The sequence below is a fragment of the Dama dama genome, chromosome 4 (genome assembly GCF_033118175.1).
Source record: "Dama dama isolate Ldn47 chromosome 4, ASM3311817v1, whole genome shotgun sequence".
NCBI lineage: Eukaryota > Metazoa > Chordata > Mammalia > Artiodactyla > Cervidae > Dama > Dama dama.
In genome coordinates this window covers 48,394,779-48,466,867 of record NC_083684.1, presented here as the reverse complement: position 1 = coordinate 48,466,867, position 72,089 = coordinate 48,394,779, and the positions used below count along the sequence as shown (strand labels likewise).

The 72,089-nt window shown below is 44.2% G+C and overlaps 1 protein-coding gene and 2 non-coding genes across 3 annotated transcripts; 1 reads left to right on the top strand and 2 right to left on the bottom strand.

Moving 5' to 3' along the window:
• Positions 1-23,854: 23,854 nt before the first annotated feature.
• Positions 23,855-23,928, bottom strand: TRNAT-AGU (transfer RNA threonine (anticodon AGU)). Its single transcript has one exon. It is a non-coding gene; the product is annotated as a tRNA-Thr (tRNA).
• A 2,284-nt stretch (positions 23,929-26,212) lies between these two features.
• On the bottom strand, positions 26,213-71,582 carry WDR88 (WD repeat domain 88). The gene is made up of 11 exons (XM_061140530.1): positions 71,256-71,582; positions 60,835-60,945; positions 55,169-55,257; positions 53,840-53,903; positions 49,603-49,741; positions 46,821-46,950; positions 40,165-40,352; positions 38,079-38,161; positions 36,111-36,179; positions 28,757-28,849; positions 26,213-26,410 (listed from the first exon to the last, which is right to left on the bottom strand). Exons 1-11 carry the CDS (start codon positions 71,580-71,582, stop codon positions 26,213-26,215), a joined length of 1,491 nt encoding a protein of 496 aa, XP_060996513.1.
• Positions 48,062-48,133, top strand: TRNAC-GCA (transfer RNA cysteine (anticodon GCA)). The gene has a single exon. It is a non-coding gene; the product is annotated as a tRNA-Cys (tRNA).
• Positions 71,583-72,089: the final 507 nt, after the last annotated feature.

Below are 72,089 nucleotides of genomic sequence, written 5' to 3'. Positions count from 1 at the left end.
GGAAAGATTGAGGGCTGGAGGAGAAGGGGGTGATAGAGGATGAGATGGTTGGATGGCATCACTGACTCAACGGACTTGAGTCTGAGCAAACTCTAGGAGATAGTAAAGGACAGGAAAGCCTGGCATGCTGCAGTCCTTGGGGTTGCAAAGCATCGGACACAACTGAGGAACTGAACAACAACAAGTATTTATGGCAGGATGCAACAGCCCTGATCAGGATCATCCCAGTCCCACTAGAAGTCATTCCACGCATCCCACATCCCACAAGCAGGAAGATGGACATGATTAACCACAGAAGTTTTGGAGTCAACCTGCAGAGAATTCAACCTGTCTCCCCATGGACTCCCCTCATCAGCAGGTGTAACTACTATGAATCTTGGTTTCCTCCTCTGTAAATATGACCACAAGAGTACCTACCTTTCTAGATCATGGTAAGAGCTCAAAGCATTAATACCTGCAAGTCACTCACAACAGTACCCAGCTCAGAGTAAGTACTCAGTAAATATTAATACTAGCCATTATCCAGCTGCAACTCCCTTCAGAAAAACTCCTATTCAGTTTTCAGAACCCAGAACCCAGGCCAACGATCCTCTGTCTATCCTCCCAGAGGAAGATAAAACTCCCTCCCACTTCACTGCTTCTTCTATATCTTAAACAGGGTTCTGGGACTGAGCACATCCTCCTCTTGTAATTTACAAGCTTATTTTCATGGCTATTTGTGTCCTTAAGCTGTCAGTTCCTTCCTAGAGATGTTAACTACCTTTTATATCCTAATCATCCAGGGCAATTCTGCCCACACCTACCTAGTAGGTGATTAGCAGATGCTGACTGACTTGGGTTAAAGCAGGTGACAGCCTGGCTCGGGTTGCCTACAGAACTACTCTTTCATCATGTCCCCAATCTTTCATTCCACAAATCCCCCCCCCGAGGAAAGGAGTCCACCCAGCATCCCTTGGAATCAGCCATCACCTCCAGAGAATCCTGCCCCATCCCATTCTCCATCACTAACCCAGCCTGAGTCTGGTATACATATTTATACTTTCACTACATAGTATATACCCATGACCAATGTATCATTTGGTTTTTTTCTGAGTTCTTTTTTAAATTGGAATATAATTGCTTTACAATGTTGTGTTAGCTTCTGAATCAGTCACATGTATACATGTATCCCCCCCTACTGAACTTCCCTCGCACCCCCACATCCCACCATTCTAGGTCATCACAGAGCACCGAGCCGAGCTCCCTATACTGTACAACAGCTTCCCACTAGCTCCTTTACACGATAAGGTATGTATGTCATGCTACTCTCTCGATTTGTCCCACCCTCTTCATTTTGTATTTTACATAAGTGGTTATTCTCTGACAACTTGCTTTTCACCCAGTGTTATATCTACGGGATCTATCCACATTGATATGCTCAGACCTAGTTTATTCACCCGGCAGCCATGAAAATGGATGGGTCCCATGCCACACTTCCTGCATGCTGCTCCCAGCCAGGGGCTGAGCATAGCCGGGGTGCTAATGCCACTCCACTGCTGCAAGATGAAGTGGGATGGGGGCTCTTCTAACGGGCAACTGTTACTCAGCCTGGCCATATAGAGCCTCTTGCCATCCACCCACTTCTCCTTCCCAGGTGAAAGTCTGCATCTGACCTGCAGGCTGTCCCCTCATTCTCCAGCTCCCTTCCCTTTTATTGTTCAGGCATTTCCCTCAGTAATTACCTTGCAGATCTAAGCTCATCTTCGTGGCTGCTTCTCAAAGGACCCAAACAAACACAATTCCTTTTAACTTATTATTATTCTGTTTATACTTGGGTGTGCATTTCATGGGCTTCCCTGGTGACTCAGTGGTAAAGAATCCACCTGCAATGCAAGAGATTCAGGTTCGATCCCTAGGTTGGGAAGATGCCCTGGAGCAGGGCAGGGCAACTCACTCTAGTATTCTTGCCTGGAGAATTCCATGGACAGAGGAGCCTGGTGGGCTACAGTCCATGCAGTCACAAAGAGTTGGTCATGACTGAAGCAACTTGGCATGCACAGATGTGCATTTCATACCGAGGGACATTCAGGCTGTTAAAGCAGTGTTTCGCTATTGCCAAGAATGCTGACACCTGTCATGGTTTCTAAATGGTGGGGGATGCTCAATGAGAGTTTTCTCCATAGCTTGGCATCAGGGTATCTGTGTCCACAGTGGTCCCCAATGATCCCAGACTCCTGACAGTCATGCTCCTCTGAGTGTCCCCATCCCTGCTCCTTTTGAAGGTGGACTGGACCTAGTGATTCTCTTCCATGAATAGCAAAAGTGATGGATGCCACTTCCAAGATAATGGCCTTCACGCATCTTGGACTGCTCTCTCCCACCCTCCTCCCCTGAGGGAAGCTGTGAGAAGACCTGCTGACACCTTGATCTTGGACTTCCAGCCTTTAATACTGTGAGAGAACAAATATCTGTTGTTGAGTTTCCCCAGTCCATGGTATTTTGTTACGGCAGCTCTAGGTGACTAATACAAGGACCAACAGAGAAGTGACCCTAAACATGCAGGTGAGTGAATACAACACCCTCAGGTGAAGATATGTACCTCAGGGAAAATAAGATGTGGGATCAGGATGGAGGGATCTTCGATGGCCTGCCAGAGGGATGCACCAAGATGGCCTTCAAGCTGAGATATTAATACAAGGAGGTAGTGAGGCAAAGGTCTGGAGACAGATTGTGGCAGACAGAGGGAATAGCTTGTGAAAAGTTCCCAAGCTCTGGAAGTTTGTTGCCACGTGGGCAGCTGCCAGGGTTAGATGGTTCTCCCTTCCTGGTCCCAGCCACGGTCTCCTTTTGAGGATGCTCTGCCCCCAGCCATTGCTAGAAGCACAGAGGTCTATTAGTGACACTCCCTGTCCCACTCATGCAAGCACTGACATGCAGACAACCAAGATCAGCCAATCACCACGCTCGCAGGCGCTGTTTACAGAGCAGGGAGGGTGGGGGAAGTGGGCGAAGAAGGGTTGGTGTTACCAAACCAAACTGGGTCCAGTCACCTGTGCCCAGTAAAGCCAATCTAGTGACACCAGGCTATGGTGAAGGAAAGTGCAGCATTTTTGCAAGGCATTCCACATGGGGCCAAGCAAGGAGAATGGGCAACCCATGCTCAAAGAAAAAAAGCCTTCCCCAAAGGCTCCTGGGGAAGGGTTTCAAAGACAACACTAGGGTTGAGGGTCACAGGGTACCTGATCAGCTGGTGGCCATTCTTCTGATTGGTTGCTGCTGAGAGAATCAGGTTCATCAACCTTCTGGTTCCAACCAGTCTGGAGTCTACATGCTTGTGGTCAGCATGCAGTCAACTTCTATCTGGTAGGGGGTTTTAGTATCTGTGAAACAACTGAGTTTATGGCTCAGGATATTACCTACGGCCCTTGAGGAGGGAACTAAAGATCCTTGACTTTGTTCTCAGGCTAAACTATTATTAATTTTGTCTTGCTAACTATTTTCCTTTGTTTCTGTATTTTTTTCATTTCCTTGATTCAATTTGCTCTTTGGAACTCAGAATGGGTCTGGGAGGCTAAAGCTTTTCTACAAATGAGAGGCAGGAGACACAGGGTTCTGTCCCTGGAGGGGCATTTTAACCTTTTTAAAGTTTTTTTTTATTGAAGGATAGTCGATTTACAATGTTGTTAATTCTATTATACAGCAAAGTGATTCAGTCACACATACATATACATTCTTTTTTGAATATTCTTTTCCATTATGGTTTATCATAGGATATCGAGTATAGTTCTCTGGGCTATACAGTAGGACCTTGCTGTTTGTCAATGAGCCATTCTAACCATTTTTAGAAGCTTTTATTGATTTATCTGACTGTGCAGGTCTTAGTTGTGGCATGTGGGATCCTTAGTTGCGACATGTGGAATCTAGTTCCCTGACCAGGTATTGAACCCCAGGCCCCTTGCATTGGGAGCACAGAGTCTTAGCCACTAGACCACCAGGGAAGTCCCCCATTTTAATCATTTTTAAGTGTACAATTCAGTGGCACTAAACTATCACCATCATCCAGCTTCAGGATTTTTTCCCAAACAGCATCCACGTACGCAGTAAACATAACTCCCCATCCTCCCGCCCCCACTGCCCTGGCACCCCTCTTTCTACTTTCCTCATCTATGAATGTGACTATCACAGGCACCCAGTCTGAGTGGAGTCATACATACAGTATTTATCGTTTGGTGACTCCCCAGACTACTTCTTTAAAACACACACACAAATGTTTTACAGAAATGAAATCACGATGAGCACGGATTTGTCGCTTTTTTCACTTGGCAATACACAGACCATGTGTCCCCACATTTGCATATGCATATCTGCACCCTCATTCTCAGCACCTGCCCCAAGCTCGTGGAGAGCCGTACAGCATGTGTCTCACCCGTCCCTGCTGTGGACCTGAGGTTGTTTCTGGTCTCTCTCCTAAGCAATCTTCAGTCAATGGCCTCAGTTTCCATCCTCACAAAGGGCTTCAGTCAGGGCTTTAAGACTGTGCTTGGAGGTATAGCTTCTGAGCCAAAGGGAGTGGTGCAAACCCTGGTGAACGTTGCCAGATTGCACCTGGAAGGTGGGATATAAAAAGTGCTCATTTTCTCAGCAATGCAGAATTGTCATCAGCCTTTATATAATGTTTTCTTATGTAGCTGGAGAAAAAAAAAACACCTCACTGCTTCAATTTGCATTTGCTCAATTGAATATCTTTTCATGGTTTTTTTCTCATCTTTTATTTGCTTTTCTTCCTTTATGAATTGCCTATTTCTACTTTTTGCAATTTTTTTGCAATTTTTTTTTCCAAGGGAAAAAGTATTTAAAGAGAGAGAGAGGTAAGAAGCCTCTCAGAAGGGCACATTTGTCAATAGAATGAACACGCTTTGAAATTCCTTCTTTAGCAGGTTTCCAGGATATTTTATTCTTTCAATATGTGAATCATTAGCTTCACAGCAGTTGAAATAATCAGTGCCAAGAAGTTTAGAGGTCTCCTTCCAGCTCCTAAATCTCAGATAACAAAGAAAATGAACAGGTTACCTAGCACTGGAAATACAAGTTTACACTCTCTCAGGTAGCTGAAGCCAAATTCAACATCATCCCTGGTCCCCAGGGACTGGAAGTCACTGGGGTGCATGGAGCTGAGTTTTGTCCACTCAACTCCCCATGTTGTCAACAACGGAAGTCGTGCGAAAAATAAGGGAGTGATGTTTTCATCTAGAGAATGAGCATCAGAAATGTCCGTCCCAAAAGTTCATTCAACTGTTTATGTAAATAACATTCTATACCACCTAGAACACCAAGAGATAATGTTCTTTTCATTTTTCTTTTTTTTTTTAATTTCAATAAATAAAGAGGAGAAAATAATCTCAGTTTCCTTAATTTTGTTCGCAAGATCCAAAGTCTAATCGGTTTTGATCTAAAGTTTGGTCACAGGTCACCAGGAAGTCGTCAAATTTGGAAGATGGCGAGGGAGGCCAAGGGCACACCTAGGACCACATGAACTCAGGGTGTTCAGTTATGTCTAACTGTAACAATAATGACAAGGACAACCACAATCATAATAATATCTACTCTTAGGAGGGTTGTAACAACTTCAAGGCCAACTAGGGAGGCAAAAATCATTTTCTGCTCCTGGGGAGGCAAAAATCCCAAATCATCATCCCCGTTGTCATCATCGCTGTTGGATAGGTGTGTGTGCTAAGTCATTCAGTCCTGTCTGACTCTTTGTGACCCTAAGGGCTGTAGCGCACCAGGCTCCCCTCTTGGATATATCTTAGCCCAAAATTCAGATGATTGAAATTCTTGGTGGCCCTCCTTCCAACATCTTTGTCCTGGCTGTCCTTTGAACACCCTCTCTGTGCCAGATCCCTGCATGAAAGTCAGAGAGGATTTCCTTCACTTTATGAAAGAGGAAAATGAGAATCAGCATGGTGTGGCTCAGTCACAGTGACCTCCAGCTTAGACTTAGGAGGAGGAGACCAGTTGAGGGAAAGTGACCAGTGATACCAAAAAAATTCTCCTCTCTAGAAGAAAACACAGATTGTCCAATGGGAGACATTTGAACACCTTTGACTGCAAATAACAGAAACCCAACTATAGTCTTCCTAAGGGACTGTGGCCTGAGGTATGTCCAAGAGCTCAAATGTATTTGCTCTTTTTCCTAAAGGTCGTACACATACCTCTTTGTCTCTAAATACTTTTATCCCTTGAAAAGAAATGCAAAATGTAGAAACAGACAGATTGTGTGGTTTGGGTCTGTCATCCTAGCCCTTCTCCCCGTACCTGATCTGTTCTCTTCTCCAGCATCTTCTGTTTCCTGCAACCACATCGCAGAAAGCATGGCACCCCACCACCACCACCATCCCCCACAGCACCAGGGTCTACATGTTACAGGCCTGCCAATCAAGTTCCAGACTCTAGAGAAGGTCTCTGATTGGCCGAGCCTGGCCAGGTGCTCTCCTGTGTAGGCCGTCCTGCGACAAGTGTCCAGCTGTGGTCAAGGGATAGTGTTGTCTGATCTTAAAGCCCTGGGAATTGGCATCAAACCATGCCACCCGGTACACCAAAATTTCTTTTTAAAAAATTTAATACAGCAATGTATTAAAAAGATACTAAATGGAATTTATCCCAAGAATGCAAGGCTGGTTCAACACAGGAAAATAAGTGTCTGTAATTTGTCAAAAATCCACAGATCTGTGTGCCACAAAGAGTAAATTTTACTATATAAAATTTTTTTAGAAATCATCCAGAATGTCAAGGGAATCCAAAGTGAAATACATACTCTGACAAATAAATCTGCTTACAAATGGCTGGTTTAGCCACAATGAAAGTGATGAGGAAAAAAAGAGCTAAGGCAGTGTACTAACTAGATATGGTAAAACTAAAGAAAAAAAAAACTGTACATAATCTGTACTCTGGTTGGAAGATTTGTTTCTCAAAACAGATGCCTGTGTGTGCTCAGTCACTGATTTGAGTCTGACTCTTTGTGACCCCATGGGACTTCATGTAGTCCACCAGGCTCCTCTGTCCATGGAGATTCTTCAGGCAAGAATACTGGAGTGGGTTGCCATTGCCTTCCCCAGGGGATCTTCCTGACCCTCGTCTGGAAGGACTGAACCCTCGTCTCCTGCGTCGGCAGGTCAATTCTTTGCCACTGTGACACCTGTGACGCCCTCTCAAACAGATACAGGCTATGAATTCCGAAACCATTTTACACGTCTAGTAGAACTGAGCAAAGAAGTAAATGTATCGGAGATAATGAGAGAAATAGATTTTTCACTGAGTGATAATGAAATTACCAAAAAAGCAAGACAGTGTGGTGGGTCAGAAACTGCACTCTGCTTTGGTTTGGCCCCTTCAAACACTTCCCTTGTGGTCTACTGGTGAAGAATCCGCCTGCCAGTGCAGGGAACACGGGCTCAATCTCGGGGCCTGGAGAATCCCGCATGCCGAGGAGCAACTAAGCCCATGTGCCACAACCACTGAGCCTGAGCTCTAGGGCCCGCGAGCTGCAATGCTGAAACCTGTGTGTCCTAGAGCCTGCGCTCTGCAACAACGGGAAGGCAGCAAAATGAGCAGCCCACACATCACAACTGAAGACTCCTGCTTGCTCCAACTAGAGAGAGCCTGCTTCCAGCAAGGGCAGCCAAAAGTAAATTAAGAAATAAAAAAGAAGGTCTCTCAAGACATTCGGGAGATGATTCTGATGTGTCGCCAGGACCACAAGGGGACACTGTGGGATTCACCCACTGAGCCCGCCCTCCTACCTTCTGGGTGACAGCGTCTCACCCAGGAAAGGCCCGAGGCCCCTCTCTGGCTCACAAAGCTCTGCCTAAGATTTCGAAGCTGGGGAAACGCCCTCTACGCTGAGCTGCTGAGGTAGCAGGATGTCCATCTGAGGGCACTGGCAGCAAGCTCCGGTCTGCACCGGGAAGGCAGGCAACCCCAATGGAAGCAGCGCCAAGCAATAGAGCATACTCAGACCCTGAGGCACTATGGAAAGACTGGGCCACCCAGCCAGAAGCCAGTGCCACCCTGCGAGTTCCCAGAGTCTGGACCCAACCGAGTTCTCTTTTTTCTTCACTGGAAGAAGTCCTAAGGAGCACACAGGGACCAGGTGATGAGCTCCCAACCAAGAGGTCACCTCCCCAGGGCTTCAGTCCTGCGAGCGGCCACACAGGCTGCCCTCACGCCCTCTGTCTCGTGTGCCTTGACACCCTCTCCTTCGTTGGGACCTGCCTCCAAAGACACTGATGACAACACCAGGAAACAAAATCCTGCCAGCAGCAACACATACTTGGTTTACACCCACTTTATGTGCCGGGATCCATTGGCCCCTTTGTCAAAGATGGCTCCCCACATTTGCATCTTCTGTTTCATCAGGTTATTTGTTTCATTTTTGGGTGGTGGATGGAGTTTGAAAAAATTTACCATTATTTTTTAAGTTGTTACCAAAATCTTAGACTATAAGATGCAGTGATAATGGTTGCAATGGCTGCATTCACAATGCATTGCATTCACAATGGTTGGTTGTGAACACAAAATCCAGCATTCTGTCAAAGTTATTGGGAGAAATTGTATGTATTTATGTAGCTAATGCTTCCCTGGGGGCTCGGTGGTAAAGAATTCACCTGCCAATGCAGGAGACCCAGGTTCAATCCCTGGGTTGGGAAGATCCCCTGGAGGAGGAAATGGCAGCCCACTCCAGTATGTAAATCTCATGGAGAGAGGAGCCTGGCAGGCTACAGTCCGTAGGGTCAAAAAGAATCAAACACAACATAGCGACTAAACAACAACAAATGTAGTTAATAGATCGCTACGTGCTAATTACAAATCTGCCCAATTTTTCTTGGCCTTGCCCCAGAGCGTGTGCAATCCTCATTCCCTGACCAGGAATCCAACCCGCGCCCCTCTGTATTGACAGCATGGAGTCTTAACCACTGGACTGCCTGGGAAGTCCCAAATTTGTTCATTTTAGAATGTAAAGAATAACGCAGGTATCATAATTGCAAGTATCTTCATTTGTTTACCTCCAATCTCATTTTGAAGTGCTATGATCTAGAATAAATTCTTATCTCTATGATATTTCACCACCAGGGATTCCCTGGTAGCTCAGACGGTAAAGAATCTGCCTGCAATTTGGGAGACCTGAGTTCGATCCCTGGGTCCGAAAGATCCCCTGGAAAAGGAAATGGCAACCCACTCCAGTATTCTTGCCTGGAAAATCCTGTGGAGAGAGGAGCCTGGCGGGCTACAGTCCATAGGTTCGCAGAGGCGGACATGATTGAGCAACTACACTTTCATGATATTTTACAAATTTGGAAAACATGGTCTAGAAATATTTGTTTGATGAAATGGGTTTATATAATTATATTCTGTACTCAAGTTATGGTGATTCAAACAAAATTCTTTTACTCTCATGCATTAAAAAGAGCTTTGGGCGTCACTGAAAGAGGGAAGTCAGGGGTGCCCATTCCACCAGGAAACTGGTCAGTCTGGCTTTCTCCAGGGCTTGATTCTCACGGGTGTGGATTTACTGAAAGTCACTGGCTTGACAGCCATCCCAGGAATCCGCCCCACCCCCAGGTCACGGTTAGCTGTGTGCCCTTGGGGCTGACCTGCAGAAGCTCGCTGAGGCATTTATCAGAAGACTTGCGGCAACAACTGGCCTCCTGAACTCTCTTTAAAGCAAAGTTCCCAAGTTCCTGTATGCATTTCAGTCCCAGGTACACACAGGTATACCAGACACTGCCCAGAGCAGAGTAAGCACAGCTAGTGGCTGACTTGGTACCACATCATTGTTTAACATACCAGCAACGGGACTTCCCTGGTGCTCCAGTGGTTGAGAATCTGCCTGCCTATGCCGGAGGACATGGGTTCGATTCCTGGTCCAGGAAGATCCCACATGCAGAGGAGCAACTGGGCCGGTGTGCCACACCTACTAAAGCTGAAGCGCTGTAGGACCCACTCGCCACAACGATTGAAGACTGAAAGCCCTAGAGCCCGTGCTCTGCAACAAAGAGAATCCACCACAGTGAGAAGCCCTCACACCGCAACTTGCAACTCAAGAGTAGCCAGCCCCTGCTCGCTGAAACTAGAGAGAGGCTGTGTGCTGCAATGAAGACCTGACACAACCAAAATAAGTAAACAAATAAGTTTTAAAATGAAAAGTAAAATACCAACAACAAGGTCCTACCGAATATTAACAGCACAGGGAGCTATTTTCAAATAAGTTATTATGGGGAAGAATACAAAAAAAATAATGTATGCGTAAGTATAACAATCACTTGCTATATGGCAGAAATTAACACAACAGTGTAAATCAAGTATACTTCAATTAAAAATAAAATAACTGATTGCAACAGCCTTCTAAGAAGCCACTCTGTTCAGAAGTAAGTGATAGAATATCTCAGGGATGCAGAACAGTGAGGAATCAAAACATGAAGGCTGGAAACCAGTCCACACTAAATCCTACACCTGCCCTTCGCTCTCCATTTTAAGGCCCCTCCAGCCTGAATTAGGGCACTCCCCCCACAGATCTTCTAAGCTCATGTTACAGCTCCCAGAGCACAGAGTAAATCATTTCACGCCTAATAGACACTCCACGTTTGCTGAGTTTCAGTTAAATTTAGATGAGTTTTTGTATTAAAGTATAATCTGATTATAAGAAATATAATGTAGTGTGAAATGTTTTCTGTTTCTGTTAGTTACCTATTAGCTTAAATAATAAAATCTTGTAAATATCATTTGTACAAATACACTCAACATTACAGTTTGATTTATAAAAATAACTGCATGATTGAACAGAGCTGGAATGAGGGAACTCCATGACTGATTTTCGTCTCCCTAAGAACCCAGCACAGTGGAGACCCCACTGCAGACTCTTCCCTGATAGCCAGGCTTCTTTCCCAGGAGGATGTCAGAAGGTTCATCCCCAAGGCTGAGGCTGCCCTCCAGATGATAACTAAATGTGAAACCCTTCCCAGGAAGCAGCTAATGGGGTGTGTACATCCCTGTCCTCCTGGCCCAAATGAACTCCTATCTGGAGCCCCTTTTAAGCTGGAATTACACAGAAGGTAGAAACAGGGGATAATGAGACAGCCCCTAAATGAAGGCCTGGCCCTGCTGTGAGGACACAGGAAATAGGCAAGAAAAACTGGTGGGTCCGACTGGGGTAAAGATCCAGATTGCTGCTAACATGATTTTGATTATTTTAATGTTTTAATTGAGATTAACTTCCAAGCAATAAAATGCATACATATTAAGTGAACAATTAAATGAGTTTTGATAAACACATCCCTACCAAGATGAAAAGCATTTCCATCATCCCAGAAAGGTTTATTTTTTGTGCCCCTTCTTAGTCAATCCCTCCACCATATAAGCAACAATTGATCTACTATCACTGTGATAAATTCACATTTTCTCAAGTTTTACATAAATGAACTCACAAACCCTGTGCTGTTTTACTATCTCCAATGTGAGATTTTGTTCACATGAGTGTAAGTATTGGAAGTCCATTCCTTTTTGTGACTCCATAGAAATTCTCTGCCTGGATATGCCACAGTTTATCTGTGTCCTGTGACAGACACCTGGGCTAGTCTCAGTTTTTGCTATTGTACTTAAGAGCATCTGTGAACATTTGTGTACAGGTCTTTGTTTTAATTTCTCATGTAAAAATGATAATTTTCTTTGATAAATACTCAGATTATTGATAACCTGTCTTTTCAAATTCTGATTCAGTTCAGTTCAGTTCAGTCACTCAGTTATATCCAACTCTTTGCAACCCCATGGACTGCAGCACTCCAGGCCTCCCTGTTCATCACCAGCTCCCAGAGTTTACTCAAACTCATGTCCACTGAGTCGGTGATGCCATCCAACCATCTCATCCTCTGTCAACCCCTTCTCCTCCTACCTTCAATCTTTCTCAGCATCAGGGTCTTTTCAAATGAGTCAGCTCTTCGCATCAGGTGGCCAAAGTATTGGAGTTTCAGCTTTAGCATCAGTCCTTCCAATGAATGTTCGGGAATGATTTCCTTTAGGGTGGACTGTTTGGATCTTCTTGCTGTCTAAGGGACTCTCAAGAGTCTTCTCCAACACCACAGTTCAAAAGCATCAATTCTGTGCTCAGCTTTCTTTATAGTCCAACTCTCACATCCATACATGACCACTGTAAAAACCATAGCTTTGACTAGGACTTTTGTTGGCAAAGTAATGTCTCTGCTTTTTAATATGCTGTCTAGGTTGGTCATAACTTTCCTTCCAAGGAGTGTCTTTCAATTTCATGGCTACAGTCACCATCTGCAGTGATTCTGGAACCCAAAAAGATAAGATCTGTTACTGTTTCCATTGTTTCCCCATCTATTTGCCATGAAGTGATGGGACCAGATGCCATGATCTTAGTTTTCTGAATGTTGAGCTTGAAGACAACTTTTTCACTCTCCTCTTTCACTTTCATTAAGAGGCTCTTTAGTTCCTCTTCGCTTTCTGCCATAAGGGTGGTGTCATCTGCATATCTGAGGTTATTGATATTTCCCCCAGCAATCTTGATTCCAGCTTGCGCTTTATCCTGCCCAGCATTTCTCAGGATGTACTCTGCAGATAAGTTAAATAAGCACAGTGACAGTATACAGCCTTGATGTACTCCTTTCTGGATTGGAACAAGTCTGTTGTTCCATGTCCAGTACTAACTGTTGCTTCTTGACCTGCATATAGATTTTTCAGGAGGCAGGTCAGGTAGTCTGGTATTCCCATCTCTTTAAGAATTTTCCACAGTTTGTTGTGATTCACACAGTCAAAGGCTTTGGCATAGTCAATAACGCAGAAGTAGATGTTTTTCTGGAACTCTCTTGAAATTCTGATAAGATGAGGTAATTTCTACAACTCTGCTAACCCCACTGGGCCCTTCCTCTGCCAAAAATTATTTTGTTACTTATATGTATTACAGATGTCTTTTTCTAGTTTGTTGTGACCTTTTTTCCCCTTAAGATTAAATTTATCATTCAATATCCCAACTTGCACAACCCAGGATTTGCCCCCTCCAAATGTAACAAACTATTGAAGGGACTATCAGCAAACTGTAAGAGACTCAGGCAAGAGGGCTTCTGTAAAAATCCATACCTAAACATAAAGGGCAGTCCTACATAGCAGGAGTATAGAAATTTTAAAATAATAGGAAAATTATCCCATTCACCATCAGTTCAGTTTAGTTCAGTCATTCAGTCATGTCTGACTCTTTGCAATCCCAGGGACCGCAGCACGCCAGGCCTCCCTGTCCGTCACCAACTCCCAGAGTTTACTGAAACTCATGTCCGACTAGAAACAAACCCAGCAAGAAACAATACAAGACCTAGATTAAGAACACTGTAAACTGACCAAAGGACTTGAAAGAGGACATAAATAACCGAAAAGATAAAACTGTAATAGTCCAAAGGCAAACAGCATACTGAGAGAAAATATTGATTACACCTATAAAAGGCAAGGGATTCTTATCTAATATAAATTCCACCTGCAAATCAATAAGAAAAACAAACAACACAGCTGTAATACTGAGCAAAGGATATGAACAGGCAATTCACAGAACAAATGCCATGCCAAACAAACATATAGAAGGATACCCAACTCCACTTGTAAGCAAAGGAAATGTGGATTAAAACAATGAGACCTCAGGTTGGGTATCCTTCTATATGTTTGTTGGGCATGGCATTTGTTCTGTGAATTGCCTGTTCATATCCTTTGCTCAGTGAAACAGATCACCAGCCCAGGTTGGATGCATGAGACAAGTGCTCGGGCCTGGTGCACTGGGAAGACCCAGAGGGATCGGGTAGAGAGGGAGGCAGGAGGGGGGATCGGGATGGGGAATACATGTAACTCCATGGCTGATTCATGTCAATGTATGACAAAACCACTACAATATTGTAAAGTAATTAACCTCCATCTAATAAAAATAAATGAAAAAATAAAAAATAAAAAACAGTTACAATTAAAAAAAATAAATAAAACAATGAGACCTCATTTTACAAAGCTATCCCTGATATTGGCAGTCTCCAGTGCTGGCAGATGTGGAGGAGTGCGTTTTCCAGAGCAGCTGGAGGAGGAGGGAACAGTGTGACCTGTCTACACTACTCTCAGCAATCCCTTCTCAACTTTATCTTAGAAAGACTCATGTGTAATAAGAAACCTGTGTGTGAGGGGAGTGATACCCCAGATTTGCCCTTGGTGGTGAGATTCAGAGAAAACCTCACACCACCATGATGTCCACCAACAAGGGAGGGGTCCTTGTTGGTGCAATAGGACCAACAATTCATGTAATTCATGAATTATATGCAATATAATTCATGCAATAGTCATGGTTGGGTTTGGGGAGTGAGAGGGAGTATATGTATACATATAGTGATTCATGCTGTTGTACCGCAGAAACTACCGCAATGTTGTAAAACAATTTTACACCAATTAAATAAATAAATAAAATTTAAAAACAGCCACAGCCAAGCCAGAAACACAAGAGAGTGATAAATGAGAATATAAGGAATTTAGGGGCACGCACCTTGAAAGACTTCCAAGATAAATTTGTTGATTACATATGTTAAAAACACATCTATATGAGATTTATCACAGGAATGCAAAGTTGGTTTCACATCTGAAAATGAATTAATGTAATATAACAAAATAAAAAACAAAAAGCACATAATTATCTCAACGGATACAGACAAAGCATCTGACAAAATCTTTTCATTGATAAATACACTCAACAAACTAGGAATAGAGAACTTCCTCAACCTCATAAAAGACATCTATGAAGAATCCATAGCTAACATCATACTTAACAGTGAAAGACTGGATGCTTTGCCCCTAAGATCAGGAAAAAAAACAAGAATGTGTGCTCTCACCACTTCTATTCAGTATTGTACTAGAGGATCTAGCCAAAGCAATTAGGCACAAAAATGAAATAAATGATATCCAGAATGGAAAAAAGAAGCATTTTTTTCTATTCACGGAATATATAATTTGTATATTAAAGCTCCAAAGAACTCACTAAAAAAGTATTAGAACTAATAAAAGAGTTCAGCAAGGCTTCAGGATATAAGATTAAGATTTTTTAAAAAAATTGTATTTCTATATATTTTCAATGAACAATATGAAAATGCAATTAAGAAAATAATTCCATTTATAATAACATCAAAAAGAAGAAAATAGTTGGCAATAAATTTAACAAAAGTCCAAAATGTATACTCTGAAAAGAAAAAAAAAATGTTGAAAGAAGTTAAAGACCTGAATAAAGGAAAACGAATGATATGTTCATGGACTGAAAGAGTTAATATTGCTAAGGCAGCAATTCTCTCCCCAAAATTAATTACAAATTCAAGGTAATCGTTAACAAAATCCCAGCTGGCTTCCTTGCAGAAACTGAAAAACATTCTAAAATACATATGGAAATTCAAGGGACCCAGAGTAGCCAAAACAATCTTGAAGAAGAATTAAGCTGGAGGATTCAAAATGCCCAGTTTCCAAACTTATTGCAAAACTGCAGTTATCAAAACAATTCAGTACTTAAACAAGGATAGACATATAGACCAATGGATTTGATTTAGCTCTTACCTGAATGGTCCAGTAGTTTTCCCTACTTTCTTCAATTTAAGTTTGAATTTTGCAATAAGGAGTTCATGATCTGAGCCACAGTTAGCTCCTGGTCTTGTTTTTGCTTTTGAACTGTGGTGTTGGAGAAGAGTCCCTTGGACTGCAAGGAGATCCAACCAGTCCATCCTAAAGGAAATCAGTCCTGAGTGTTCATTGGAAGGACTGATGTTGAAGCTGAAACTCCAATACTTTGGCCACCTGATGCGAAGAGCTGACTCATTTGAAAAGACCCTGATGCTGGGAAAGATTGAAGGCAGGAAAGATGTGATGACAGAGGATGAGATGGTTGGATGGCATCACCAACTCAATGGACATGAGTTTGAGCAAGCTCCAGGAGTTAGTGATAGACAGGGAAGCCTGGAGTGTTGCAGTCCATGGGGTTTCCAGGAGTTGGACACAATTGAGCGACTGAACTGAAATGAACTGATAGATCAATGGAATAAGACTGAGAATTCAGAAGAAAAGCACTCACGTTTATGATCAATTGATTTTCAATAAACTGCGCTGAGATACCAGGATAACCACATGCAAAATAATGAAGTTAGACCCTTACTTCACATGATATACAAAATTAACTCAAAATGAATCAGAAACCAAAGTAAAAGAAAAATTTTAAAACCCTTAAAAAAATGTAATTGTAAAACTTTATGACCTTGGATTTAGCAATGGAATCTTAGACACAAAAAAGCAAAAAAAAAAAAAAAAGAAAAAATAGATAAATTAGACGCGATCAAAATTACAAGTTTTTGAACTTCAGTTGATGGTCAGGAAGATTCCACATGCCTCAGAGCATCGAAGCCTGAGAAACACTACTGAAGCCCACACACCCTAGAACCTGTGTTCTTCAACAAGAGAAGCCACCATAATGAGAAGCCCGCACACTGTAACTAAAGAAAGCCCGTGCACAGCAATGAAGACCCAGTGCAGCCAATAAATACATAATAATTGTTTTTAATGACAGTATGAAGAAACTGGAGGCTTCCAAGGTGGTGCTAGTGGTAAAGAACTTACCTGGCAGTGCAGGAGATGTAAGAGCTGCATGTTCGATCACTGGGTGCAGATGATCCCCTGAAGGAAATGGCAACCCACTCCATTATTCTTGCCTGGAAAATCCCTCGGATAGAGAAGCCTGGTAGGCTACAGTCCATAGCGTTGCAAACAGTCAGACACAACGGAAGCAACTTAGCATGCATGCACGCACGCATGAAGAAAGTGAAAACTCACAGAATGGCATGAAATATTTGTAAATTACGTATCTGATAATAAACGTGTAAGAAAAATAATTAAGTGCAATAAAAAAGACAACCCCATTAATACTTTAATGGGCAAATGATCTGAACAGACATTTCTCCAAAGATACACAAATGGTCAACAAGCACATGAAAAGACGCTCAACATCATAAGTCATTAAAAAAAAATGCAAATCGAAACCACAGGGAGATATCACATCAAACTTACTAGGATGGCTATAAAAAGATAATAACAAGTGTTGTCAAGGTTGTGGAGAAATTAGAATCCTCATAATTAAAGGATATGTTTTGTGAGGTTTTTTTTGTGTGTGTGGGGAAGTGCAATTTTATGTGTCAACTTGACTGGGTCACCAGGGTGCCCAGACATTTGATCAAACATTATTCTGGGCGTGTTTATAAGGGTGTTTCTGGATGAAATTACACATTTGAATTGGTAGATTGAGCAAAGCATATTACAGAGTAATTACTGAGTAAATTGATTCCTAAGTTAATTACTGGGTAATTACTGAGTGAAGCCTATGAACTCAGTAAAGCATATTACTCCCTAACCTGGGTGGGCCTTAACCAATCAATTGAAAGCCTAACAGTAAACCCTTATGAAGTACTTTCTCTGTGTGATCTAAGGGTGAAAATAACTCATTTAGTCTTTAGGACAACCAAATGAGGCAATTACTATTATTCTCACTTTACATGTGCAGAAATTGAGCCCCAGAGAGGATAAGAAATGTGCTCAACATTTATCACCGGCAACAAACACACAGCTAGGACCTGCCAAAGCAGTCTGGTTCCAGAGTCAATGTTCTTACCCATTAACACAGCTGACGTGCTGGACTTAGCGGCTTAGTTGTGTCCGACTCTTTGTGACCTCATGGACTGTAGCCTGCCAGGCTCCTCTGTCCACGGGAATTCTCCAGGCAAGAATACTGGAGTGGGTTGCCATGCCCTCCTCAACACAGACTATACTGCCTCACATCTATCTTGGTCTATACATTTCTTTTTTAATATTTATTTATTATTCCTTTATTTGACTGTGATAGATCTTTAGCTGTGGCATGTGGGATCTAGTTCCCTGACCAGAGATCAAACCCAGGCCCCCTGCATTTGGAGTGTGTAGTCTTAGCCACTGAACAAGCAGGGAAGTTCCAGTCTATACATTTCTTATTTGAACTTTCATATATGATTTCAAAACTTTACCTAAATCATAATTTTGTCATCAAGATAATTCACTCAACACTATCAAAGGAGTCATTGGTCAATGAAAATGATGCTGTCAGAACATTCCAATCCTCAGTGACCATAATTCAAAGTTGTTTTATTAAGGGAACACATGCAACCCCTCACACATATCCCAACACTCTCTCTTATCCCACCTCTCTTAAAATCCTTCAAGGCTCCGAAAGCTTTTTCACTAAAACAGTGGTTCTCAATTCTTTTTACCTTGAGGTCTCTTTGTACTCTTTAAAATTACTGAGGATCCCAAAGAAGTTTTTATTTGGAATATATTTATCAATATTTGAGATATTAGAAATTAAAATTGAGAAAAATTTATAAATATTAATGTTTTAAAGTAACAAAATTACAAGTTAAATAACATTTTGTATGAAACTATTTACAAAATAAAACAAAACTGAGTGAGAAGGATGGCATTGTTTTACAGTTTGCAAATCTCTTTTATGTTGGGTTTAACAGAAGGCAGCTGAATTGTCATATCTACTCCTGCATTCAGTCTGCTGTGATATGTTATCTTGGTTGAAATAGAAGACAATATGTCCTCAGAGCGATATGCAGATGGAAAATGGAGGAGTATTTTAATAGCTTTTTCCAGAAAATTGTGGATATTCTTCTTTTATCCTACACCTAGGACCCCCACCAAGGTTCTAAGGCAGATTCTTAACCACTGGACCACCAGGGAAGTCCCAGAAAGTTTTAAAATACTGGAAAACTGTTGAGCTCATGGTGGTGGATACAACTTTTCTGAAACTTGTGTTTTGGTTTGGAAATCCACATTTTATCATTGGCAACAAATACTGTCAGTTGGTTTCTTTGAAGTGATAGGTTCACTTTATTCATTTTTAAGATGTGTATTAAATACCCAAGTGTGAATAAGCATAGTTTGCCTGTCGGTTATCTTTTCAAGTGGAAATGGTGTTCTGTGAAAACAGTTGTCCTGTCACCTGATAAACAATCACACAAGTACTTTTTCTCAAAACAACCACTGAACCATGATACTTGGCAGAAGGGCTCTTTGCCTACTTCCCATTTCCTCACACAAAATATTAAAGTACTTGTGTTAAGATTTAATAAAATTAATAATGCTTACTGCTTCATAAGCACATTCTTAAGGGAAACTGGCTTTTTTTCTGTGAAAGTGTAGCTAAAGTGAAGTTGCCCAGTCATGTCCCACTCTTTGCAACCCCATGGACTGTGGCCCACTAGGTTCCTCTGTCCATGGGATTTTCCAGGCAAGAATACTGGAGTGGGTTGCCGTTTCCTTCTCCAGGGGATCTTCTGGACCCAGGGATCAAACTCAGGTCTCCCAAATTGCAGGCAGATTCTTTACCATCTGGGGAAGGAAATGGCAACCCATTCCAGTATTCTTGCCTGGAGAATTCCACATACAGAGGAGATTTTGCTATAGTCCATGGAGTAGCAAAGAGTTGGATATGACTGAGCGAGTAAAACAAACAAACATCTTTACCATCTGGGCCACCAGGGAATTCTGGAAGTGTAGTGAAGAATAAATATAATGATAACTAGGGCCCTGCGGTGCCACTGCCTTGAATTTACCTGCATCTGTGCTGACATATTGCAGCCCATCAATGACAACGTCAGCACAGTGAGAAAGTGACATAATAATAAAATCATGAAAGTAGATGTGACCACCTAAGAGAGTCTTAGGGATCCCTAGGGTTCCAGGAGCCACATTTTGAGAACTGCTGCCTTACAGTATTTGAACTAACTGTCCAAAAACTTTCCTCAAATGCATAATCCAATCAATATAATATGTTCAATTTTTAAAAAGTCATGTGTCCAGGGGCTTCCTTGGCAGTCCACTGGCTAAGAGTCCACGCTCCCAATGCAGAAGACCCAGGTTCAATCCCTGGTCAGGGAATCAGATCCCACATGTCATAACTAAGAGTTTGCCTGCTGCTAGTAAAGATGTCCCTTGCCATAATGAAGATCAGAGATCCTGTGTGCCGAAACTAACACCTAGCACAGCCAAATACATATATTTTTTAAAAAGAGTCATGTGTCCACAAATGCCTATCATGGTCCAAGCACCATTAGGTAGACAGATATATGAGGCTGCCCACCTGCCCAGGCTTAATGCTCTTTGAGGAAGTGGACAAGAGACAAAATGATTTCAGACTGTGAAAAGGCTATAAAGAAATAATCAAGATGAGGCATGGGATGCTGACCTAGAGGAACCTGTACAAAGCATGGTAACAGGGGGCCTCCCAAAGAAGTGATACACTTATTGACTGCCAAGAGAGGAGAAAGATCCATTTCTGCAAAAGGCCCAGGATATAGCATTCCAAGTGCAGGGCATAGCAAGTAGAAAGCCCCCACGCAGAAAGAGCATCACATTTTTAAAAGAAAAGAAGGAGGGTTGGGCTCAACCCTGGGCCTCAATCTCTTTTCTGGCTTTGCTCACTGCCCAGGAGTGCTCACCCATAGGACATCTCCAAAGTCACCTGCTGCAGGCAAGGCTGTGTGTGCTTAGTCACTCAGGCGTGTCCGACTCTTTGTGACCCCATGGGCTGTGTAGCCCACCAGGCTCCTCCATCCATGGAATTCTCCAGTCAAGAATACTGTAGTGGGTATTGGCACAAAAACAAATATAGACCAATGGATCAAGATAGAAAGCCCAAAAATAAACCCATGCACCTATGGGTACCTTATTTTTGACAAAGGAGGCAAGACTATACAATGGGGCAAAGGCAGCCTCTTCAGTAAATGGTGCTGGGAAAACTGGACAGCTACATGTAAAAGAATAAAATTAGAACACTTCCTTACACCATACACAAAAATAAACTCAAAATGGATTAAAGTCATAAATGTAAGACCAGAAACTATAAATCTCTTAGAGGAAAACATAGGCAGAACACTCGATGACCTAAATCAAAGCAAGATCCTCTATGACCGACCTCCTAGAGTAATAGAAATAAAAACAAAAGTAAACAAGTGGGACCTGATTAAACTTAAAAGCTTTTGCACAGCAAAGGAAACTATAAGCAAGGTGAAGAGACAACCCTCAGAATGGGAGAAAAGAATAGCAAATGAAACAACTGACAAAGGATTAATTTCCAAAATATACAAGCAGCTCATACAACTCAATACCAGAAAAACAAACAAAAAGTAGGAAAAAAAAATGGTACTGAATCAAAAAGTAGGAAATCAAAAAGTAGGAAAAAGACCTAAACAGACATTTCGCCAAAGAAGACATACAGATGGCTGACAAGCACATGAAAAGATGCTCCACATCACTCATTATTAGAGAAATGCAAGTAAAAACTACAATGAGATATCACCTCACACCAGTCAGAATGGCCATCTTCAAAAATAAATGCTGGAGAGGGTGTGGAAAAAGGAAATGCTCTTGCACTGGCGGTGGGAATGTAAATTGATACAGCCACTATGGAAGACGGTATGGAGATTCCTTAAAAAACTAGGAATAAAATCACCATATGACACAGCAATCCCACTGCTAGGCATATACCCTGAGGAAACCAATATTGAAAAAGACACGTGTATCCCATTGTTCACTGCAGCACTATTTACAATAGCTAGAACATGGAAGCAACCTAGGTGTCCATCAACAGATGAATGGATAAAGAAGTTGTGGTACATATATACAAAGGAATATTACTCAGCCATAAAAAGGAATGCATTTGAGTCAGTTCTAATGAGGCGGATGAACCTAGAGCCTATTATACAGAGTGAAGTAAGTCAAAAAGAGAAAGATAAATATTGTATTCTAATGCATATATATGGAATATAGAAAAATGGTACTGAAGAATTTATTTACAGGGCAGCAGTGGAAAAACAGATATAGAGAATAGACATGTGGACATGGGGAGAGGGGAGGAGAGGGTGAGATGTATGGAAAGAGTAACATGGAAATTTACATTACCATGTGTAAAATAGATAGCCAAGGGGAATTTGCTGTGTGGCTCAGGAAACTCAAACAGCGGCTCTGTATCAACCTAGAGGAGTGGGACGGGGAGGGAGGTGGGAGGGAGGGTCAAAAGGGAGGGGATATAGTACACCTATGGCTGATTCATGTTGAGGTTAGACAGAAAACAACAAAATTCTGTAAAGCAATTATCCTTCAATAAAAAAATTATTTTAATGTTAAAAAAAATAATAATACTGGATTGGGTTGCCATGCCCTTCTCCAGGGGATCTTCCCAACCCAGGGATCAAACCCAGGACTCCTGCATTACCGGTGGATTCCTTACAGTCTGAGCAACGAGGTAAGCCAGCACACAGGGATGACAGCTCACAGATGCTTTTCTCCAGCTGACTTTCCCTAAGACCCAGACTCACACTCCCCAACCAAGGACTCCCCTTATCTATCTAATAGGCAAATGCCCAAAACTGCCTCGGAATACCTCAGACTAGCAGTAAAGATGTGCCGGGGGCGGGGGCGAAATGCAGCACCACAATGACTCAAGCCCTATGACCAGTAAAGTCTTCTCCAATTGGGTTAGGAAGATTCTCCTATCAGAAATGCAAAGCCTCAAAGTATTCCTGCAAGTTTTCCTTTGCAACACCAAACAAAACCAAACAAGCTGCAAAGGGCAAGAACTGACCAACACACACACACACACACACACACACACACACACACACACACACACACACACACACACCCCCTCAGTCAGACCCATGGGAGAAGGCGAGAAAGGAGCAGCTTCTGGAGCAGGTGATCTGGGTACAGAGGCTGATGCCATAAACTGCGATTTCTGCAACTCGTCGGGACTGTCCTGAAGCATCTAACATGAATATTGTTGAGGCTGACGTGAGAATTCCCAGATAGCTTGTTCTTTTCATTCCAAGGCCTCACTGACCCCGCCAGAGACTCCGATGCAATTGCTCGGGGTCAGAACCCACAATCATGTATCTACTTGTGCAGCTCCGGGCCTTAGGATTCAGCATCACAGAGGGCACCTCGGAGAAGCTGACTCTAAACTTGGCCCAGGGAGTCCCATTCGAGGCTCCCTCCCTGGAAATGTCATACTTTCATCACTCCGAGAGTCGCTCTGGCGGGGTTCAATCCTCCGCTCTCCCCGGCGACTGTGGGCCTCCCATGACCTCGTCGAACCCGTCTTTCAGTCTGGGGAACGGTGATCCGGATCGTGTGGCTGGGAAGAGGGGAGTAAGTCGGGAGGCCTGTGTGAGGGGCGCCCAGCACGGAGAAATCGACAGAGGAGCGCCCGGGCTCGGCCTCCCGCACGCAGCCGCCGCGGAACCTGTGCAGGTCTCCAACCCCGGGGTGTTCCCACGGCTAAAGGCAAGTCCCGCGCCGCCTCCAGCGGGCGTCCCCCCGGCACCGAAGCCCGCGTCAGTGATCCCCCGCCACTCAAGAAACTAGGGACTCCGAGGAGGGCCAGCGCCCCACCGCGCCACGGGCAGGGGGTGACTAAAATGGCTTCTTAAGCTCTCTCTTCCCCCTGATGCTAGGAAAGACTGAAGGCAGTAGAAGAGGGAGACAGAGGATGAGAGGGTTGGATGCCATCACCGACTCCACGGACCTGAGTTTGAGCAAACTCCTGGAGATAAAGAAGTCCAGGAAAGCCTGGCGTGCTGCCACCCCACGGGTCGCAAAGGGTCAGACACGACTGAGCGACTGAACAACAAGAAAGCCTCCTGTCACACACCCAAAGCGAGGAGGAACCGGGCAGAGGCGCGGCAAAATTGAGTGCGGGTAAAAAGAGAGCCGGGACGCTCGGTTGAGGCACCGCTGGGATTCGAACCCAGGATCTCCTGTTTACTAGACAGGCGCTTTAACCAACTAAGCCACGGCGCCACCCGCGTTTCTGCTTTGCGAATCTGTTCCTCATCAGTATTTACTACATAGGCTGCGTGCATGCGCATAAGCTGCGCCGGTGAGTGACGCGTGCGCAGTGTGAAGTCTCGGTCTCTGGCAACTTAGACCCGGAGTACTCTGAAACCGGAAGCTCTGACCGTGAGCTGAGGGGGCCGGTGATCTCAGTGTTGTGATATCTGCTCCCCTACGTGGAGCCCGGATGGCCAGTCTTTAGGGGATGCTCGCGCAAGGTCCGGTCCCCGGCCCTCCATAACTGGTGCAGGGAAGCCCCAGGCTGTCCGGCAAGGCCGAGCCCCTCCCGCTCCAGAGATCCCGGCCCCGCGAGCGCGGCCTGGCCGCCGGCACCCGGCGGTGGTGTCACGGTGACCACGCGTCGGGCCATGGCACTGGCGCCCTCAACCTGGGAAGCCGATTGCCCTCCTGAGCCGCACACTAGCCACCGTGATCTCGGGCGCCGCCAGTTCTGGGGGCTCATTCGCCCGCCGGTCGACACTAGACCTCTAGGTTCCACTGGGCCTCTTCCGCGGGCCCTGAGCACAGAAAGAATCCGGGGGCACTGAGGGGACCCTGAACAAGCACTGAAGGATCCAGAACTTCAAGGGGCCTAGGCTGCCGCCCTTGGAGCATCAACACCATACGTGGGAGGATTCCGCTGCCAGAGAAAAGCAGAGCCCTGCCCACAAAGGCTTCTTATTTACGCCTTCTGGGGCTCCTCACTCACATCAGCCCCTTCGTCCCGACACTTTTCAGAGGGCTTTTGAGCAGCAACAACCCCGAAACCTGCTAATTCATTGACCCAGAGATTTCTCCAGTGGGAGAGTTTCATCCACAGGAGGAATGTCAGTCTCTGCAGACCTATGTGCACAAGAAGGTTCATTCCAGCACTGTTTGTAATAGTCAAAAAGGAGAAGCAACCTAAGTGTCCGTGCCTGGGGACAGTGTTGGTACATGCAGGCTGTCCATCCTCCTCCGCATCGAGGAAAAATAATCTCTGAGTGTCTTCGTGTGGGGGAGAAGGGATAAGACTTCTCTTCCAAAGAGTCCAGTTACTGGGAGGCCATTCAGTGGAGTTTTGCTGTGTACCATCTATCATCATTCTTGTAAATTAATGGATAAATACTGGACAGTCTGCGGAAGCTGGGCAGTCACCCCGGTTGAGAGGAAGGAGGGCAGCAACAAGCACAGGGCCAGCCCAGACAATGACTACCAGGTCATGGTGCTCTTGGACAGAATTATAGGATGCCAGTCAATTAACATTAAGTAAATCAGTCCTGCATCTAAGTTTTTAAGAGAGACCAAGGGGCATACTAATGATACTTGAAGGAAATCCTGTGCTGTGCTTAGTCGCTCAGTTGTAGCAGACTCTTTGTGACCCCATGGGGGTAGCCAGGATGCCGCCTGCCAGGCTCCTCTGTCCATGGGATTCTCCAGGCAAGAATACTGGAGTGGGTTGCCATGCCCTCCTCCAGGGGATCTTCCCAACCCAGGGATCAAACCCAGGTCTCCCGCACTGCAGGCGGATACTTTACCATCTGAGTCACCAGGGAAACCTGATGGGAATCCTGTAAGCCATACCAAATGGAAAAGGGAGCCCTTCTTGTTTACCTGAAACCTTCGCTCTTTGTGAAGTAATTGATTTCCGTTGTATTGGACGCTGTGGAAGCAGGAATGCATGGGCATTCTGGAAACTGAAGACACTGGGGTGGAAAACAAGCAACATTCTGTGATGGAGATGCCCTCCACCTACCTGCCTAACCAGACCTTCCCCAGCTCTGGGCAGGTGACCATCTGGGAGCATCAGCCAGAGAGGCACCCACAGGGCCACAGTACACTCCCTTCCACAGAGGGGGCTACACAGCTTCCTCTTCATTCCACAGACCCTTCCTCAAGGGTTGCTGGTGCCAGCACCCAATGACTGCTTTACAGGGCAAATCCAGAGACCAGAACATGTTCCCAAAATGAGACAGGATGAATACCAGGACATAGAAATAGCAAAAATGTTTCTAGAATTCACACACGCACTGTTTTCCAAAAGCATCTAGATTTATTCTGCATGAAAACTACAGGCAAGGAATCCCCGAGGTGCTGGGGAGCTGAGGAGGCCAAGCAGTGGTGGGAGTCCAGCCAGAGCCTGGCCTGGCCCCTGCCTTAGTCTGATGGGCCCACCCACTGGGGAGGGGCCCCAGAGAAAGGTCTCCGCAGAGCCCCCAAGCCTAAGTGACAGATGACCTGGGCTCAAGTCACCCAAAGGGTCTTGTGACCATCAGCCTTCCTCATCTGGGCTGCTCTCCCGTGACAGTGAGGGCTCCCCTTCTGATGAGTGGGAGGCCTCCCCTTCTGATGACTGTGAGGCCTCTGTTGACAAGTCTGTCGCATTCATCCGGCAGAACACACATTTGGTGACTGTTTCAGAAAAGATGTCGCTTTCGTAGATGGAGAAAGGCCTGTCACATTCTTCGCACTGACATGAAATATTTTAAAAGAGTAGAAAGGAGGTGCTGATCAGAGGAGATGGAGGCATACAGTTTAGAATTCTTCCCCCTGATCCAACCACCTGGGACCGGGCTGAGGCAAGCGCTGCCTGTCCTCTCTGGGGTCTCTAAGCCCACAAGGATGGAAACTGCAGGCCGCTGAGAGAGAATGAGCTCAGGCTTTCCCCTCTCTTCCCTCACAAAAGCTACACAGGTCCTGCCAACTCACGTCCCCTGCTGTGGGGTCCCAGCAGTGGGTGAGGGCGGGGCGGGGGAGTGGAAAGCCACTTGACAATGGCAAGGGCTGGGGGTGGGTGTCTAACTATCACCCTCTGCTCTCTGCAGAGCAAAACTGCAGAGCCAAGGGGTATCCCAACTACCTGACATCCTGGGGACACCTAGCTTCTGAGCATCAAGTAGGCAAGACTTCTGAACAAAGCAGGAGCATGATAAAGATGCTGAACATCCCCCTCTGTCTCAGCCTGTTTCTGGCCGAAGCACCCAGAGGACAGTGGGTACAGTGGCACAGCTCGCTTGTCACATTTTCCTACGAACAAGTGAGCAGCACCATGGGATGGGCTCTTGGGCCCTGAACAGAGGTCTCTCCAAGGGTCCCACCACAGCACGGTACCCCGAGACCAGCCTGGTCTCCACCCTGGCTCTCCAAGCCCCTATGCTTTGCCACCCTTGCCCTCTCTAGGGCCCCAAAGCCTGCAGGGGAGGCGGGGCAAACCCCACCCAGGGTAGGTCCTCTGGGACACCTGGCCTCCAGGATTTCTCACATTGATTCAGAGCAAGTCAAATGCAGCAAGCTCATCTTTGCTACAGCTTCAAGTAGGTTTCTTTCTTTCCTTCCTTTTACAAGAAAGCAATGTATTTGATCCTTTACCTACTTTATTCTATAGCATAATTCCCCACAACCCAAGCCCAGGACAGCAGAGCTCAGAGGAGGCAGTCCCTGGATCCCGCCCGGGTGGCAGGTGGAGACACAAGCACTGCTCTGTGGCCAGTCAGCTTCCAGGGCCTAAGGGCCAACATGGCTGCAAAGACCATGAGGATCAGCTGGCCACAGAGATGCAGTTCCATGGGGGACCCACTCATCACCTCCCTGCCTCCAGTGCCACTCCCCAATTGCTGGTGTTGTTGTTCCATCACAAAGTCACGTCTGACTCTTTGCAACCCCATGGACTGCAGCACTCCAGGCCTCCCTGTCCTTCACTATCTCCCCAAGTTTGCTCAAACTCATGTCCATCGAGTCAGTGATGCCATCCAACCATCTCATCCTCTGTCAGCCCCTTCTCCTCCTGCCTTCAATCTTTCCCAGCCTCAGAGTCTTTTCCAGTGAATCGGCTTTTCACATCAGGTGGCCAAAGGCTTGGAGTTTCAGCTTCAGCATCAGTCCTTCCAATGAATTTTCAGGACTGATTTCCTTTAGGATGGACTGGTCTGATCTCCTTGGCAATCCAAGGGACTCTCAAGAGTCTTCTCCAACACCACAGTTCAAAATCATTCATTCTTCAGCACTCAGCCAATTAGCCATCCCCAGAAGCGGTAGCTACCAGCTGGGCGACCTTCTGAACAGAGACAAACCTGGGGGATTCCAGGATTCACAAGGGCCCACAGGGACTCCTCAGCTTTGGGAAGGGGTAGCCAGGTGCCTGCACTGCAAGGCCCCAGCAGGGACTGGCCTCCACTGCGCAGGGCAAGTCCTGGCTACACCTGATGAAACAGCCGTGCCCACCATGATCATCCACTAGAGAACTGGGACTTGAGTTCCATCCATGGGAAACGGGACCTGGCCAGGGTTCTGCTGATGGAGCTTAGGAGGCCCACACGGGGTCCAGCTGTGTGCCAGCCATTCCTCCAGGATGTCCTCGGGCCTCATCTCCTCCCACTCTTCAGCACCAGATTCAGTCCTGCCTCAGGATCTCCACATGGGCTGTTCCCTCTGCTGGGATGTTCTTCCCCTAAAACAGCTTCACAGCTCACAGCTCACTCCTTCCCCACCTTCCAAGTCTTTGAACAAATGTCACCTTCTCAATGAGACCTCTCCTGACCCCCATTTAGAATGCCACACCACCAGCCCTCCCAGTTCCCTTCCTGTTATTTTCCTCCAAAGTACCTATGACCATGTGACTTACTACATACATTTCTTATTTCTTTATTCATTGCTTATCTCCCCTTTTAGAAATGTAAGCTCCCTCAGGGCAAAAATTTCAGTCTGTTTGTTCACAGTTTTATCCCCACTTGTCCAAGAAATTTGTTCAAAAAATAAATTAATTTGTAGAGAGAACTAATGAAAGCCTTCGTTTGGCTTCATTTTACCCAATACTAACCTGTTTCACCGTTAAGCCCCGGGTCTTTTTGTGCTCGATTACCAAGGGAATTTGGTCAATTTCTTCAATATTCCATAGCCTCACGGTCCTATCCTAAAACAAGTTAAACAAGAAACCAGCAGTCACAAAATGGGCTTATTAGGCTTGGATGACCCAGGGAGGTGCATGGCATCCAGGTTACATGAAGAGAACTTCCACCTGCAGAGTGACAGAGTTAAGGTGACCAACTGTCCCAGTTTGTCTAGCACTATCCTAGCCTTAGCACTGGAAGTCCCACATCCCCAAGAGTGGAAGCAACCAAGATGTCCCTGAATAAGAGAATAATGAACTGTAGTTCATTTATGTGACGGAGTATTATTCAGTGAGAAAAAATAGAAGAGAGCTGTCAAGCCACCAAAATGAGGAGACTTAATACATATTTCTAAATGAAAGAAACCACCTCTGAAAAGGCTACATACTATATGATTCCAACTACATAACATTATGCAAAAGGCAAAAATATGGAGCCAGTAAACAGGCCCATGGTTGCCAGGGGTTCTGGGGAAGAAGGGGAGGGGTGAACAGGTATAGCATAAGAAGATTTGAGTTTTTAGGACTCATGGTTTTTCCAGTGGTCATGTATGGATGTGAGAGTTGGATGGTGAAGAAAGCTGAGTGCTGAAGAATTGATGCTTTTGAACTGTGGTGTTGGAGAAGACTCCTGAGAGTCCCTTGTACAGCAAGGAGATCCAACCAGTCCATGCTAAAGGAGATCAGTCCTGGGTGTTCATTGGAAGGACTGATGTTGAAGCTGAAACTCCAATACTTTGGCCACCTGATGCAAAAAACTGACTCATTGGAAAAGACCCTAATGCTAGGAAAGATTGAGGGCAGGAGGAGAAGGGGACAACAGAGGATGAGATGATTGGCTGGCATCACCGACTCAATGGACATGGGTTTGGGTGTACTCCAGGAGTTGGTGATGGACAGGGAGGCCTGGCGTGCTGCGGTTCATGGGGTCGCAAAGAGTCAGACACGACTGAGTGACTGAACTGGACTGGACGCAACATAAAGTGTGAAACTTAAACCATGGATGTTAATTCATAATTATGTATCAATATTGGTTCATTAATGGTGATAAGTATACCACACTTAACACAAGGTATTAATAATACTGGCAACTGAAGGGTAGGGCTATAATATAACTCTGTATGATTTGCTCAATTTTTATATAAACCTAAAACTGCTCTAAAAAATTAAATCGACTTTTAAAAAAGAGTTCTATGCTCCTTGGAAAACACTGGTCACTGAACTAATTTGGTAATACCACTCAGATCCATTGTCTCATCATTCCTTTGATTATGAAATTGAATGTGGTCAGCAAAATAATGTGATCTCCCCCAACCCTACTCCCGCTCCCAAAGGAGTCCACATCTTAATCCCCCAAACCTGGGAATCCATTAGAATTCATGACAGTGGGGAATTAAGGCTGCAGAGGGAATTAAGGGTGCTAAGCAGATGATCTTAAAATAGGGAGATTATTCTGGGTTATCCATATGGGCCCAAAATAACCACAAAGTTTTCTAAAACTGGAAATTCTCATCAGAGGAATAAGTCACAACAGAAGAAAGGCACAGAGAGATACAATGTTGCTGGCTTTGAGGACGGGAAGAAGGGGCCACAAACCAGGGAATGTGACTGGCTTCTAGAAGCTGGAAAGGGCAAAGAAGTGGATTATTGCCTAGTGCCTCCACCTGGGAATACAGTCCTATTGACATGTTCATTTTATCCCAGTGAGAACTTGTCATACTTCTATCTTACAGAACTCTCAGATATTAAATGTATGTTAAGCAGTGAAGTCCGTGGTGATTTACTATAGCACACTAAGTCATGTTACATTTTCTGATTCTGCACTTGCAAGTAAATATCCTGTGGGAAAACAAAAGGAGAAAGTTTGGTGACATACATGTTGACCCTTACAGTGCAGAGCTGTCAGATTTTATCAACAATCATGCCCTCTACAGCAGGGGTCCCCAAACCCTGGGCCATGGTACTGGTCCATGGCCTGTTGGAACTGGTCTGCATAGCAGGAGATGAGTGGCAGGCCAGGCAGCGAAGCTTCATCTATATTTACAGTTGCTCCCCATCACTTGAACTCTATCTTCTGTCAGATCAGTGGTGGCTTTAGATTCTCACAGGCACAAAAACCCTACAGTGAACTGCATAGGCGAGGGATGTAGGTTGCACACTCCTTATGAGAATCCAATGCCTGATGATCTGGTCTGCATTATGGTGAGTTGTATAATTCTTTCATTCTAGATCACAATGTAATAACAATAGAAATGAAGTGCACAATCAATGTAATATGCTTGAATCATCCTGAAACCATCCCCCGCTCCAGTCCATGGAAAAATTGTCTTCCATGAAACCAGTCCCTCGTGCTGAAAAGGTTAGGGACCTCTGGTCTGCAACATATTGAGTGATTTGTGATTCCAGCCATGATAATGAAAACAATGGAAAAGCTCCCCCTAGCTCTTAGACACTTTGATTCAACAGGTAGGGTTTCATATCATCTTCATTTCTATAAAGATTTTAATGAAACTGTAGAAAATATAAAACAGAAACATGTTGACATCTTACACAAATACAAACTAGACGCTGCTCATCTATCTACATATTCCTCAGACATGTACATATTCCTACAAATTCCCAAAATATGAATTTTGGGAAATTCCATTTCATCTATTAACTTACCAAAATAAATGAAAATATCCTACCAGTTGAAGGGCCTGCACATCCTACAAAGGAATCTGATTTGCTTACCTGTGGTGTTGGGCCTCTCCCAAGCAAAGTATTTTTTAGTCATTTTTCATCTTTCTCAAAATGTGCAGAAGCACTTAATACTAACAAAAACAGTGGTTTTACAGAAATGGAAGAAGTTATCATCCTTAAACATATGCCTACAAGATGGCTATTATCATTGTTGGTCATAGAAAGGATGTTAAAATGTTAGCCTACCATAAAATCACATATTTTAAGTATGAGACAAGTTAATCCTAAAGGAAATCAATCCTAAATATTCATTGGAAGGACTGATGCTGAAGCTGAAGCTCCAGTCCTTTGGCTACCTGATGCGAAGAGCCGACTCATTAGAAAAGACCCTGATGCTGAGGAAGATTGAGGGCAGGAGGAGAAGGGGTTGACAGAGGATGAGATGGTTGGATGGCATCACTGACTCAATGGACATAAGTTTGAGCAGGCTCTGGGAGATAGTGAAAGACAGGGAGGCCTGGTGTGCTGTAGTCATGGGGTCGCAACAAGTCAGACACGCCTGAGTGACTGAATAACAACAACATAGTAGCCAAAACAATACGGTGTGTGTTAGTCGCTCAGTTGTGTCCGACTCTTTGCAACCCCATGGACTGTAGCCTGTCAGGTCCATCTGTCCATGGAATTCTCCAGGCAAGAATACTGGAGTGGGCTGCTATTTCCTTCTCCAAAACAATATGGTACTAGCATAAAAATAGAGCCCAGAAATAAACCCTCACTTATACAGTGAATAATTTGATGAGGAAACCAAGAATACTCAATGAGCAAAGATTAGTTTCTTCAAAAGTAATGCTGGGAATCCCACTCCTAGGTATATACCCTAAGGAAACCAAAATTGAAAAGGACACGTGTATCCCATTGTTCACTGCAGCACTATTTACAATAGCTAGAACATGGAAGCAACCCAGATGTCCATTGATAGATGAATGGATAAAGAAATTGTGGTACATATACACAATGGAATATTACTCAGCCATAAAAAGGAATGCATTTGAGTCAGTTCTAATGAGATGCATGAACCTGGAGCCTGTTATACAGAGTGAAGTAAGTCAAAAAGAGAAAGATAAATATTGTATACTAATGCATATCTACAGAATCTAGAAAGATGGTATCGAAGAATTTATTTGCAGGGCAGCAATGGAGAGACAGACATAGAGAACAGACCTACGGACATGGGGAGAGGGGAGGCGAGGGTGAGATGTATGGAAAGAGTAACAAGGAAACTTACATTACCACGTGTAAAGTAGATAGCCAAGGGGAATTTGCTGTTTGTCTCAGGAAACTCAAACTGGGGCTCTGCATCAACCTAGAGGGGTGGGATGGGGAGGGAGGTGGGAGGGAGGTTCAAGAGGGAGGGGACATATGTACACCTATGGCTGATTCATGTTGAGGTTTGACAGAAAACAAAATTTTGTAAAGCAATTATCCTTTAATTTACAAATAAATAAATTTTTAAAAAGAAAATGATTTTTTAAAAAAGCAATGCTGGGAGAACTAGATAACCACAAAGAGAAGAGATGAATGAAATTGGATCCCTGTCTATACAACTCAGAAAAAATTAACTCATATGAATTAAAGATTTAAACATAAGACCTGAAACCATAAAGAGAAAATATTTATATTCAAAACTTATAAAAAACTCACAGAATTCAATAACAACAACAGCAATAAAAGAGAAACTGAATAAGCAATTTTCCTAAAAAGACATACAAATGACCAACAGGTACATGAAAATGTGCTCAGCATCACTAATTATTAAGGAAATGTAAATCAAAACCACAATGAGATATCACCTTACTGTTAGAATGGCTATTATCAAAAAGTTAAGTGTTGGTAAGAACATGGAGACAAGGGAACTGTTGCGAACTGTAGGCTGGAATGTAAATTGGTATAGGCACTATGGAAAAAAGTATTGGAGGAGCCTCAAATAAAATTGAGAATGGAATTATCACATGACCCAGGAATCTCTCTTCTGGGTATATATCCAGAGGAAATAAAAACAGGATCTCAAAGAGATATCTGCAGCCCCATGTTCATTGCAGCATTACTCATAATAACCAAGGTATGAAAACAACCTAAATATTCAACAGTGAATGAATGGATAAAGCAGATGTAATATATATATGTGTGTGTGTGTGTGTATGTGTATATAGGATATTATTGAGGTAAGTCGTTCAGTCGTGTCTGACTCTTTGCGACCCCGGGGACTGTAGCCCACCAGTCTCCTCCATCCGTGGGATTCTCCAGGCAAGAATACTGGAGTGGGTTGCCATTTCCTTCTCCAGGGGATCTTCCCTTCCCAGGGATCGAACCCAGGTCTCCCGCATTGCAGGCAGACACTTTAACCTCTGAGCCATGAGAAATAAGGAAATTCTACCATTTGTGACAAGGATGAACGTTGAGGGCATTATGCTAAATGAAATAAGTCAGACAGAAAAAGACAAGTACTGTGTGACCTCAATTATATGTGGAATCTTAAAAAAAAATAAGAAAGAAATTTACAAAAACAGAGAGTAGAGTAGTGGTTACCCACCGAGGCTGGGAGGGGGCAGGAGGGAAATGGAGAGATATTTGCGTCAAAGGATACAAACTTCCAATTATAAGATCAACAAGTTCTGGGGCTCTAATGTACAGCACGGTGATTACAGATAATAATCCTGTATAATATATTTGAAATTTGCTAACAGAGCAGATCTTAAATGTTCTTGTTATAAAAATGGAAATACTAATTATATGACGTGGTGGAGCTCAGGCTATGGTGGTAAGCGGGCTTCCCCGTGGTTCCAACAGTAGAGAATCTGCCTGCAAAACAAGGAGACCGGGGTTTGATCCTGGGGTTGGGAAGATCTCCCGGAGAAGGAAAAGGCTACCCACTCCAGTATTCTTGTCTGGAGACTTCCATGGATGGAGGAGGAACCTGGCAGACTACAGTCTGTGGACTTGCAAAGTCAGACACAACTGAGCAACGAATGACTGGGCTTCCCTGCTGGCTCAGCGGTAAAGAGTCTGCCTGCAATGCAAGGAGACTGGGTTTGATACCTGGGTCAGGAAGATCCCCTGCAGGAAGGTATGGCCATCCGCTCCAGTATTCTTGCCTGGAGAATCCCATGGACAGAGGAGGCTGGTGGGCTACACCCCACAGGTTTGCAAAGAGTGGGACACGATCCAAGTGACTCAGCACAGCACAAATGGTGGCAAGCATTTGCAATATATATGTGTATCAATCACACCTCCTACCTCCTAACCTGACATGGTGTTACATGTCAATTACATCTCAGTAAAGCTGGAAAAAATACATACATAAAGTATTGTCTAACCAATCTTATTGTATTTTTAAAAAGTTTTACATTTATATATCTTAAGAATGTGCAATAATATAGCCTATAAAATTTAATCAATAAAGGGACTTCCCTGGTGGTCCAGTGGTTAAGATTTTGCCTTCCAATGCAAGGAGTGTGGGTTTGATCCCAGGTCAGGGAAGCTAAGATCCCATATGCCTTGCAGCCAAAAATACCAAAACATAACACAGAAATAATATTGTAACAAATTCAATGAAGATTTTTTAAATGATCCACATAAAAAAAACTTTTTTAAAATAACCAATAAAATCTTTTTTTAAAGTCAAAATAAATTGCTGTATCAAAGGACAGAAAGAAATATTACAAAGCATATTTTTCTTAACCATATTTGCTTAATTATCCTATTATTGGTTACTATAATACTGTTATAGTTTTAGTGTTATTTTGTTTAAATAATTGTACTTATGTGACAGACAAGTAAATAAATTTTTAAATAAATACTCTTTTTTGATACTTTGCTTGTATTTTTACTTTTTCTAGCTTTATTGAGATATAACTGACATAATCATTTTTCATATTTTTATGCTAAAGTAACAACATATTGGCATATAATTTTTATTATGTATTATGTTATTGTTCTTTTTTTTTTTTTTTGGTCAGGTGTTGCAGTATCCTGCACTGGCTCTCTAACAAGTTGATCATGGCAGGCAGGGTCTTGTCCACATTTTTATACATTTAGAAACCCCCAGTCTAGAAAATAAGATGATTCTAATTAAGGTTGGGGGACAAGGTGGGACCCTACTTCTCTGATGCTCACACACGGAGGACAGCCCTCAGGATGTCCCAGGCTAGCCATTATGTGCCCTTGGCATGGGAATCAAAGAATACAGAGAGTAGAGAGGGAAGACACTCCTGGAACCTCAGAGTGGTCTGCTTGTCCACAAGCTGACCCCTTTCCCTCCAAAGCCCCCAGTTGGCTCCATCATTTGCCAGTCTGAACAGCCTCTTGCTCCAACAAAGTTCAAATAACGATGGTGCAAAGAAATACCTGGCAACTTCTCACTTGAGCAAATGGAAAGACCCAGTTTCCACATTTTCAGGCAGCTCCTTGGATGGGGACAGCCTGGTCAGGTGTGGCTTTCAGACTGAAATGCTCAGGACTCTTACTTGACAATACACTTCTGCTAACAACAATTCTCACAAATGTGATAGAGATTTTAAGTCAGTCAGAGGTTGACTACTTTTACCTTTGAAGCAGAGAGGATCCATTTCTTGTTGTTGCTAACGGAAACATCCATCACCCAGTCATTATGGCCCTAAAGAAAAGTAGAGTTTTAAGAGGATCTAGAGGGAAAAAAGAAAAAAAACCTTTGAAAAAACAACAAGAACTGAAAGACAAAGTCAAGAATTCAACATTTCTTGCTTTTGAAAGCAACTAATTATGTGTCCCTGGTTTCACCCATGACATTTAAGGTGGAGTACAAAGTGTAAAGGATTGGGATTCATGTGTATCTCACAGCACCATATGTGTTTTTAAAAATAGGACTCTGGTGCTTAACACAATGGGGAAAAAATTATATTCCCAGCTGGTCACAGAGCACATTTTGCAGTTTTTTTTGTCTGCTTTCTTTGTTCTAGGAAATATCACTCAGTTGTCCTGTTGCTAAGGGAGCATTTGGCTTCAAGTAACTGCAAATCTACCCACTGTGACTTAAGTACATGGGGTTAATTTCCTCCAGTAAATGGAGTTTAGAGGAGATAAATACTTGCTGGTTCAGACACTTAATGACGTTGGAGCTCCGTGTCAGCATCTTTTTCATTCTTTGGTCTTTCCCGAATGGAAAGCGGTGGATGGTGAGGTATGGTAAGAAGAAAAGAAGTAAGAGTTAGGTTAAACTGCTGTGCATTTAACAACAGGACAGGAATTTGAGGGTGGAATAATAGAGAGAGGAGAGAAGAGGAAAAGGAGAGTAGAATGACCTGATGGGAGCACAAAGGGACTTTTTAACCACAGTGAGGTTGAACATTTATGTGCTATGATGTAAGCTCCCCTGGCCTCTCCAAACCCACAGAGAGGAGGGGGACACAGAACAGCCCTGGGAGTCTCCTGCATTCACAGCCAAAGGTGGCCATGAGATCACAAGTCCAAGGGGTGTGCAAAAATCTTGGCGTGGGGGCAACTGGAACAGAGGCACCAGTTCTGGAACTGCCCACCCTCTGGATTCTCGCTGTGCTGGATAATCCATCTCCGTATCACAAAGCCACTTGGAGTTGAGTCTCCTCTAACTTGCAGCCAAAAGCACCCAGTTGACACCCGCCATTCTGGAGCCCACAGCTGTCCGTGCGTGCCTCATGATGACATTCATTCCTCTGTATGGGGATTCCTGCTGTTTGCAGACACGGCCCCTACTCAGAGTTTTTGCCTTTACTGCTCCATTTTCCTGGAATGCCTTTTCCCAAGATCCTCACTCATCCAGTCTTTCCTTGCACTCCAGTTCTCAGCTCAAATGCCACCTTCTCCGAGAAGCTCTCCTGGCCTACCCACTATGGATTAATCCCTGGAATCTATTACATCACCCTGTTGTGGGTTCTCTGTGTCGCTCATCACTACTGAAGATGTGTTTGCTGTTTTTCTTGTCTGTCATCCTCCACAGAGGTGTCAGTTCCACTGGGTATATTTAGGTCTGTCTCACTGTTGTATCCCCAGGACCCAATATGAAATGGCTAAAGAATGAAGCTCAGGGACTTCCCCGGTGGTCCAGTGGTTAAGACTCCACATCCCCTGTGCTGGGGACCCAGTTCAATCTCTGGTCAGGGAACTAGATCCCACATGTCACAACTAAAGATCCAGCATACTTATTAGTTCCTTGTGTGTGCTGAGTTGTGTCTGACTCTTTTGTGATCCCATGGATTGCAGCCCGCCAGGCTCCTCTGTCCATGGAATTTTCCAGGTAAGAATACTGGAGTGGGTTGCCATTTCCTTCTCCAGGGGATCTTCCGAACTCAGGGATCAAACCCATGTCTCCTGCACTGACAGGAGGATTCTCTACCACTGTGCCACCTGGGAAGCCCAAAGATCCAGCATGTTGCAACTGAGAAAAAGATCCCACATGCTACAACTAAGACCTAGCACAGTCAAACAAACAAATAAAATAAATATATATTTTTTTAAAAGACTGATGCTCAGATCCTCTATCTGATACTGGCATTGGTACCTTCAAGGAGAGCTTCCGGTAGCCTTCTTCTACATCCCAAATAGCCACGGTCTTGTCGAACCCTCCAGACACGAGAAAAGAGGCTGGAACACAAATGAAAGCATCTCAGGGGGTAACCTTCCTCAGCCAACTGCTTCCTCCTCTGGTGAGGCGAAAGCAGGCTGAGGATGCATCTGTGAGGTGCCATTGTGGCTGAGGACACTCAGCCCTCTTCCTGGTGTGACTCAACAGCCCCCAATCAACTGAGTTGGGCTTCCTTGGTGGCTCAGATGGTAAAGAGTCTACCTGCAATGCCGAAGACCCAGGTGCGATTCCTGGGTTGGGAAGATCCCCTGGAGAAAGGAATGGCAACCCACTCCAGTATTCTTGCCTGGAAAACCCCATGGACAGAGGAGCCTGGTGGGATACAGTCCACAGGGTCAAGAAGAGCTGGACATGACTGAGCAACTAACACTTTCACTTTTTCTCAATGTTCATGGTAGTTATGCTCTACAAAGTCATCTCAAACACTCAATGAATGACTGGCCATAGGTAAAATATGGGGTTAAGTTCCTGTGAGCCTCTGGTCACAACATTTTCATCAGCCAATCAATACTTAACAACTCTGTTTTCTGTCTGATCTGTTTAAAGATGCCTTATTTAACACATACTGCTTATTTGTTAACATTGAATCCACGGCCACTGGCATTATAACTCGTGCCTGAACAAAGCTTATCTAACTTGTATTTCCCTGTAAAGCACATCACAGGCTTCACACAGTTAGGATCCTGGACAGTACTACAACACTATGTTTGGGGGCCTCTTTAAACAGCAAAATCTTAAACAAAAAGCACAAAATGGGGGGGAAAAAAGGTGGAACTAAATAGATCACAAAAAAGGCACCTTATGATAAGAGAACTAAAAGAAGGCAGAGGGTCACCTCACTCAATCTCAGTTGGGAACACGTGCATATGGCAAACTTGTCGCTGCTCTGCATGTATCCATGGATGGCTGCAAAAGTGCCATACGTATTGATTTTAGGGTCACAAATAAATTTTACCCAGTAGGCAACTTCACGAATACAGAATCCGCAAATAAGTGATGATTGACTATACACAACTCTGAAACCTAAATAGAAAGCCAAAGACAGAAGCTGGTGGGATACCTCATAGGAGGGTCTGACTTACAGAGATGCTACTTCTGAAGAAGGAAACATTCCTCAAGTCAGGCCCTGACTATGTGTGTATTGGTTGGGTAGCAGCCCCCTCCCCAGCCCCTGTCACGCAGAGCAAGCCCCACTCCCCACAAGGATTGGGGAGTACAACATTTTGGCTCCTGGATGTCAGGAACAGTCATGGCCCTCACTGAAGCCAGTTGCCCCTGGCTGTTTCCTGTCATTGTTCCTGCTCACATCTATGCCTCTTTATCTGGAAACGGCTCCTCAATTTCCCATGGGGAAACACCCCTCGCCTATTCTCGGTGCCTCTGGTTCAGAAGGCAAGCTCCAAGGATGGGCAAGTCTCCCAGGCCTGGCCAATCAGAGACTTCCATTCCCTGTGAAAGGGGTGGGTTCACAGATGGGCATGTGTCCCTAGCTGAACCAATGGGAGTCTTCCCTGGGACTTGTGTGGGTACCATCAGAAAGAGGGTCTCTCTTCCTCTAGGACTGTCAGTAGCCAGAACCGTTGTTGGCCTAGACCACCAGAGGCCATCTTTGCCTCTCTGAGGAGAAAGGTCAGTACAAAAGAGAAACTGAGCTGGGGTTGGGGCGGGGGGGTGGACAGAGTGGAAGAGTTGGCTTCCTGAGAGCATTGTCTGAGTGTCTGGATCCAGCTACTCCTGAAGGGAGATCAGCTCTTGGACTCACTCATTATAGAACGTAATAGATTTACTTTGTTGCCTTGGCTACATCAAGCTGAGTGTCTGTCACTTGCAAACTTATGCATATGGATCTGTCTCTCGGTTCTTGAGGAAAATAAATCCACCCTCTCTGTGGGCATCATTGGAAAGCCTCTCTGTGCTAAGGAGGGTCCGTGTGAATGGAACATGAGGAGCTTGGCCCCAGCAGTCCCACGGTGTGGAATCCTTCCCTGCGTTAATTACTCACTGTCTCTGGCAAAGTGGCAGGAGCTCACGCAACCTTCATGGCCCTGCATCAGAGTCACACAGGCTCCACGGTTTCGAAACTCCCCAGTATGGACATTCCATATTTTCAAGGTTTTATCCCAGGAGCTTGTACACAGGAAATGGCCACTAAAGGTGAAACAACAGTCTGAGATGGCATTGTTATGTGCCCTGCAACACATATGAGAGGGTGCACACATTAGCATGTCACTCCTGGAGAATCTGGAGACGTATTTAGAGTGGAGGCGAGTGGAGTGGGCACTGGAGCTGATGCCTTGTGACCTAATGGATATTACTTTTTTGATCACTGCCTACTATGATCCAAATATTAATTAATCTAACTATGTTACACTATTCCAGGAGGTCCCAGTAATGGCAATATTGACCTTTTTGGCTGGATAATTCTTTGTGATAGGGGGTTGTCCTATGCATTTTAGGATGTTTAGCAACATCCCTGGACACTCCTTAGCACATGCTGGTAGCCTCCACCCTCAATTGTGAAGAATGTCCCCCAGACACTGCCAAATGTCCACGGGGGTACAAAATTGACCCTGGCTGAGAACCACCACCCTATTCAGAGCTGCTTGAAGCTTCAGAAAAAAGAGCAGGTGGAAACATTGTCAGTGATAGTTAATGGACTGATAGCTTTTCAGGTTTAAGGTGGCTCTCCTCTGCTCCCCCCTTCCCCTCCTTTCTCTCCCAGACAGGGGGGCATGGCTCCTTCCCCCCCATCTCCCCCACCCTTGTCTCACTCACTCCCCGTACTTCTCCTCACACCAAGTGCTCTGTTTTCCCCTCTCCCTCTCTCGTTATCTGTCTTCAGTGCCACTAAAGCATATTTTAATGTTGGGCATTTGACGAATAAAGTTTTGGGCTATTCTCAATTTTTAAATGTCTTTTTAAATTTTATATATTTATTTTTGGCTGTGTTGGGTCTTTGTTGCTTCATGGGCTTTCTCTAGTTGTGGCAAGAGGGGGCTACTCTCTAGTTGTGGTGTGAGGACTTATTGCAGTGGCTTGTCCTGTTGCAGAGAATGGGCTCTAGGTGAGTGGGTTTCAGAAGCTGTGGTATGCAGGCTCAATGGTTGTGGTTTCTGGGCTCTAGAGTGCAAGCTCAATAGCTGTGGCACACAGGCTTAGTTGCTCCACAGCATGTGGAATATTCCGGGATCAGAGACCAAATCCATGGCTCCTGCATTGGCAGGTGGATTCTTTACGACTGAGCCACCAGGGAAGCCCAAACTATCTTATTTTTTAGGAAAAAAAATTGTCAGAATTCTGCTTTTTGTTTTGTTTTGTTTCTTGATCCTCAAAGTATTTTCCCTATGATTCTCATCTACTGTAACAAATAGGGTTTTCAAGCAAAACTGTAAACAAAATTGAGCATCTCTGAGTAGCCTAGATTATAATATCAATTCATCTAACTGAAGAAAAGGTTGAATAAATTGTTTTCTAGCACCCAAGTCAGAGTTTTAGACTCTGTATTGGTTCTTTGAAGTGTACAAACCAAGTAGGATCAAAGAAGAAGAAATGTCAGCTTCTCAGGGGTGTCCAGGCTTAAAATGTCCAAGTCCCAGTGCCTGGTGGGGTAAGAACCATCCCAGCATTTACTGAAAGTAAATAGCAAGCCCTCCTCTGAAGCCAGAAATTGTCACTGAGGTTTAAACCAAGGGTCTCTACTCTGGGATGCGACTCTCATTTCAGATAAGTTCCATGTATCATAAAAGACTGTTTTACTTAACACAAAAGTTTGGGGAAAGTGTTTGGGCTGCACTTGCAGTTCTGGACAAGATGGAGTCAATGCACTGCTCCCCATTCCTCCTGTTAAGCACAGCTAAGAGCCCTGGGCATTTATAGAGCAAATAGAAAACTGTGAACAGTGGAGAAAAGAAGGCGGTCTAGCTAAGGATCTTGGGACCCAAGGATGGCATGCTGTTGAGTACCTACAATTTTCTTTTTGCTTCTTATATCCTGAACTAAGTACTGGGGAAGCTGCAAGCCCCAAAACAATGGGGACTGGATAAAAGGCTCCCAAGAAAACCCTGTTCTTCCTAGCCAAAGAGATAGCCTAGTAAGACAGAAAACCTTTAGACAATACCTGCCTTACTCCAGTCAAAAATCTTAGGGAAAACTGCAATCCCATCCCCAGCACTTTCAGCAAAGGCTGATTGGGAGTCTAGACCGCCACTCTTGCCAGGCTCTAATGAGGTAGCCTGTTAAAACAGAAGATGTAAATAACAAAGGCAATGGCAACCCACTCCAGTACTCTTGCCTGGAAAATCCCATGGACGGAGGAGCCTGGTAGGCTGCAATTCATGGGGTCACAGAGAGTTGGACACCACTGAGCGACTTCACTTTCATTTTTCACTTTCATGCATTGGAGAAGGAAATGGCAACCCACTCCAGTGTTCTTGCCTGGAGAATCCCAGGGACGGGGGAGCCTGGTGGGCTGCCGTCTATGGGGTCGCACAGAGTCGGACACGACTGAAGCGACTTAGCAGCAGCAGCAGCAAGAGTCTCATAATACTCAAAATATCCAAGGTGAAACTGAAATTCACTCATCATCCTAAGTAAGAGCCAGGAAAATCTCAACAAGAATGAGAGACAGAGTCAACAAGTGCCGATACCTAGATAATACAGACATTAGAATTATCTGACAAAAGTTTTTAAGCAGCCATCATAAAAATGCTCTAGGGCTTTCCCAGGGGCTCAGAGGTAAAGAATCCGCCTGCACTACAGGAACCACAGGAGACTCGGGTTCAATCCCTGGGTCAGGAAGATCCCCTGGAGAAGGAAATGGCAACCAACCCCAGTATTCTTGCCTGGAGAACCCCCATGGACAGAGGAGCCTACATAAGGTCACAAAGAGTCGGACACAACTGAAGTGACCCAGCATGCGTGCATAAAAATTATTAAAAATTATAAAAATTATTTAAAAATTGACAATCATAATTGTGTTTAAATTAACCATAAAGATTGAAAGCTTCAGCAAATAGAAGATATAAAGAATGACCAAATGGAAATTTTAGAACTGAAAAATACAATAACAACAACTAAAAAATAAAACTTAATAGAGATGATATAGGAAATAATCAGTAAATATGAAGACAGGCACTATAAATTAACCAATCCAAAAAATAGACTGAAAAAGAACAAAGAGAGTCTTAGGAACCTATGAGAATATAATGAAATATCTAACATTTGGGGCATCAGCATCTCAGAAGAAAAGGAGAAATAAGATTGAGCTGAAAAAATAATCAAAGAAATTATGTCTGGAAATTTACCAAATTTGGCAAAGAACAGATTCAAAAAGCTGAGTGAATCCCAAGTGGGACAAACTCAAAGAAATCTATTTTCAGACACATTATAATTCTACTTTTGAAAAGTAGGGACAGAGAAAAAATCTTTAAAGTAGCAAAACAGAAACAACCCCTTACTTATAGGGGAAGAACAATTTGAATGACAGTGGATTCCTCATCAGAAACCATGGACGCCAGAAAAAAAGTGACATGATAGCATTCAGAGGAGGAAAGAAAACAACTGTCAATACAGATTTCTATATCCATCAAAAATATCCTGCAGGAATTACGGGAGGATCAAGACATTTTCAGATGAAGGAAAATTTAAGAGAATTTGTTGTTCTCAAAATACTCTGTAAGAATAGCTAAAGGGAATTTTTCTAAACAGAAAATGGTGAAAGAGGAAAACTTGGAACATCAGAAGACAGAACATGGTCAGCAAAAGCATGGGTACGTACAAAAGATCTTCCTTCTCTTGAATTTTCTAAATTACCTTTGAAAACATTAAAAAATTATAACAAAGTACTTATGCTTACTCCTTGCAAGCTTCAAAATCAGTTAAGAGTATGGATTTTCAAAATTTTCTAGCAAGAACAGCTATATGATTTGCAAGGTCCACTGCAAAATTAAAATGCAAATTCCAAGTTTCTCAAAAAGCTATACACAGTATTATGACATGATCCAGAAATTCGTCTCCTAGATACATAGCCAAAAGAATTAAAAGCATGGACTTGAACAGATATTTGTATACCAATGTTGACGGCAGCATTATTTACAATAGCTAAAAGACAGAAGCAACTCATGGAATATTGTTCAGTCATTAAAAGGAATGAAATTCTAATACATGCCATAACATGTATTAGATGAACCTTAAAAACATTATGCTAAATGAAATAGCCAGACACAAAAGGAAAAATAATGTATGATTTCTATTCATATGAAATATCTAGAATAAGCAAATTGATAGAGGAAGAAAATAGAGGTTAATGTGTTGTTGTTGTTCAGTCAGTAAATTATGTCCAATTCTTTTCGACCCTATGGACTGCAGCATGCCAGGCTTCTCTGTCCTCCACTATCTCCTGGAGTTTGCTCAAATTCATCTCCATTGAGCCAGTGATGCTATCTAACCATCTTATCCTCTGCCAGAGGTTGCTCAAATTCATATCCAGTGCGCTAGTGATGTTATCTAACCATCTCATCCTCTGTTACCACCTTCTCCTCCTGCCCTGAATCTTTCCCAGCATCAGGGTCTTTTCCAATGAGTCAGTGCTTCACATCAGGTGGCCAAAGTATTGGAGCTTCAGCTTTAGCAACAGTCCTTTCAATGAATATTCAGGGTTGATTTCCTTTAGGATTGACTGGTTTGATCTCCCTGTAGTCCAAGGGAATATCAAGAGTCTTCTCCAGCACCACAACTCAAAAGCATCAATTCCTCAGCACTCAGACTTCTTTATGGTTCAACTTTCACATCCATACATGACTACTGGAAAAACCATAGCATTGAACATCTGGATCTTTGTCGACAAAGTGGTATCTCTACTTTTTAACATGCTGTCTAGGTTACTAGGGACTAGGATTGAAGGGAGTGGGGAATTACTGTTCAATGGGTACTGAGTTTCTGTTTGGGTAATAAAAGAGTTTTGGAAATAGTGGTGATGGGCATACAATATTATAAATGTAATTAATGCCAATAAAATAGTTTAAAAATTTTGTACATATAATAAGACAATTAAAAATAACATCCCCAAAACCACTGAATTATGTACATGAAATGGTGATTTGTAGGATGCATGTGAATTATATCTCAGAAAAACTGTTAAGAGAGAAAGGCAGCCCACAGGCAGGAAGGGAGGAGGAAAAGTGATGGCCGCTCAGGAAACAGTGGTTATGAGACAGCTAAGAGAGAATTTTTCGCTCTGTATTCTTTTGTACCTTCAAAGTTTTGTACTGTACTGCATGTTTTACATTTTCAAAAAGTAAATCACATATTTTCAAAATAAAAGCATTTGAGGTCCTTTGTTCAAAAATGAAGAATTTGGGGACTTCCCTGGTGGTCCAGTGGCTAAGACTCCAAGTGTTCAATGCAGGGGGTCTGGGTTCCATCCCTGGTCAGGGAACTGGATCCCATTTGCTGCAAATAAGAGTGCCCATGCCACAACTAAAGACCCCTCATGCCACAACTAAGACCTGGCACAGTCAAATAAATAAATAAAAATATTTTTAAAAAGTGAAGAATTTCAAGACGTTGGCAGCAGAGCAGTAAGCCAAGTATGAGCCCTCCTGTGTGTGGGACCCTGTGTGACTTCAGAATTTCACGCCACGAAGCCAGCCCTGTCCTGCAGCGCTGAGAATCCTCGTCTCTATATTTTCTTGCTAAAAAACACATTTCCAGAAAATGCTGAGTGGCCACCATGCATCCTACGCTAAGGACTTCTGTCTGTTGTCTCCTTCAGACCTCACCAGGGCTCAGTTTGCAGGTGAGGAGACTAAAGTCAAAGGTCACCCAGGATGGGAACCTGCCCACTGTTAAGCCCTGGCCAGAAACCCACAGGAAAGCCTGGCCCAGGCCAGCAGAGCTCATAACCGAGCCAAGTGGGCAGGATGACACATTCCGAGGTCATGACTCCAGGCCCCACTGGGAGGGCTGCCCAAACACCTGCTGGTGGCCACAGACAGAGTGACCCTTGCGGGCCCTTGGAAGATCAGATCTCATGTTGCAGGAGATGCTGGAAACCCACATTTGGGGAGGCAGCGGGCAACTCTGCACAATGTTTTCCAGTGTTGGCTCACACTGAAACAAATGCATCTGAGGCCCGTCCCAGCCCGCAGGCTACAACTACAATAAGTCCCCTACATAGGATTAATTTCTGTTCCGAGCGTGCGTTCGTAAATCCAATTTGTTTGTAAGCCCAACAAAGCTAGCCTAGGTACCCAACTAACACAATCGGCTATATAGTACTGTCTTACAATACTCTTCATGCAAATAATATGTACAAGAAAAACAAGCACAAAAAATAAAAACATTTAATATTACAGAACCTTGAAAAGTACAGTAGTACAGTACGACAGCTGGCATATAGGTGCTGACTCACACGTTCACATCCTTGAAAGCTCGCAACTTGAAGGTTCGTATGTAGAGGACTTACTATAGTGGTTTCCCCTTGCTTGACTGTCCCCTTCCCCTTCTCCACCCCCAGCCTGCTCACAGCACCGCAGTGGACCACAGCTGGAGATGCCGCATGTCCACACCAGTTGGAGAGCTGAAGGCGCACAGGCCGAGTCCAGGAGGGTGTGAATCCCGCCCTCCTCCCTGTTGCAGCATGCTGCCCAGCCTCCTCACTTGGTGATGGTGAGCAGCGTGGTCTGTGACGTCACGTCCCAGATCTTGATGCTCCTGTCAAACGAGACGGAGGCCACCTTCTGACTGTCGGGGTCAAAGCAGCAGGCGGTGAGCGACATCATGTGAGGATCTGAGGCACAGGGAAAGTGACTTGATACCGCGCCTTCCGCACTCTGGGCCACACGCCCCTGGGACACTGAGGTTGCTCCCCCCAGACAACGACAGTATAATAGAAACACAACTCTGGTTTTCCAAGGAAGGGACTCTTCACTTGCATAATCATTTCCCGAATGCCTGCTGTATACCAGGCCTTGAGCCAGGAGTGCTGCCCCCTTCCCCCTCAGGGGTCACAGGCAGACACCTCTGAGCAGGCAACAACCTGCAGCAAATGTCACAGCTCCAAACCAACAAAAGCAAACCTGGCCCAGCCCTGAGAGGCTGCTAAAAGTTATGGAGGGAAACAGGAAAGGAAGAGAGCTCTAGGCAGAAGGAACAGGGTGTGCCAAGGCTTGACATGAGGACACAGTGAGAAGGAGCATGGTGTGCAGACAGGGCTTAGAGTGTGAGGAGAGAGAAGGTACGAGGTCACACATCAAGGGAAAAATGCACGCTGTGTGGCAGGACACACATCATGGTTCCATGGTGATAAAAATAAACATTAGATGTATGTGGGAAGTAGTACTGGGTATGTGTGTGTTTGCAGGTACACACACTCACAGGAAGACCACCCAGCAGTGTACTGTTAGTGATAGGTACCTCCCCAGATGAACCTATTTGCAGGGCAGGAACAGAGACACGGACGTAGAATGGACTGTGGACACAGTGGGGAAGGGGAGGGTGGAATGAACAGGGAGAGCAGCACTTACACGTCTACACTACTGTGTGTGAAATAGTTAGTGGGAAGCTGCTCAGCGCTCTAGGATGACCTAACAGGGTGAGATGTGGGGGGGTGGGAGCGAGGCTCCCGAGGGAGGGGATATATGTCAACATACAGCTGATTCACTTTGTTGTAGAGCTGAGACTAACACAGCATTGTAAAGCAGGTATACTCCAGTAAAAAAAAAAAAAAGAAAGAAAAGAAAATACTATCTCACAGTACAATTTTAAAAACACTTCTTCCATTGAACTTGAGAGATATAAAAATTCAAATCAGAAGAAATACTGTGGAGGACTAGAATAAATAAATTATAAGCAAAGTTCTTTAAATTAAAAATAATCATAATAATAGGTCCCTCCAGGCTTCCCTTGTAGCTCAGTCGGTAAAGAATCTGCCTGCAATGCAGGAAACCTGGGTTCGATTCCCAGGTAGGGAAGATTCCCTGGAGAAGAAAATGGCAACCCACTCCAGTATTCTTGCCTGGAGAATCCCATGGAGAGAGGAGCCTGGCAGGCTACAGTCCATGCGGTCGCAACAGTCGGACACAACTTAGCGACTAAACCACCACCACCACCGGGGAGAAGACAGGACAGGCACGATCACAGTCGTGTCTGACTCTGGGACTCTATGGACTATCGCCCACCAGGCTACTCTGTCCATGGGGATTTTCCAGGCAAGGTACTGGAGTGGGTTGCCATTTCCTCCTCCAGGGTATCTTCCTGACCAGGGATCAAACTCACGTCTCCCGCATTGAAAGGCAGATTTTTTACCACTTTAGCCACTGGGGAAGCCCACTGCTCACACACTTTCAAATTTTTTCCAATGATTATGTATGCTTTTATTTTTTCTTCTGAGTTAACTGTTAACTCACATGCAGTTGTAAGGAATCCTACAGAGAGATCCTGTATGCCTGTCACTCAGTTTCCCCCAAAGGTAACATCTTACACAATGATTGCACAGGATCACAACCAGGAAATTGACATTTGATGACTGTTTTTTCAGTAGTTGCCATCTAGTCTTTTTAATTACCTGAATTTTTTTATACCTGACAATTGATAGTAATAAAATTGCTAATCATCACTATTATAAAACACTAGAATAAATATGTGTGTTGTTAATAATCAGTGATTAATATTTTTATGGGCTTCCCTGGTGACTCAGCAGTAAAGAATGAGGAATGTGGGAAAATACACATAAAATGTTAAGAAGCCTGGAAAGAAAGAAAGTGAAGTTGCTCAGTCATGTCTGACTCTTTGTGACTCTCTATGGACTGTAGCCTGCTGGGCTCCTCCATCCATGGGATTTTCCAGGCAAGAATATGGGAGTGGGTTGCCAGTTCTTTCTCCAGGGATCGAACCTGGGTCTCCTACAGTGCAGGCTGACTACCATCTGAGCCACCAGGCAAGCCAAACTTGGGTCTTCACTCAATAAAAGATGGGCTTTAAATGTCCATGTGAGGCTGGAGCAGAACAATGTTTCATTTATTATAAGCATGAGACTGAGTGGAAAAGCCTTAACCAGTCTTGATTTTAATTGCCCATGTTTTTATCCATCAGGGCTTTCCTGATAGCTTAATTGGTAAAGAATCCACCTGCAATGCGGGAGACCTGGGTTCGATCCCTAGGTTGGGAAGATCCCCTGGAGAAGGGAAAGGTTACCCACACCAGTATTCTGGCCTGGAGAACTTGGGTTCTACCCACTCCAGTATTCTGGCCTGGGTCACAAAGAGTCGGACATGACTGAGCGGCTTTCACTTCACTTTTATCCATCAATGTCCCATCCTTAATGACATGGTTCACAGTATTGCTGATTTACCAAATAAAACAATAAAGTCACTGTCATTCAAGTGACAAGTGGCTGTTATCATAACAGAAAGAACAAAGCAGGGAGCCTACACAAACTCACCTTTGATATGGGACACGGTGGTGGAGTCTTTCGCGTCTATTATAAAGATTCCATGATCCACATCCAAGCCCAAGACCACGTATTTACCATCAGGGGATAACTTAGCGGAGACTATGAAGGTTTCATGACCGAGCTTCCACTGAAATAGGGCAAACAATCAAAAGGTTTTTCTCTCTAGCCCAGTGATCCAGCAGGACTTTCTGAAATATTCTATCTATGCACTGTTCAATATGCCAGCCACTGGCCACATGTGGCCACTGAGTTCTTGTAATAGACTAGTGCAAACAAGGAACTGAATGTTTATTTAGTTTTCATGAATTAATTTCTAATTAATACATGTAATTAATGTGTGTCCAGAAGAGATGAACAAGGATAGGGGGCACCTAACAGAACTGGCAGCAAGGTCCTAGTAATGGCCAACCTGACTCTTGTTCGGTTTGGTAAACAAGTCTGCCTGAGGACAAGACTCTACAGTCCCAGCCCCCCAGGACAGAGAGCTACTCAACATTCTAGGAAAGGAAAATCTCTCTGTATGTTATAAATTATGGTATTGCTGTTGTGAAGCTTTTAAAATATGCTCCCCAATTCTTTGGCAGTCCTCTCTCCACAAAAGTGAAAGTCACTCAGTCATGTCTGACTCTTTGCGACCCCACGGAGTGCAGCCCAGCCGGCTGCTCTGTCCATGGAATTCTCCAGGCAAGAACAGTAGAGTGGGTGGCCATTACCTTATCCAGAGGAATCTTCCCGTTCCAGGGATCAAACCTGGGACTCTGGGAAAGTAGGCAGGCTCTTTACCATCTGAGCCACCAGGGAAGCCCCAGGGTGGAGACTAATTACCTGCCCCAAGGGTGTGGGCTCAATGCAGTGAGTTACTTCTTTGGATACAATGTAACAAAAGTGATAGTCTGTGAAGGTCACAACAGAAACCAGGGCTTTCTCCAGAGAAAACATACAGAGGGCCAACAGGCACATGCAAAAATGTTCCACACCACTAATCATTAGAGGAATGCAAATCAAAACTGCAATGAGCTACCACCTCACACCAGGCAGAATGGTCATCATCAAAAAGTCTACGAATAATAAATGCTAGAGAGGGTGTGGAGAAAAGGGACCCCTCCTACACTGTGGGTGGGAATATAATTTGGTGCAGCCACTACAGAGAACAGTATGGAGTTTCCTTAAAAGACTAAAACTAGAGCTACCCTATAATCCAGCAATCCCACTCCTGGGCATATATCCGGAAAAGATGAAAATTCTAATTCAAAAAGATGTATGTGGGGCTCCCCTGGTGATCCAGTGGTTAAGAACCCACCTTCCAATGCAAGGGATGTCGTTTTGATCCCTGGTCGAGGAACTTAAGACCCCACAAGCCACAGAGCAACTAAGCTTGCACACCGCAACTACCAAGCCCACATGCTCTGGGGCCTGTGTACCACGAGGAAAGATCCTGCATGACACAACAAGGATGCTGCATGCTGCAACTAAGACCCGACACAGCCAAATAAATAAATAACAAAAAGATACATGCACCCCAATGATCACAGCAGAACTATCTACAATAGTTGTGACAAGAACACAACTAAATGCTCACTGATAGACGAAGAGATTTAAAAAAAGATATGGTACGTATATAAAATGAAATACTACTCAGCCACAAAAAGAATGAATCATTGCCATTTGCAGCAATATGGATGGACCTAGAGATTACTGATATCATACCTAAGTGAAATAAGTCAGACAGAGAAAGACAAATATCATATGATATCATTTCTTGTGGAATCTTAACAAAATGATACAAAAGAACTTATTTACAAAACTGAAATAGACTCGCAGACATAGAAAACAAGCTTATGTTTACCAAAGGGGAAAGTGGGGGTGGGCTAATATAATGGAAAAGAATCTGAAAAAGAATATATGTGTTTATATTCATAAGTATACACATTTATAATGTACACATATATACACACACATGCACACAAACACACATCTGAATCACTTTGCCACATACCTGAAACACTGTAAACCAGCTATAACCTCAAAAATTAAAAAAAAAAGAAGGAAACCAGGGTTTCCTCCTGCCATCTCTTAAGTCACTTGCTCTGAGGGAGTAAATCGCCATGTCCTGGGGACACTCAAGCAGCCCTGAGGAGAGACTTGGGTGCAGAGAAACTGGGGGCTCCTGCCAACAGCCATCTTGGAAGGAGACCCTCAGCCTCTGTAAGCCTTCAGAAGACTGTGGCCCCAGAGGACATCCTAACCGTGGCCTCGCAAGAAACCTAAGCCAGAACCACTGGCTAACCTGCTTCAATAGTTTTGTCACGAAACTCTGCAAGGACTTCCATGGTGGTCCAGTGGTTGACAGTCCGCCTGCTAGGGCAGGGAACACAGGTTCAGTCCCTGGATTGGGAAAACCCACATGCTGAGGGGCAACTAAGCCCCTGTACCACAGTGACTGAGCCTGTGCCCTAGAGCCTGTGCTCTGCAACAAGAGAAGCCACCACAATAGAGGCCCACACACCACAACTAGAAGGCAGCCCCGCTCGCTGCGACTAGAGAGAGCTCATGTGCAGCAAGGAAGACCCAGTGTGGCCAAAATACGCTAATTATTTTAGAAAAGAGAAACTCTGCGCGGCAATAAATGCTTGCTGTTTGAAAATAAGTTTCGGAATAGTTTGTCAAGCATCAGTGGATCACTAACTCAGCCCTATAGATGGCAAGTGGCATGGACGTTCTGTGCAACAAAAATAATCAAAGTACTAAAACAAGTTTACCGAAGAGAAGGGAAGGGACTCCTCAGGTGGTCGAGGGGCTAAGACTTCTCACTCTCAATGCAGGCGGCCTGAGTTTGATCCCTGGTCAGGGAACTAGAGCCCGCATGCCACAACTAAAGATTCCACATGCTGCAGCTAAGACCTGGGGCAGCCAAATAAATACACAAAATTTTTTTTTTCAAGTGAACACATTCTGGGGAGTTTTTAAAAATGAAGAGAAGGAAAAACATCTCAAAAAGAAAAAGAGGCTAGAGCCAAGAGCAGGATGTTTATGTGAGATGAAATAAGCATTTGGGGAAATGCTAAAAGTCAGGAGTAATCAATGATCGTATATAATGACACTCTGTTGTCAGCAGAACATGTCATGTTGTCATGCCCGTGTTCATATGTAATGTGTGTGTGGGAAAAGAGACACCAGGATGTTAACTGTAACACTATTTTTTTACACTTGGCTTCTCTTTCTGAAAATGTTTCACAACGAAAATAAATTGATCTTTGCACTAAAAAGAAAATTTTTCTTTTTTTAAGGAGAGAACAGAGGGGAAAGGGAGAAGAGAGGTGACGAGAAGCTGCCCAGGGGAGGTGGGCGGGAAGGGCAGCAGGGATGGGGCAGGAAACCCTGCGGAGCGCCTGAGCAGGCTCAGGGCTGCCTGGACACCAGGCAGGAGACAGAGGGATCCTGGGCCCATTTGGATGGATGGATGGATGGATGGATGGATGGATGGATGGACGGTGGCCCCTTCTCAGATGGAGAACAGACTGGGAACCAGTGGTCTTGTACTTTGGCCACACGGCCTTCACCCCATGGCCTCAGCTCTACTTCCCGCCCCCATCAAAAGCCAACATCCCACCGGGGAGGGTCTCTTTTCCCACACAGTTCTCTCAGTCTGTAATGCCACCCTCCCTACCCTCTGCCCCCACCTATACTTCTTCCCTTATACCCATCCTCCCCATCCCTGAAGCAGAGCCCTCCTCTGCCCGCTTCAGATAGCTTCCCTTCTCTGAAGCCTACCATCCATCATGTTGGGTCCCTGAGAAAATTTCCCTTTCCCAGAACACTGGCTACTCTTCCCAATCCATGACCGGCTCAAGGCCACCTAAGGCCCAGCAAAGAACCTGTGTTGTAGGCCGGGAAGGAGAGGGTGAGATGAACCAAGGGAGCAGTATTAACATATATATATATATGCTACCATGTGTAAAACAAAAGCTAGCAGGAAACTGCCGTGTAGCACAGAGATCTCAGCTCGGTGCTCTGTGATGACCTAGGGGAGTGTGATGTGATGGGCGGGGGCGGTGGGAGGAAGGCTCAAGAGGGAAGGGATATATGCTTACATAGAGCTGATTCACATCATTGTACAGCAGAAATGAACGCAACATTGTAAAGCAATTATACTCAAATTAAAAAATTAAAGAAAAAAACAGAAGACCCGTGCTGTGACATCTTCACCAGGGCAGAACATACATACCAGCAGCTTGCCTGTTTCAAGGTCCCAGGCCCTCACCGTTTTGTCATAAGATGTTGCAATGATTCTGGAAAGAAAATGACAAGGGTTTTAACGACTCAGACTATTCCGCCTATGGTTTCTAAGAAAGATCAAATATTTAACAGAAATTTTCTACAGTTTAGGACCAAGATCGCAAAAAAAAAATACTTGAATCTTTCTAAAGATATTTCATGAGGCCCCTGGAGAACTGGGGGTTCTCAGTGAAAACAGAGAGATCCTAACACAGAAGGAACCGGGACACCATTCTCTTCCTTAATCCTTTAACCAGCCAACCAAATACGTCTTTTTCTATCCGGGGCATTAAACGTATCATTTTTTCTGTTCTGTAATTGACTTCTTTTAGAAGGATAGCTACAACTCACAAGGATCAATCACTTCTTCCACTGATTTCACATCTTTTTTTTTTTTTTAAACAGGAAAAGACTGTCATGGCTCATTTCATTCTGAATGTTTTCTTGTACATTTACAATATTGGGCTGACTAAAGAGTTCATGCAGATTTTCCCATAAGATGTTATGGAAAAGCCCTAATGAATTTTTTGGCCAACCCAATAATATAAGTGTAACTTTGTCTTCTTACATGGAATGTTTCAGTGAGAACGTGTCCTCTATATGAGATAAATTCCTATGAAGCTTACCCTGGAGTAGGAAATGACAACCCACTCCAGTATTCTTGCCTGGAAAAAGAGGAGCCTGGCAGGCTACAGTCCGTGGGGTACAAAGGGTCAGTCATGACTGAGTGAATAAGCATACACATGAAGCTTAAATTCCCCATGCGTTTTCACTAATAGATTAATTTTGTAGTTGCTGCTCAGGGTAAAAGCAAATCCATTTTAAAGCAAATCTCCTTTTAAAGGCTCGTCTCACATCTGTGTGAAGCGTGAACGCAAATGCACCCCAGGGTGGCCTCCCAAACAGGCTCTCCCCAGGTGACAGCTCAGGCTGGCTTCCTGGGCCCCGGTTCCCCCCTGTGACATGAGGGCCTGCACTAAATCGCTAGTGAACCTTGCAGCTGCCCCGGTCCACAGGCGTGACTGCGGGAAAGAAGCTCCATGAAGAACATTCAGACTGGCTTCAGTCACAGTACATTTCGTCTTTTTGGCATTTAAAATTTTCAGAGTCATCACATCTACTTGGTTCTCACAGCAAAAGATGGAAACCATGAGCCCAACATATGGGCGTGTAAGGTCGGGTGTTTGCTGAAAAGACAGTGAGGGGTCCCTGGCGTGCTGTGTGCGGGCCTGCCCTTCCCTCTCACCTTCCTGACCAGAGTCAAATGAGGGCAAGTCACCTTCTGCTGTCAGCCGTGACGCTGCATTCTAAAACAGGACCTTCAGGCACCGGCTCAAATTCCCGAACGATGGATCCATCCATAGCATCCTCGGATCAGCAGGAGAGAGCGGAAGAGGGTCAGAGGTCACTCAAGTGTCAACCGAAGCAGTGAGCTGAGTTCAGCATCAAGCCTGAGCGTGTCTGAGTACCCACGGTCCTATGACTCTTCCCCCAGCTCAGAAGAGTGAAAAGACTTCCCCACCACTCCCAGAGCAAGAAGGCCATCGTCACCATCCACGGCATCCCCAGGAAACTCCTCCTCCATCCCACAGTGGCCCATGGAAACGGGCCACTCTGAAGGCAAAGCTGCAAACAGGTAATATTCTCGTTCTCGCCTGGCCAAAGAGGCTTCACAGAATCGAGCAAGATCTTTCAAGAACTTTCTAAAAATTCCCACCATTTGACACAGCAATTCTATTTTGGGGTGGGGGGGTGGGGGGCGTGGGGACAGTCTTCCCTAAGGAAACAATCTAAACTGTGGTCAAAGACTTGTGCACGAAAAAGGATCATCAACAAACTTATGGTTGCCGGGGGGGAAGAATGGGGGGAAGAGATAGTTAAGGAGTTTGGGATGAATATGTACACACTGCTCTATTTAAGATGGATAACTAACAAGGTCCTATTGTAGAGCACAGGGAACTCCGCTCAGTGTCATGTGGCAGCCTGGATGGGAGGCGAGTTTGGGGGAGAATGGATACATGTATGTTATGTGTATGGCTGACTCCCTTTGCTATCCACCTGAAACCATCACAACATTGTTAATTGACTAAACTCCAAAAGAAAAGTTTAATGAAAAAGGTTCGTCATGTGTTATAGAGGACAGACAGCAAACTCACCGGGAGCAGTCTATGTCCACCTAAAGGGGGCAGTTAAAACAAACTCTAAGACATGCAACAGTGGGATCCAGGCAACTCTTATCACACTGAAGGGAGATAACTAGAGAATGTGATGAGGACAAGGGAGGGTAATAACTGGCAATATGATGGGGACAATGAGGGTACCAAAGTGAAAGGTGCTTGAGTGACAGAAATATAAATGTTTTCAATAAATGCAGACACTTCCCTGACGGGCCAGTGGTTAAGATTTCGCCTTCCAGTACGCGGGGTGTGGGTTCAATCCCTGGTCAGGGAGCTACGATCCCACAGGCATCGTGGCCAAAAAACCAAAACAAAAACAACAGTGTAACAAACCCAATAAAGGCTTTAAAAATGGTCCACATCAAAAAAATCTTTGAAAAAAAAAAATGTGTCCACAACTTTTCAGGATAAGCTGAGGTGGAAAGTCCCCTGGAAACAAATGCTATTAGCAAGACAATGAATTTCTAGAAAGACCCTGCATTGTTTTGTGAAATTATGGCGCCCAGTTGGGAGAGCTTTTGGCCTGACCAGACCAGGCCTGGGACAATTCTCCCTGATATGTAGAGACCAATTCACATTAAGACCACAAGCCTGCTGGGAGGCAAAGGGCTCTGTGTCAGGGGTCCCCAGGACCACCCTCACGATTGATGATTCTCCAGGATTCATAGGACTCAGAATATAGGCATGCTCACAGCTAAGATTTACAGCAGCCAAAGGACACAAAGCAAAATCAGCAAAGGGAAGGGCACTTGGGGCGAGGTCCAGGGAAAACCAGGCACTGCTTCCAAGAGTCTCTCCCTAGTAGCATGGAAACATATGCACTACTCTATGTAAAATAGATAGCCAATGGGAATTAGCCGTGTGACTCAGAGAACTCAAACAGGGGCTCTGTAACAACCTAGAGGGGTGGGAAGGGGTGGGAGGTGGGAGGGAGGTTCAAGAGGGAGGAGACATATGTATACCTATGGCTGATTCGTGCTGATCAACGGCCAACGCAATATTGTAAAGCAAGTATCCTTCAATTAAAAATAAATAAATTTTGAAAAAGACAGAGTCTCTCCCTGTGGGTAGCATGGGATGTGCTTAATTCCTTCAGCAGCCAGTCGTAACAACACATGTCAGGTGCTGTCTTCCAGGGAGGTGCACCTGCGCCTCGGGACCCAGATTTTTCCTGGGGTCTGGTCACACAGGCATCACCCATGTGGTCTGCACAGTCTAGACACAGCGAGTCCCCTGGATCACTTAGGGAAAGATTCATATGACTGTAGGACACTGTTTACACTGTAGGACACTGTCCTACAGTGAAGTTCACAGATGCCAGCCAAGGCCAGCCTTGTCAGTGGGTCTTTTCCACACAGATCCAGTCCCAGCAGCCTCAGGCCACCTGTGCAAACTCTTTTCCACACAGATCTAGTCCCTCAACCCCTGCTCCATGAGACTCTAAACAGCTGGGTCCTTAATCAAAGCCCCCTGGCAGGAAGAGATCCCAAAGAGGAACTCATGGGGGCAGGACACATCCAGGCTGGAGGCTCAGCTCATGAGCCTCATGACTTGGGAAGAAATGACTGGCTCTGATGACCTGTGATCCAGCCTCCTTGGATGGTGTGTTACTCTAGAAAAAAAAATATGTGTCTGGGGGCTTCCCTTGTGGCTCAGCTGGTAAAGAATCTGCCTGCAATGCAGGAGACCTGGGTTCGATCCCTGGGTTGGGAAGATCCCTGGAGAAGGGAATGGCTACCCACTCCAGTATTCCGGCCTGGAGAATTCCATAGACTGTATAGTCCATGCGGCTGCCAAAAAAATGTGTCCGGGAACTAAAAAAAAAAAAAAGATCACTGTGGGTCCTGAGGATGAGGCCCCTTGCAGTTTGTGGCCTTAGCCCTGGGCCAGCTAAGGGCAGCGCCCCAGCTAAGGGCAGCGCCAGAACAGAATGAGGTCTATGGGGCTGCACAGGTTCAGTGCTCGATAGTGCCACCATATGGCCAAGAGGGGAAATAGCAATCACGGACTGATAACCCACTTGGAAAGCGAGCACTGCCATGAATTACTTGGCAGGAGAGACACAGAGCCAGATGCTGCCACTGAATTCCAAAGACAGTGGAAATGTCTATGTTTTGTACTGAATGTTTCTTGAAATAACTGGGCCATTGGTTAGGGGTATGGGAAAACCAATAGAGACAGTTACCCCTTCACTTGGCGTTTGGGACCAGGAACTCTTTCTGTGGATTCAGATAATTTAAGATTGGTTGGACTTTGAATGAAGGGTGAGAAAGTGGTTCTAATAAAGGAGGTGAGACCATATTTGTAGCCCAAGTTTACTGTTGTTATATAAACAGTTTTACTGTGTGGTCTCAATTTCATAAATATGTGTATACATGTTCAAACAAGAAAAAGAAACTACACTCCAACCTTTTCACGGCAGTTTACTCATGGTTCACGGAATGATTTTTTTCTTTGTGTTTTTATGTTTTGTGGTGATAAAGCCTTCTTACCTCCACAATATGAGAAAGACTAGCAAAGTGTTTTTTTCTATAATGACTGAAAAGAGATGTACCATACTAGAGGATGATTGGGCATAAGATAAGGATAATTTTTTCCCCTACTTCTTCATACATTGATGAACTTTCTAAATTATTCACAATGATCTTCAGTTAGGAGAAAGGGAGCTTTTTCAAAGCTTAAGCCAGGGGACTTCCCTGGTGGATCAGTGGTTAAGACTCCACACCCCCAATGCATAGGGCCCAGGTTTGATCACTGGTCAGGGAACTAGATCCCACATGCTGCAACTAAAACCCGGTGCAGGCAAATAAATAAAGAAATAAAAGGCTAAGCCAGATGTTTGGGTTTGTGGTGGGTTTGAGAGGAGAAACAGTGATGAGAGTGGGGGAGGGAAGAGAGAGGCAAGGAGACTTTTTCCAAAGATACCTCGATGGAGAAGGCGATGCTCATGGTAATGATTTGTCACCCCCTGAGGGAGGGCTCACCCAAGAACTGTAACTGGGGCAGGGAGAGCCACACGAGGAGCCAGGAGCAGAGACAAAGATGGAGAAAAGAGAGCCAGGAGGAGCAAAGAGGACCCGTTGGAGGGGCAGCCAAGGCAGGGAGACCAGAGAACTGGGTGATTTGCAACTAGGCGTGAAGCTATGAAGGAGGGCAGGGGGTGGAGAGGGAGCAACGGGAGAAGGGAGCACAAGGTGGTAAGGCTGTGAGCAAGTCAGGTATGGAGGGAGTGTGGACAGGTTGAGGTGACTGCATCCTGGAAGGAGCATGGAGTAGGCAGGAAGCAAGGGCAGGGGGGCTGCTGTGGGGAGTCAGGGAGGTCTTGATGGATGGTCCCTAATACTGGGACAACAAGAAAAAAACAGGCAGACATCCCCTTAGAGAGAGAGAAACCCTTTGGCCAAAATAGAAACCCCTGTGAGTCTTCCCATTGACTCAAAAGGTGAGAAGAACATGAAAACAATCTGAAGATGGTAAAGCAAAATGCACACTTAGAAAGTCACCAACCTCCCTCCCCATAGGTGATGACAATCAGCAGAAACCCCCTTGCCTCTAGGCCTTCTCAGTCATCCTAGAGGACTAAGAAAGGGCCTAGGGTTTCCAGAGGAACCAGTGGCTTTCCCAACAAGAAGATCATGGGGCTGGGTGGAGGGGGTGGTGGATAATGGCCACAGAAGAGAAGGGAGTGGATGTCTGTAGGGACCTGGAATAGGCCAGGCAGGCCCTGGAGTAGCCCCAGCTCTCAGCTGCTCCTGAGGAGCCTGGGGAAATTCAGGGAGGCCCAGGAGGTCATGTAATCATCCAGGGTCAAACATCTGGTAGGTCCCTAATGTGGGGCTTGAACTATCTGGATAGCTTCCAAACCCTTCTGGTTAGTCTTCCTGGCTTAGTACCCACCAAGACCCAGAAGATGTTCCTCTGAGGGGATCTGGAAGGTGAGGAGATATCCTCTACCTAGTTGCCCAAACTGGAACCCAGGAATCAGCCTTAACTCACTCCATCCTGTCCCCCTCCTTCTCCTGAAGCCAGAGGAGATAGCAAAACTCAGAACTGACTGTCCTCCCCAGTGGGCCCAGCCTCACCACACAGTCATCTGTGGAATGGCCCCCAATGATCATTGCCATCTCCCAGCCCTGATACCTCCTCATCTTCTCCTGACTGACCAGCAGTACACCCAAGCAGGCCCACCAGGGTCTGCTGGCGATGCCCTGCAGGCTTTGAAAGAGTGCATAGTGGCCACCTCTCTATAACCTCGTCTGTCCATCACACCCCTGTTCCTGGCCCCTGCTCCCTGCATTTTACAGCACTGACCTATTCTCTGGCCTGCCTCTCCCAGTCGCCCTTCATGGACAGGTCCCAGGTTTGGCCACTTTTCTGTCCTCTTGTTATCGCCCAGGCCTGCACATACCATCTCTGTGGATGGAACTGAATATTCCAAGTGAGAAGGAGACCCAGAGAGATGACACAGCTCAGAGACCCTCAGGCACAGCCTCCAGCAAAAGCTGGCGAGCTCCCGGACCAGTGGTCTCCGCCCCTGCTCCCAGTCTCCAAGTCAGCAGGCTGACAGCAGCCAGACTAACTTCATCTCTCCAGTGACTTAACACCAGAGTGAGGCCTCACTTTGCTGCTGCTTCTTGTACTTTGTTCAGAAAGGCTTCTCCAAATCTTTGGGATCCTTGAATGTCTGGGAACTTAGTACTGGGGAAATCTCATAAGAGGTGACATAAGCTTACAGGATGTTTTGGCTCCACCTAACACGGCCACCTACCCACAGCTTCACGGTGCAGTCATAGGAGCCGCTGAGGACCTTAGTGTCATCCACACAGAAGTTACAGGAAGTCACAATGTGCTCGTGCCCCCTCATAATTTTAAATGGGATCTGAAAAAAAGGATAGACTGAATGAGTTCAGAAGGTTGCAGAATACCAGATCAATATTTTTTTAAACCAATAGCATTCCTATACACTTGCAGTGAACAATACAGAAAAAATTAAGAAAAAATTGCATTTACAAAAGCATCAAAGTAGGAATAAATTTAATTTAAAAAGTGTAAAAATTATACACTGAAAATTACAAAACATTGTTAAGAGAAATTTTAAGACTTAAATAAATGGAAAAGCATCCTATGTTCATGGATTAGCAGACTGACTGTTCTTATGAAAATACCCTCCAAAGTGTTTATATTAATATATTTATTTATTTATTTATCATTTATTCAACATCACCCTTCTGGCAGACTTCTCTTCTGAAATTGACAAGCTGATCCTACAATTTATAAACAAACTCAAGGGAAGCAGAAGACCCAAAACAATCTTGAAAAGGAACAAACATAGGGGACTCACAGTTTCCAATTCCAAAACAGTGTTCAAAATACACAAAGAGACAGTAATCAAGACTGTCTTGTAGTACTGGCATAAAGATAGACATACGGATGGACGTACTAGCGCTGAGAATCCAGAAATAAGCACTCATATTTCTGGTCACTTGATTTTCAACAAGGGTGCCAAGATAAATAAAAGGGGAAAGAAAAATCTTTTCAACAAGCTGTGCTGGAACAAGTGAATATCCACATGCAAAAGAGTGAAGCTGGACACTTACCTCATACCATAGACAAAAATTAACTCAAAATGGATCAAGACCTCAATGTGAGTGCTAACATTATGAAACTCTTAGAAGAAAACATGGGTGTAAATCTTTGTGGATCTGCAGTGATCTCTCAGATATGACAATGAAAGCACAAGTAGCAGCAATGACCACAATGATAAACTGGACGTTATCAAAACTAAAACTTTTGTGCCTCAAATGACACCATCAAGAAAATAGAAAACAATAAACAAAAAGAAAAAAATTTTCAAAGGAAAGTAAAAAACAACTCACACAATGGAAGAAAATATTTGCACGTCATATATCAGATTAGGGATTTGTATATGGAATACATAAAGCACTCTTAAAACTCAACAAGAAGGAGACAAACAATAGAAATTAAAAATAGGCAAAATATTTGAATAGGCATTTCTCCAAAACAGGTATGTAAATTATCTATAAACACATGGAACTATGCTCAACATCATAAGCCATTAGGGAAAAGTAAACCAAAACCATATTGAGCTAAGAGAATAAATCCTAAGAGTTCTCATCACAAGGAAAATATTTTTAATCTATTTCTTTAATGTTGTATCTATATGAGATGATGGATGTTCACTAAACTTTTTATGGTAATCACTTCATGATGTATGTAAGTCAAAACATTATGCTGTATACCTTAAGCTTATGCAGTGCTGTATATCAATTATACCTCAATAAAACTGGGTTAGGTACATTCAGTTACAGTACCTAAATATAAAAAAAAACAGAACAAACCAACCAAACAAACATATTGAGGACTTTCCTGGTGGTCCAGTGATAAAGAATTCACCTGCCAATGCAGGGGACGCAAGTTCAATTTCCAGCCTGGGAAGATTCCACGTGCTGGGGGGCAACTAAACTGGCGCACCACCACTGCTCAGCCTGCCCTGCGGAGCCTGCGAGCTGCAACTACCAAGCATATGTGCTGCAACTACTGAAGCCCGCGGGCCCTAGAGCCCATGCTCTGCACTAAGAGAAGCCACCACAGTGAAAAGCCGGCACACAGCTAGAGAGTAGCCCATGCACAGCAACGAAGACCCAGCACAGCCAAAAATAAACAAATAAAAATTACAGGGCTGCTATATAGATCAATCTACTAAAAAACAACCCATTATATGCATCTGCCACAAACATCTAAAAAATAAATTAAAAAGAAACATAGTGAGATACCACTTCATACCTAGAACAATGTCTATAATCAAAGAAATCAGATAATAACAAGAATTGATAAGAATGTGGAGAAATCAGAACTCTCATATGTGGCTAGTGTGATGTAAAATCGTGAAGCCACTTTGGAAAATAGTTCAGCCATTCCTCAAAAATGTAAACACATGTGTTAACTTATGATGCAGTAACTTTACTCCTAGACTTGTACCTAAGAAAAATGAAACCATATGTCCAAACTTTAACATGGGCCTTCATAGCCATGTAATTCATAATACCGAAACTTGGAAACACCACACACCCATGGTCAACTAATCTTCAACAAAGAAGGCAAGAATATATGATGGGGAAAAAACATTCTCTTCAGCAAGTAGTGTTGGGAAAGTTGTACAGTTGCATGTAACTCAATGAAATTAGACCACTGCTTCACACCATACACAAAAACAAACTCAAAATAGCTTGAAGACTTCAATATAAGACATGACACCATAAAACTCCTAGAAGAAAATGGGCAAAACATTCTCTGACATAAATAGTATCAATGTTTTTCTTAGATCAATCTCCCAAGTAAAAAGAAAAAGCAAAAATAAACAAATAGGACCAAATCAAGCTTATAAACTTTTGCACAGCCAAGAAAACCATTAAAAAAGGAAAAAGTAAAAAAAAATTAAAAAATTAAAAAAAAAAGGAAAAGGTAACCTATGGAATAGGATAAAATATTTTAAAATGATGCAACTGACAAGGACTTAATTTCCAAAGTATACAAACAATTGTATACAATTCCAATTGTATACAAGTTGTATACAATTCATACAACTCAAAACAAGCAAACAAAAAAATGAGCAGAAGATCTAAATAGATATTTTTCCAAAGAAGACATCTGGGTGGCCAATAGGCACATGAAAAGATGCTCAACATCACTAATTATTCAGTTCAGTTCAGTTCACTCACTCAGTCATGTCCAACTCTTTGCAACCCCATGGACTGCAGCACGCCAGGCCTCCCTGTCCATCACCAACTCCCAGAGTTTACTCAGACTCATGTCCATTGAGTCTGTGATGCCATCCAACCATCTCATCCTCTGTCGTCCCCTTCTCCTTCTGCCTTCAATCTTTCCCAGCATCAGGGTCTTTTCAAATGAGTCAATTCTTAGCATCAGGTGGCCAAAGTACTGGAGTTTCAGCTTCAACATCAGTCTTTCCAATGAATATTCAGGACTGATTTCCTTTAGGATGGACTAATTATTAGAGAAATGCAAACCAAAACTAGAATGAGGTATCACCTCATATCAGTCAGAAAGGTCATCCTCAAAAAGTCTACAAATAATAAATGCTGGAGAGGATGTGGAGAAAAAAGGGAATCCTCCTCCACTGTTGATAGGAATGTAAGTTGGTACAGCCACTATGGAAAATGGTATGGTGGTTTTAAAAAAAAAAAACAACTAAAAATAGAGTTGCCATATGACCCAGCAATCCCATTCCTGAGCACATATTAAAAAAAGAGGAATACTCTGTCTTGAAATGATACATGCACCCCAATGTTCATAGCAGCATTATTTACAATAACTAAGGCGTGAAAGCAACTTACATGTTCATCAACAGATGAATGGAAAAAGAAGATATGGTACAAATATACAGTGGAATATTACTCAGCCATAAAAATGAATGATTTAATGCCATTTGCAGCAACATGCATGAACCTAGATATTATCAGACTGAGTGAAGTAAGTCAAAGGACAAATATATGATATCACTTATATGTGAAATATTGAAAAAAATGATACAAATGAACCTATTTATGAAACAGAAACAGACTCACAGACATAGAAAACAAACTTACGGTTATCAAAGATGAAAGGGAGGATAGGGGAAAATTAGGAGTTTGGGATTAGAAGATACATACTATTATATACAAAATAAACAGCAAGGACCTATTACAATAGCACAGGGAACTATATTCAATATCTTGTAATAAACTATGGTGAAAAATAATCTGAAAAAGAATATATACATACAGAATACATATATTCTGAATATATGTATTTTGAATCACTTTGCTCTACATCAGAAACTAACACAACATTGTAAATCAACTACACTTCTATTTTTTAACAATTGAAAAGAAAAATTGGAAACAATTCAAATGTCCATCCACTGATGAATGAATAAATAAAATGAGGTATATCCATACAACAGAATATTACTATGCAATAAAAAGGAAATGAAGGACTTCTTTCTTCTGATCTGCTATGTGAAAAGCTTGGAAGTCCCCACTCCGTCCTCACAACAAGGAAAGAACCGAACTGAAAAATCTCTTAGATCCATAAGGGAAGTGAGGTCACAAGCCAAATGGCTGTCCCCCAAACTGGAAAGATAGGGAGGCAAATACAAAGAATTCCAAGTTACCAGAGCAGAAATTCAGGAGCAGCAACTTCCGTGGGAACCACTGCCAGGATAGGGAGACCTGAACTATAATTGAGCAATTGCTGGAGGCTCAGGTGTGGATAACTCTGAGAGTTAAAACTCCAAAGGGGAATTCAGTTATGGATCTACAAAAAAAATCCACAATTTTGTGAGTGTTACCTCCAGGAGCAGTCCTAATCCTCACAGTGAAAATAGGAGAAAAATCCCCTTGTGCTTCCAGCAGGGAAAAGGAACCATTTTGAATATGCCACAGCATCCTGCTCTTCTTAAGCTCTGCCCTCAGGAGACACTAACCAGAGTCTAACCTGCTCAGATTTTATCAGAAACCAACTGACCAGGGGAAAGAGAAGTACCCAACCCTAGCAAGCTCTAGCCACCCTATACCATGTAAAAGTGAAGGGTGGGGGTTTCAGACTAAAAAGCACATGTGAAGTTAACAATCCAGAGGCACAGGTTCATTAAAAGACAGAAACCTGATCATAGGGCTAAAGAATGCTTCTCTGTACCCTACACCTAACAATCACTTACTAAAGGCTGGTTGATAGCAGTTCATTTTGCCTACTAAATCATGTCTGGCTATCAAGAAAAAATGACAAGAAACACTAAGAGGCAGAAAACACAGTTTCAAGAGAGAGCACGAATATAACATCAGTACCAGACTCAGATGTGGCAGGGATGTTGGAATTATCAGACCAGGAATTTAAAACAACTCTGATGATATGCTAAGGGCTTAATGAATAAAGTAGACAGTTATGCAAGGACACATGGGTAATGTTAGCAAAGAGATGAAAATTCTAAGAAAGAATCAAAAAGAAATGCTACAGATCAAAAACACCATAACAGAAATGATGAATATCTTTGATAGGCTTATTATTAGACTACACTTGGCTGAGGAAAGAATCTCTGAGCTTGAGAATATCTCAATAAAAACTTTCAAAACTGAAAAGCAAACAGGAAAAAGACCAGAAAAAAAGAAAAACCAGAACAGACCATCCAAGAACTGTGGAACAACTACAGGAGGTATAACATATACATAACAAGAATACCAGAAGAAGAGAGAAAGGAAAAGGGAAATATCTGAAAAAATAATTATTTAGAATTTCCCCCAAATTAATTTCAAACACTAAAGCATAGGTCCAGGAAGCTCAGAGAACACAAAACCGGATAAATACAAAAAAATAAAAACCTACTCCTACAATATAAACCTACAGAATATCAAAGATAAAAAACCCCCAAAGAGGGATTTCTCTGATGGTTCAGTGCCTAAGACTCCATGCTCCCAATGCAGGGAGCCCAGGTGTGATCCCTGGTCAGGGAACTAGATCCCAAATGTCACAGCTAAGAGTTTGCATGCTTCAACTCTGAGAGAAGGGAATGTCTACCCACTCCAGTATTCTTGCCTGGAGAATTCCAGGGACAGCGAGGCCACGGATTGCTAAAGTCCACGGATTGCAAAGAGTCAGACATGACTGAGCGACTAACACTTTCTCTTTTTCATGCTTCAACTAAAGATTCCACATGCCACAATGAAGATTAAAGATCCCATGTGCCACAACTAAGACCCAGCAAAATAAATAAAGATAAATATATTTTTTTAAAGCCTGAAAGAAGTCAGAGGAAAAAGACACTTTACCTATTGAGGAGCAAAGATAAGCCTGACACCCAGCTTATCCTCAGAAGCCATGCAAGTAACAAGAGACAGAAATATTTTAAGTAGTGAGAGAAAAAACGTACCAACCTAGAAATTTGTATCCTGCAAAATTACCCTTCAAAAGTGAAGGCAAAATAAAGACTTTCCAGACAAACAAAAATTGAGGAAACTTGTTACCAGTAGATCTACCTTGCAAGAAAGGTTAAACGTTCTTTTAAGACAAGGAAAATTATATAGATCAGAAACTCAGATCTATATAAAGAAAGGAAGAGTGTGTGTGTGTATGTGTGTGTGTGCACGTGCGTGCTCATCTTTGTATGATTGCCTCTATGTTTTTCCCAGCAAAAAGTTCACATATATCCTGGCTTCTCCCTTACCTCTTTGGAGCAGTCCTTCAGAGTTTTCTGAGAAATCATCTCCCATGCTATAGTCCTTAGTAAGCTCCAGGAATAAAACTGAACTGGTAACTCTTACGTCGTGCATTTTTTTCTAAGTTGACAGTGCGGAGTTGTGGGGACCTGGGAGGAGGGATTCGAGGCTCAGCTGCCAGGCAGTGTCCGCACAAATGCAGAAAATACGGATGGGGAAGACCAGGTTGGGGTGAGGCAAATTCAGCCCGAGGTTCAGGGATGAGGGGAGGCGGGCATGTAGGGGAGGGGAGCGGTTTCGGGGTTGTGGAAAACACGCTGGTGTGCGGATGTGAGGAATGAGAGGGCCTTTCCCCTCTAGGTAGCTGGGAGAAGTGGGACAGGAACTGGGCCTCCAGGAGACTAGCTAAGAGGTCGGGGCTGGGCCGCCAGGGGGCACAGCCAAGCTGAGCCAGGCTGCGGGCGTGAGGCCCGGCCGGCAGGCGCGGGGCGGGTCAGGGGGCTGGGCCTGGAGCCCAGGGAGCCCCAGCCGTGGCAGAGTGCGGTCCGGGGAGGACCCGATCTGTGCTTTTCTCGACGCTCCGCAGCCAAAGCCCGCACGTTAAGCCGGTGACCCCCACCCTCAGCTCCCTTCTCTGCAGCTGCCTCCGCCTCTAGACAAAACTCTCCTTTTTCTCATAACAAAAACAGAACTTTGGTATTGGGAAAACATCTACCCGCTTCTGGACCTTTCTGGGCAGAGTTCTTCTGGGGTTTATTACGGAGAGGGATGGAGGAGGAAATGGCAACCCACTCCAATATTCTTGCCTGGAGAATCCCACGGACAGAGGAGCCTGGCCAGCTACACTCCATAGGGTCTCAAAGAGTTGAGTTTCAGGCCAGCTTTTTAACTCTCCTCTTTCACCTTCATCAGGAGGCTATGTGTAGCATCCCACAAATATGTTCTACAAGTTTGCCTGCCTGCCTCTCTGGCCGGGACTTGGTCACTGTTCTGCAGGGCACTGGGAATCCAAGAGCAAAGACCTCAGCCCAGGAGTGTGTGATGGGCTCCTACTCTAAGGAATCAGGGTGGGAGATGGGCGAGGCCACCGCACGGGCGGTACCTGATGTCAGGTCACTGCCAGACCAGCTGATCAGGGCTCTAGATGGAGCGCAGGGGGAGACCACCCCCACCGCGCCCCCATCCACCAGGAGAAGCAAGGAGGACATGGCAGTTGGACTGTCTGGAAGGTCAGCAAATCAGAGGGAAGACGAGAACAGAGAAATGAGCTCGAGCCAAAATGGCTTGGAAGATTATGGTCAGATCTTCCAACTTCATCTTAAATGAGCCAAGGAGAGGTTTAGAGTCAATTCTTTTTAAAGTGTGTGACACATCTGTGTGTGAGTGTGCATTATTTAAAGGCCAGAATGAAGCATTAGCACTGAGAATGTTCTTTAGCAAATCATCTCAGGAGAGTTGGATGAAATCGTCCAAAACATTCTTGTATCCTGCACCTTCGTTTCAAAAGATGATTTGTAATATTTTCACTGAGCTACACAGCCACATTAACCTTGCTGTATAAACACCTCCAAAGTGTACTGTTTTCAGTCACTGTGCCCATCTATTTTTCCTGAACTGCTTTATCTTACTCCAGTTCTTAATTAGGACTTTTTTGTTGCTGCAAGAGTACTCCCTTGAGTAACTATGTCTTCAAAAAGATGCATCCTTTCTGAGTTTTTGCAACTCTAAAAAAAAATGTCTTTTTGTTGGCTTTATCAAAGACAGCAGTTTGGCCAGGCAGAGAATATTAATATTTAGGTCACAAAGTTTCCTCCCAGAGCTTTATATAACTTCTCAACTTCTGTTAACTTAATGGATCATAAAATCCTGCAGTCAAAAAAATTTTAAGCCACCTGAATATGCAGGCACCCAAGACTAGTTAAATCCATCAGGGGGCAACCAGTCAATGGAATACTCTCCAAAAAAAAGAACAAGGGGATACATGTATATGTATGGCTGAGTCCTTCAGTGTTCACCTGACTCTATCACAAAATTGTTAATCAGCTATCAGTTCAGTTCAGTCACTCAGTTGTTCCCGACTCTTTGCGACCCCATGGACTGCAGCACCCCAGACCTCCCTGTCCATCACTAACTCCTGGAGTTTACTCAAATTCATGTCCATCAAGTCGGTGATGCCATCCAACCATCTCATCCTCTGTCGTCCCCTTCTCTTCCCGCCCTCATTCTTTCCCAGCATCAGGGTCTTTTCAAATGAGTCAGTTCTTCGTATCAGGTGGCCAAAGTATTGGGGTTTCATCTTCATCATCAGTCCTTCCAACGAATATTCAGGGTTGATTTCCTTTAGGATGAACTGGTTGGATCTCCTTGCTGTCCAAGGGACTCTCAAGAATCTTCTCCAACACCACAGTTCAAAAGCATCAATTCTTCGGTGCTCAGCTTTCTTTATAGTCCAACTCTCTAATCAGCTATACCCCAATACAAAATAAAAGGTTTTTTAAAAAAAAAAAAAAAGAACAGGGAAGCTGTTTATTAATACAGAGAGAAAATTTTTTAAACCAATTGCAGAAGAGGTCTAAGGTATCCTTCCATTTACGTTAAAACAAAAAAGGGAAGGATCAGAATACACTTGTGGGCATGTGCATAAAATACCTCTTTAAGGATACAGAAGGAACTAGAAACATTTGTTGTCTCTGTAGAGGGAAAAGGGGTAGTTGGGGAGGCAGGGGTGCTACTGAGACTGCTAGTTGAAAAAAAAATCAAACAAAACACTTTTCATATCTATTGAATTTGATCTTGGGGATATTCTATGGACAACAGAAGTTAAACACAACTCCTATGACCTTCTCTAATTTTACTTAAAAATCAGAATAACTATCACAAATAAGTTAAACAAAGCAAGAGTACATCCTGTGCTTTCTCTTCAAGCAGACTTCCCCATGGAGGTCCCAATGCACCCTTGCAGGGGTGCTGACTAAGGCAGTCAGCCACTCAACAGATCCAACTGTGGACTTTGCTCCAAGATCCTGACAGTTGCAGAAACCTCCATCTCAATTTGATCCCAGGCTTTTCCATCTGTCTGGGGACAGCCTTGCTCCTGTTCATGCAGTTCAGGCATTGGCCCCCCTGTAGCTTATATGTCCCTCCAATCTTGCATTGAACTTCACCATCTCTTTCCACATGAGCACTCCATTCTTTCTTCACCCCAGAGACATTTCCTTATTTCCTTCTCTATTTTCCCCACCTGACCCCCACCCCACCTTCAACACCTCTTATATATGTAGGGTTGACCAGAAAGTTCCTTTAGCTTTTTCTGTAACTTTTTATGGAAAAACCCAAACAAACTTTCTGGCCAACCCAATGTATTGACTTTTCTGCATCTCCCCTGCATTCCTCCTTACTTTTCTCTCATATTTATTGTTCCTTTATACTTTTTCTCAGAGAATCCCATGTGCTTGTTTCAGTTCTCTGATCTGATTTTTAAAACCTCCGAGGAGGATTTTGGCTTTGAAAATCCTCTTTTTCACCCCCAAGAATTCTCCCTGTTCTGTTCACAGATTATTTCCTCTTCCCAGTCAACAGCCTTCTTTTCTAGCAATGCATTGTCTCTCAACTATCACTTAGAATACACGGTCGTGTTGTTGGGTTTTTATTCCTGTATTTTATTGTTATTTTCTGTTGCTTCTAGTGCTGTTTCATGGGTGACGGGGCTCCTTCAGTCCTCCGAGGGCATGCACTTGGGAGTGTCCCGTGGGGACATTTGAGGGGCTCAGGCAGTCCCACAGGGTCTGGGTCGAGTCGGGTCCTCTTCCCAGGACGGTTTCCTGAGCTCTCTCGCCTCTCCTCCAGCTGCCGCACTGCAGGCGCCTGGTCTCTAGGTCCCCTTCCGCTCTTGCGCTCTTGCGCTCTCACCCACGATTGGGAGCAAGCCACAGCCCCTCCCCTTGGGGGCGGTCCTTACCTTGGAGAGGGGCTCCTGGTCACCCCATGACACCTTCTGGGCCATCCAGGGCATCCAAAGAGTATCGGGCGGTGGCGATTCATCGCCTATGGCTAGGGGGTTAAGCGTGGGCAGCAGCCGGCCGCGCCGCGCCTGCAAGAGCGATAGCCTGAAGCGGCCACAGGCCCTGACCACGTCTACCCACCAGGGCAGATTGCTGGGCCGGCGATTCGTAACGTCGCGGACGTGGAGCAAGGAGAGCGGCAAGTTGCTTTCCTGGGGCGTCTCCGTCCCATCCTTGCTGGGGGTTTTTGAGGAGCCGGGGGTGCCCGGGGACTGGGAGGCCATCTCGGAGCCCGGCCTGGCCGTGAACGGTGGCGCCACGCGCCCCTGCCCCCACCTTGGGACCCACGCGCCCTGCCTGAGCCCGGCGAGCTCACTGCCTCCTCTCGCCCCGCGGCATGCTTACTCCCAGGAAAATGGGCTTCGAGCGTCTGGGCGCAAGAGGAATGAGGCCAAATGTATGAAACCGCTTGTAGGGGCTCCTGGCCAACCCACTTCATGTTAACACAACAGAGAAATGACCCATAAGTTATAGAATGTACCCTGGATTAATGAAGACGCAGCTGGTAGGGGTGGGTACACACACTATATAAGGGCATGAAGGAAGCATCTGTCATAATGCTAGTGAAAAACCAAAGAACAAAATGTCACTACTCGTCCTGGAACAGACTCAGTGCTAGAAAATGACTGTAAAATTAGAACAAAAGAGCAAGGGTTATCATCTCTGGGGTGTAGAAGAAGTGCCTTTCTTCTTTCCTTTTTTACAACTGTTCTGATCATTCTATGATGTTA

Excerpts from the sequence above, each read along its gene's own strand:
- WDR88 (XM_061140530.1), bottom strand. The coding sequence starts at position 71,582 with ATGGCCTCCCAGTCCCCGGGCACCCCCGGCTCCTCAAAAACCCCCAGC. Across the intron at positions 49,742-53,839 it reads TTGAAACAGGCAAGCTGCTG|TGGAAGCTCGGTCATGAAAC; the intron begins GTATGTATGTTC and ends GCCCTATTTCAG. Across the intron at positions 38,162-40,164 it reads CTGCCACTTTGCCAGAGACA|CCTCTTTTCTCGTGTCTGGA; the intron begins GTGAGTAATTAA and ends TTTGTGTTCCAG.